Raw genomic sequence first — 65,154 nt, 5'->3', positions numbered from 1 at the left:
AGTATATTATGTCATGAAAATATCAAAAAACGTCATAGTATAGTATGACATAAAACATCAAAAAACCATCATATTATATTAAGGCATTAAATGTCATAAAAACGTCATAGTATGGCATGGCATCAAATGAAATAGTATTGTAAGGCATAAAAAGGCCAAAAAACATCATATTGTTGTATGGCATAAAAATATCAAAAAACGTCATAGTATATTATGTCATGAAAATATCAAAAAACGTCATAGTATAGTATGCCATAAAACGTCAAAAAATCATCATATTATATTAAGGCATTAAATGTCATAAAAACGTCATAGTATGGCAAGGCATCAAATGAAATAGTATTGTAAGGCATAAAAAGGCCAAAAAACATCATATTATTGTATGGCATAAAAATATCAAAAAACGTCATAGTATATTATGTCATGAAAATATCAAAAAACGTCATAGTATAGTATGCCATAAAACGTCAAAAAATCATCATATTATATTAAGGCATTAAATGTCATAAAAACGTCATAGTATGGCAAGGCATCAAATGAAATAGTATTGTAAGGCATAAAAAGGCCAAAAAACATCATATTATTGTATGGCATAAAAATGCCAAAAAACGTCATAGTATAGTATGTCATAAAAATATCAAAAAACATCATAGTATAGTATGACATAAAACGTCAAAAAAACATCATATTATATTAAGGCATTAAATGTCATAAAAACGTCATAGTATGGCAAGGCATCAAATGAAATAGTATTGTAAGGCATAAAAAGGCCAAAAAACATCATATTATTGTATGGCATAAAAATATCAAAAAACGTCATAGTATAGAATGGCATAAAACTTAAAAAAAAACATCCTATTGGGGCATTGTCTGGCGTAGTGGTCTAAGCAGACGCCCCATGTGTAGAGGATGAAGTCCTGCTGCAGTCGGCCCTGGTTCGAGTCCCGCATCGGACGACACTTTACTCTTTACTGCATGTCAATCCCCCTCTTTCTGCCTCCCCATTTCCTGTCTCTCTACTGTACTATCAAATAAAGGCATAAAAAAAAGCCCCCCCCCCAAAAAAAAAACATCATATTATATAAGGTCATAAAAACATCACAGTATGTTAGAGAATAGGACAATATAGCATATCTAGGCATATTAATGGCAAAAAACGTCATATTATTGTATGGCATAAAATGTCAAAAAACCTTATATTATATTATGGCATAAAAGGTCATAAAAACATCATAGTATGGTAGAGAATAAGATTACATAGGATTTGGAGGCATAATAATACCAAAAAACTCCATAGTATATTATATCATAAATATATCAAAAAACGTCATAGTATAGTATGCCATAAAACCACAAAAAAACATCATATTATATTAAGGCATTAAATGTCATAAAAACGTCATAGTATGGTAGAGAATAAGATTACATAGGATAGGAGGGCACAATAATGCCAAAAAACGTCATAGTATATTATGTCATAAAAATATCAAAAAACGTCATAGTATAGTATGACATAAAACGTCAAAAAAACATCATATTATATTAAGGCATTAAATGTCATCAAAACGTCATAGTATGGCAGAGAATAAGATTACATAGGATAGGAGGGCATAAAAATGTCAAAAAACCTTTATATTATAGTATGGCATAAAAATGTCAAAAAACGTTATAGTATAGTATGGCATAAAATGTCAAAAAACCTTATATCATATTATGGCATAAAAGGTCATAAAAACGTCATAGTATTGTAGAAAATAAAACCACATAGGATAAGGAGGCATAATAATGCCAGAAAACGTCATAGTATAGTACGTCATAAAAATATCAAAAAACGTCATAGTATAGAATGGCATAAAAGTTAAAAAAAAAAAACATCACATTGGGGCATTGTCTGGCGTAGTGGTCTAAGCAGACGCCCCATGTGTAGAGGATGAAGTCCTGCTGCAGTCGGCCCTGGTTCGAGTCCCGCATCGGACGACACTTTACTGCATGTCAATCCCCCTCTTTCTGCCTCCCCATTTCCTGTCTCTCTACTGTACTATCAAATAAAGGCATAAAAAAGCCCCCCCCCCAAAAAAAAATATAAAAAAAACATCATATTATATAAGGTCATAAAAATATCACAGTATGTTAGAGAATGAGACAATATAGCATATGTAGGCATAATAATGGCAAAAAACGTCATAGTATGTCATAAAAATATCAAAAAACGTCATAGTATAGTATGCCATAAAATGTCAAAAAAACATCATATTATATTAAGGAATAAAAGTTCATAAAAACGTCATAGTATTGTAGAGAATAAGATTACATAGGATAGGAGGGCATAAAAATGTAAAAAAAAACCCTTTATATTATAGTACAGCATAAAAATGTCAAAAAAACGTCATAGTATAGTATGGCATAAAAATGTCAAAAAACCTTATATTATATTATGGCATAAAAGGTCATAAAAATGTCATAGTATGGTAGAGAATAAGATTACATAGGATAGGAGGGCATAATAATGCCAGAAAACGTCATAGTATAGTATGTCATAAAAATATCAAAAAACGTCATAGTATAGTATGGCATAAAACGTCAAAAAATCATCATATTATATTAAGGCATTAAATGTCATAAAAACGTCATAGTATGGCAAGGCATCAAATGAAATAGTATTGTAAGGCATAAAAAGGCCAAAAAATATCATATTATTGTATGGCATAAAAATATCAAAAAACGTCATAGTATTGTGTGCCATAAAAATATCAAAAAACGTCATAGTATTGTATGCCATAAAACGTCAAAAAAAAAATCATATTATATTAAGGAATAAAAGTTCATAAAAACGTCATAGTATTGTATGGCATAAAAATGTCAAAAAACCTTATATTCTATTATGGCATAAAAGGTCATAAAAACGTCATAGTATGGTAGAAAATAAAACCACATAGGATAAGGAGGCATAATAATGCCAGAAAACGTCATAGTATAGTATGTCATAAAAATATCAAAAAAACATCATAGTATAGTATGACATAAAACGTCAAAAAATCATCATATTATATTAAGGCATTAAATGTCATAAAAACGTCATAGTATGGTAGAGAATAAGATTATATAGGATAGGGAGTCATAATAATGCCAAAAAACGTCATAGTATATTATGTCATGAAAATATCAAAAAACGTCATAGTATAGTATGACATAAAACATCAAAAAAACATCATATTATATTAAGGCATTAAATGTCATAAAAACGTCATAGTATGGTAGAGAATAAGATTACATAGTATAGGAGGGCATAAAAATGTCAAAAATCCTTCATATTATAGTATGCCATAAAATGTCAAAAAACCTTATATTCTATTATGGCATAAAAGGTCATAAAAACATCATAGTATGGTAGAGAATAAGATTACATAGGATATGGAGGCATAATAATGCCAAAAAACGTCATAGTATATTATGTCATAAAATTTATCAAAAAACGTCATAGTATAGTATGCCATAAAACCACAAAAAAACATCATATTATATTAAGGCATTAAATGTCATAAAAACGTCATAGTATGATAGAGAATAAGATTACATAGGATAGGAGGGCACAATAATGCCAAAAAACGTCATAGTATATTATGTCATAAAAATATCAAAAAACGTCATAGTATAGTATGACATAAAACATCAAAAAAACATCATATTATATTAAGGCATTAAATGTCATAAAAACGTCATAGTATGGCAAGGCATCAAATGAAATAGTATTGTAAGGCATAAAAAGGCCAAAAAACATCATAGTATGTTAGAGAATAAGACAATATAGGATATCAAGGCACAATAATGCAAAAAAACATCATATTATATTAAGGCATTAAATGTCATAAAAACGTCATAGTATGGTAGAGAATAAGATTACATAGTATAGGAGGGCATAAAAATGTCAAAAATCCTTCATATTATAGTATGCCATAAAATGTCAAAAAACCTTATATTCTATTATGGCATAAAAGGTCATAAAAACATCATAGTATGGTAGAGAATAAGATTACATAGGATATGGAGGCATAATAATGCCAAAAAACGTCATAGTATATCATGTCATAAAAATATCAGAAAACGTCATAGTATAGTATGGCATAAAACGTCAAAAAAACATCATATTGTATTAAGGCATTAAATGTCATAAAAGAGTCATAGTATGGTAGAGAATAAGATTATATAGGATAGGGAGTCATAATAATGCCAAAAAACGTCATAGTATATTATGTCATGAAAATATCAAAAAACGTCATAGTATAGTATGAAATAAAAGTTAAAAAAAAACATCCTATTGGGGCATTGTGTGGCGTAGTGGTCTAAGCAGACGCCCCATGTGTAGAGGCTGAAGTCCTCGCTGCAGTCGGCCCCGGTTCGAGTCCCGCATCGGACGACCCTTTACTGCATGTCAATCCCCCTCTTTCTGCCTCCCCATTTCCTGTCTCTCTACTGTACTATCAAATAAAGGCATAAAAAAGCCCCCCCCCAAAAAAAAAACATCATATTATATAAGGTCATAAAAACATCACAGTATGTTAGAGAATAAGACAATATAGCATATCTAGGCATAATAATGCCAAAAAACGTCATAGTATAGTATGTCATAAAAATATCAAAAAACGTCATAGTATAGTATGGCATAAAACGTCAAAAAAACATCATATTGTATTAAGGCATTAAATGTCATAAAAGAGTCATAGTATGGTAGAGAATAAGATTATATAGGATAGGGAGTCATAAAAATATCAAAAAACGTCATAGTATATTATGTCATGAAAATATCAAAAAACGTCATAGTATAGTATGCCATAAAACGTCAAAAAATCATCATATTATATTAAGGCATTAAATGTCATAAAAACGTCATAGTATGGCAAGGCATCAAATGAAATAGTATTGTAAGGCATAAAAAGGCCAAAAAACATCATATTATTGTATGGCATAAAAATATCAAAAAACGTCATAGTATATTATGTCATGAAAATATCAAAAAACGTCATAGTATAGTATGCCATAAAACGTCAAAAAATCATCATATTATATTAAGGCATTAAATGTCATAAAAACGTCATAGTATGGCAAGGCATCAAATGAAATAGTATTGTAAGGCATAAAAAGGCCAAAAAACATCATATTATTGTATGGCATAAAAATGCCAAAAAACGTCATAGTATAGTATGTCATAAAAATATCAAAAAAACATCATAGTATAGTATGACATAAAACGTCAAAAAAACATCATATTATATTAAGGCATTAAATGTCATAAAAACGTCATAGTATGGCAAGGCATCAAATGAAATAGTATTGTAAGGCATAAAAAGGCCAAAAAACATCATATTATTGTATGGCATAAAAATATCAAAAAACGTCATAGTATAGAATGGCATAAAACTTAAAAAAAAACATCCTATTGGGGCATTGTCTGGCGTAGTGGTCTAAGCAGACGCCCCATGTGTAGAGGATGAAGTCCTGCTGCAGTCGGCCCTGGTTCGAGTCCCGCATCGGACGACACTTTACTGCATGTCAATCCCCCTCTTTCTGCCTCCCCATTTCCTGTCTCTCTACTGTACTATCAAATAAAGGCATAAAAAAGCTCCCCCCCCAAAAAAAAATATAAAAAAAACATCATATTATATAAGGTCATAAAAATATCACAGTATGTTAGAGAATGAGACAATATAGCATATGTAGGCATAATAATGGCAAAAAACGTCATAGTATGTCATAAAAATATCAAAAAACGTCATAGTATAGTATGCCATAAAATGTCAAAAAAACATCATATTATATTAAGGAATAAAAGTTCATAAAAACGTCATAGTATTGTAGAGAATAAGATTACATAGGATAGGAGGGCATAAAAATGTAAAAAAAACCCTTTATATTATAGTACAGCATAAAAATGTCAAAAAAACGTCATAGTATAGTAAGGCATAAAAAGGCCAAAAAATATCATATTATTGTATGGCATAAAAATATCAAAAAACGTCATAGTATTGTGTGCCATAAAAATATCAAAAAACGTCATAGTATTGTATGCCATGAAACGTCAAAAAAACATCATATTATATTAAGGAATAAAAGTTCATAAAAACGTCATATTATTGTATGGCATAAAATGTCAAAAAACCTTATATTATATTATGTCATGAAAATATCAAAAAACGTCATAGTATAGTATGCCATAAAACCACAAAAAAACATCATATTATATTAAGGCATTAAATGTCATAAAAACGTCATAGTATGGTAGAGAATAAGATTACATAGGATAGGAGGGCACAATAATGCCAAAAAACGTCATAGTATATTATGTCATAAAAATATCAAAAAACGTCATAGTATAGTATGACATAAAACATCAAAAAAACATCATATTATATTAAGGCATTAAATGTCATAAAAACGTCATAGTATGGCAAGGCATCAAATGAAATAGTATTGTAAGGCATAAAAAGGCCAAAAAACATCATAGTATGTTAGAGAATAAGACAATATAGGATATCAAGGCACAATAATGCAAAAAAACATCATATTATATTAAGGCATTAAATGTCATAAAAACGTCATAGTATGGTAGAGAATAAGATTACATAGGATAGGAGGGCATAATAATGCCAAAAAACGTCATAGTATAGTATGTCATAAAAATATCAAAAAACGTCATAGTATAGTATGACATAAAACATCAAAAAAACATCATATTGTATTAAGGCATTAAATGTCATAAAAACGTCATAGTATGGTAGAGAATAAGATTACATAGTATAGGAGGGCATAAAAATGTCAAAAATCCTTCATATTATAGTATGCCATAAAATGTCAAAAAACCTTATATTCTATTATGGCATAAAAGGTCATAAAAACATCATAGTATGGTAGAGAATAAGATTACATAGGATATGGAGGCATAATAATGCCAAAAAACGTCATAGTATATTATGTCATGAAAATATCAAAAAACGTCATAGTATAGTATGCCATAAAACCACAAAAAAACATCATATTATATTAAGGCATTAAATGTCATAAAAACGTCATAGTATGATAGAGAATAAGATTACATAGGATAGGAGGGCACAATAATGCCAAAAAACGTCATAGTATATTATGTCATAAAAATATCAAAAAACGTCATAGTATAGTATGACATAAAACATCAAAAAAACATCATATTATATTAAGGCATTAAATGTCATAAAAACGTCATAGTATGGCAAGGCATCAAATGAAATAGTATTGTAAGGCATAAAAAGGCCAAAAAACATCATAGTATGTTAGAGAATAAGACAATATAGGATATCAAGGCACAATAATGCAAAAAAACATCATATTATATTAAGGCATTAAATGTCATAAAAACGTCATAGTATTGTAGAGAATAAGATTACATAGTATAGGAGGGCATAAAAATGTCAAAAATCCTTCATATTATAGTATGCCATAAAATGTCAAAAAACCTTATATTCTATTATGGCATAAAAGGTCATAAAAACATCATAGTATGGTAGAGAATAAGATTACATAGGATATGGAGGCATAATAATGCCAAAAAACGTCATAGTATATCATGTCATAAAAATATCAGAAAACGTCATAGTATAGTATGGCATAAAACGTCAAAAAAACATCATATTGTATTAAGGCATTAAATGTCATAAAAGAGTCATAGTATGGTAGAGAATAAGATTATATAGGATAGGGAGTCATAATAATGCCAAAAAACGTCATAGTATATTATGTCATGAAAATATCAAAAAACGTCATAGTATAGTATGAAATAAAAGTAAAAAAAAAAAACATCACATTGGGGCATTGTGTGGCGTAGTGGTCTAAGCAGACGCCCCATGTGTAGAGGCTGAAGTCCTCGCTGCAGTCGTCCCCGGTTCGAGTCCCGCATCGGACGACCCTTTACTGCATGTCAATCCCCCTCTTTCTGCCTCCCCATTTCCTGTCTCTCTACTGTACTATCAAATAAAGGCATAAAAAAGCCCCCCCCCCCAAAAAAAAACATCATATTATATAAGGTCATAAAAATATCACAGTATGTTAGAGAATAGGACAATATAGCATATCTAGGCATAATAATGGCAAAAAACGTCATAGTATATTATGTCATGAAAATATCAAAAAAACATCATATTATTGTATGGCATAAAATGTCAAAAAACCTTATATTATATTATGTCATAAAAACGTCATAGTATGTCATAAAAACGTCATATTATATTAAGGCATTAAATGTCATAAAAATATCAAAAAACGTCATAGTATATTATGTCATAAAAACGTCATAGTATTGTATGCCATAAAATGTCAAAAAACGTCATATTATATTATGTCATGAAAATATCAAAAAACGTCATATTATATTAAGGCATTAAATGTCATAAAAACGTCATAGTATATTATGTCATAAAAACGTCATAGTATGTCATAAAAACGTCATATTATATTATGTCATAAAAATATCAAAAAACGTCATAGTATGGCAGAGAATAAGATTACATAGGATTTGGAGGCATAATAATGCCAGAAAACGTCATAGTATGTCATAAAAACGTCATAGTATTGTATGCCATAAAATGTCAAAAAACGTTATAGTATAGTATGCCATAAAATGTCAAAAAACCTTATATTATATTATGTCATAAAATTTATCAAAAAACGTCATAGTATTGTATGCCATGAAACGTCAAAAAATCATCATATTATATTATGTCATAAAAACGTCATAGTATGTCATAAAAACGTCATAGTATTGTATGCCATAAAATGTCAAAAAACCTTATATCATATTATGGCATAAAATGTCAAAAAACGTCATATTATATTAAGGCATTAAATGTCATAAAAATATCAAAAAAACATCATATTATATTATGTCATAAAATTTATCAAAAAACGTCATAGTATATTATGTCATAAAAACGTCATATTATATTAAGGCATTAAATGTCATCAAAACGTCATAGTATATTATGTCATAAAAACGTCATAGTATGTCATAAAAACGTCATAGTATTGTATGCCATAAAATGTCAAAAAACCTTATATTATATTATGGCATAAAATGTCAAAAAACCTTTATAGTATTGTATGGCATAAAATGTCAAAAATCCTTCATATTATAGTATGCCATAAAATGTCAAAAAACCTTATATTCTATTATGGCATAAAAGGTCATAAAAACATCATAGTATGGTAGAGAATAAGATTACATAGGATATGGAGGCATAATAATGCCAAAAAACGTCATAGTATATTATGTCATGAAAATATCAAAAAACGTCATAGTATAGTATGCCATAAAACCACAAAAAAACATCATATTATATTAAGGCATTAAATGTCATAAAAACGTCATAGTATGATAGAGAATAAGATTACATAGGATAGGAGGGCACAATAATGCCAAAAAACGTCATAGTATATTATGTCATAAAAATATCAAAAAAAAACGTCATAGTATAGTATGACATAAAACATCAAAAAAACATCATATTATATTAAGGCATTAAATGTCATAAAAACGTCATAGTATGGCAAGGCATCAAATGAAATAGTATTGTAAGGCATAAAAAGGCCAAAAAACATCATAGTATGTTAGAGAATAAGACAATATAGGATATCAAGGCACAATAATGCAAAAAAACATCATATTATATTAAGGCATTAAATGTCATAAAAACGTCATAGTATGGTAGAGAATAAGATTACATAGTATAGGAGGGCATAAAAATGTAAAAAATCCTTCATATTATAGTATGCCATAAAATGTCAAAAAACCTTATATTCTATTATGGCATAAAAGGTCATAAAAACATCATAGTATGGTAGAGAATAAGATTACATAGGAAATGGAGGCATAATAATGCCAAAAAACGTCATAGTATATTATGTCATAAAAATATCAAAAAACGTCATAGTATAGTATGGCATAAAACGTCAAAAAAACATCATATTGTATTAAGGCATTAAATGTCATAAAAGAGTCATAGTATGGTAGAGAATAAGATTACATAGGATAGGAGGGCACAATAATGCCAAAAAACGTCATAGTATATTATGTCATAAAAATATCAAAAAACGTCATAGTATAGTATGGCATAAAACGTCAAAAAAACATCATATTGTATTAAGGCATTAAATGTCATAAAAAGTCATAGTATGGTAGAGAATAAGATTATATAGGATAGGGAGTCATAATAATGCCAAAAAACGTCATAGTATATTATGTCATGAAAATATCAAAAAACGTCATAGTATAGTATGAAATAAAAGTTAAAAAAAAAAAACATCACATTGGGGCATTGTGTGGCGTAGTGGTCTAAGCAGACGCCCCATGTGTAGAGGCTGAAGTCCTCGCTGCAGTCGGCCCTGGTTCGAGTCCCGCATCGGACGACCCTTTACTGCATGTCAATCCCCCTCTTTCTGCCTCCCCATTTCCTGTCTCTCTACTGTACTATCAAATAAAGGCATAAAAAAGCCCCCCCCCCCCCCAAAAAAAAACATCATATTATATAAGGTCATAAAAACATCACAGTATGTTAGAGAATAGGACAATATAGCATATCTAGGCATAATAATGGCAAAAAACGTCATATTATATTATGTCATGAAAATATCAAAAAACGTCATAGTATAGTATGCCATAAAACCACAAAAAAACATCATATTATATTAAGGCATTAAATGTCATAAAAACGTCATAGTATGGTAGAGAATAAGATTACATAGGATAGGAGGGCACAATAATGCCAAAAAACGTCATAGTATATTATGTCATAAAAATATCAAAAAACGTCATAGTATAGTATGACATAAAACGTCAAAAAAACATCATATTATATTAAGGCATTAAATGTCATAAAAACGTCATAGTATGGCAAGGCATCAAATGAAATAGTATTGTAAGGCATAAAAAGGCCAAAAAACATCATATTATTGTATGGCATAAAAATGCCAAAAAACGTCATAGTATAGTATGTCATAAAAATATAAAAAAACATCATAGTATAGTATGACATAAAACGTCAAAAAAACATCATATTATATTAAGGCATTAAATGTCATAAAAACGTCATAGTATGGCAAGGCATCAAATGAAATAGTATTGTAAGGCATAAAAAGGCCAAAAAACATCATATTATTGTATGGCATAAAAATATCAAAAAACGTCATAGTATATTATGTCATGAAAATATCAAAAAACGTCATAGTATAGTATGCCATAAAACGTCAAAAAATCATCATATTATATTAAGGCATTAAATGTCATAAAAACGTCATAGTATGGCAAGGCATCAAATGAAATAATATTGTAAGGCATAAAAATGCCAAAAAACGTCATAGTATATTATGTCATGAAAATATCAAAAAACGTCATAGTATAGTATGGCATAAAACGTCAAAAAAACATCATATTATATTAAGGCATTAAATGTCATAAAAGAGTCATAGTATGGTAGAGAATAAGATTATATAGGATAGGGAGTCATAATAATGCCAAAAAACGTCATAGTATATTATGTCATGAAAATATCAAAAAACGTCATAGTATAGTATGAAATAAAAGTTAAAAAAAAAAAACATCACATTGGGGCATTGTGTGGCGTAGTGGTCTAAGCAGACGCCCCATGTGTAGAGGCTGAAGTCCTCGCTGCAGTCGGCCCCGGTTCGAGTCCCGCATCGGACGACCCTTTACTGCATGTCAATCCCCCTCTTTCTGCCTCCCCATTTCCTGTCTCTCTACTGTACTATCAAATAAAGGCATAAAAAAGCCCCCCCCCCCCCAAAAAAAAACATCATATTATATAAGGTCATAAAAACATCACAGTATGTTAGAGAATAGGACAATATAGCATATCTAGGCATAATAATGGCAAAAAACGTCATATTATATTATGTCATGAAAATATCAAAAAACGTCATAGTATAGTATGCCATAAAACCACAAAAAAACATCATATTATATTAAGGCATTAAATGTCATAAAAACGTCATAGTATGGTAGAGAATAAGATTACATAGGATAGGAGGGCACAATAATGCCAAAAAACGTCATAGTATATTATGTCATAAAAATATCAAAAAACGTCATAGTATAGTATGACATAAAACATCAAAAAAACATCATATTATATTAAGGCATTAAATGTCATAAAAACGTCATAGTATGGCAAGGCATCAAATGAAATAGTATTGTAAGGCATAAAAAGGCCAAAAAACATCATAGTATGTTAGAGAATAAGACAATATAGGATATCAAGGCACAATAATGCAAAAAAACATCATATTATATTAAGGCATTAAATGTCATAAAAACGTCATAGTATGGTAGAGAATAAGATTACATAGTATAGGAGGGCATAAAAATGTCAAAAATCCTTCATATTATAGTATGCCATAAAATGTCAAAAAACCTTATATTCTATTATGGCATAAAAGGTCATAAAAACATCATAGTATGGTAGAGAATAAGATTACATAGGATATGGAGGCATAATAATGCCAAAAAACGTCATAGTATATTATGTCATGAAAATATCAAAAAACGTCATAGTATAGTATGCCATAAAACCACAAAAAAACATCATATTATATTAAGGCATTAAATGTCATAAAAACGTCATAGTATGATAGAGAATAAGATTACATAGGATAGGAGGGCACAATAATGCCAAAAAACGTCATAGTATATTATGTCATAAAAATATCAAAAAACGTCATAGTATAGTATGACATAAAACATCAAAAAAACATCATATTATATTAAGGCATTAAATGTCATAAAAACGTCATAGTATGGCAAGGCATCAAATGAAATAGTATTGTAAGGCATAAAAATGCCAAAAAACGTCATAGTATAGTATGTCATAAAAATATCAAAAAACATCATAGTATAGTATGACATAAAACGTCAAAAAATCATCATATTATATTAAGGCATTAAATGTCATAAAAACGTCATAGTATGGCAAGGCATCAAATGAAATAGTATTGTAAGGCATAAAAAGGCCAAAAAACATCATAGTATGTTAGAGAATAAGACAATATAGGATATCAAGGCACAATAATGCAAAAAAACATCATATTATATTAAGGCATTAAATGTCATAAAAACGTCATAGTATGGTAGAGAATAAGATTACATAGGATAGGATGGCATAATAATGCCAAAAAACGTCATAGTATAGTATGTCATAAAAATATCAAAAAACGTCATAGTATAGTATGACATAAAACATCAAAAAAACATCATATTATACTAAGGCATTAAATGTCATAAAAACGTCATAGTATGGCAAGGCATCAAATGAAATAGTATTGTAAGGCATAAAAATGCCAAAAAACGTCATAGTATAGTATGTCATAAAAATATCAAAAAACATCATAGTATAGTATGACATAAAACGTCAAAAAATCATCATATTATATTAAGGCATTAAATGTCATAAAAACGTCATAGTATGGCAAGGCATCAAATGAAATAGTATTGTAAGGCATAAAAAGGCCAAAAAACATCATATTATTGTATGGCATAAAAATATCAAAAAACGTCATAGTATATTATGTCATGAAAATATCAAAAAACGTCATAGTATAGTATGGCATAAAACGTCAAAAAAACATCATATTATATTAAGGCATTAAATGTCATCAAAACGTCATAGTATGGCAGAGAATAAGATTACATAGGATAGGAGGGCATAAAAATGTCAAAAAACCTTATATTATAGTATGGCATAAAAATGTCAAAAAAACGTCATAGTATAGTATGGCATAAAAATGTCAAAAAACCTTATATCATATTATGGCATAAAAGGTCATAAAAACGTCATAGTATTGTAGAAAATAAAACCACATAGGATAAGGAGGCATAATAATGCCAGAAAACGTCATAGTATAGTACGTCATAAAAATATCAAAAAACGTCATAGTATAGAATGGCATAAAAGTTAAAAAAAAAAAACATCACATTGGGGCATTGTGTGGCATAGTGGTCTAAGCAGGCGCCCCATGTGTAGAAGCTGAAGTCCTCGCTGCAGTCGGCCCTGGTTCGAGTCCCGCATCGGACAACCCTTTACTGCATGTCAATCCCCCTCTTTCTGCCTTCCCATTTCCTGTCTCTCTACTGTACTATCAAATAAAGGCATAAAAAAGCCCCCCCACAAAAAAAAACATCATATTATATAAGGTCATAAAAACATCACAGTATGTTAGAGAATAAGACAATATAGCATATCTAGGCATAATAATGCCAAAAAACGTCATAGTATATTATGTCATGAAAATATCAAAAAACGTCATAGTATAGTATGCCATAAAACCTCAAAAAAATATCATATCATATTAAGGCATTAAATGTCATAAAAACGTCATAGTATGGTAGAGAATAAGATTACATAGGATAGGAGGGCATAATAATGCCAAAAAACGTCATAGTATATTATGTCATAAAATTTATCAAAAAACGTCATAGTATATTATGTCATGAAAATATCAAAAAACGTCATAGTATATTATGTCATGAAAATATCAAAAAACGTCATAGTATAGTATGACATAAAACATCAAAAAAACCATCATATTATATTAAGGCATTAAATGTCATAAAAACGTCATAGTATGGCAAGGCATCAAATGAAATAGTATTGTAAGGCATAAAAAGGCCAAAAAACATCATATTGTTGTATGGCATAAAAATATCAAAAAACGTCATAGTATATTATGTCATGAAAATATCAAAAAACGTCATAGTATAGTATGCCATAAAACGTCAAAAAATCATCATATTATATTAAGGCATTAAATGTCATAAAAACGTCATAGTATGGCAAGGCATCAAATGAAATAGTATTGTAAGGCATAAAAAGGCCAAAAAACATCATATTATTGTATGGCATAAAAATATCAAAAAACGTCATAGTATATTATGTCATGAAAATATCAAAAAACGTCATAGTATAGTATGCCATAAAACGTCAAAAAATCATCATATTATATTAAGGCATTAAATGTCATAAAAACGTCATAGTATGGCAAGGCATCAAATGAAATAGTATTGTAAGGCATAAAAAGGCCAAAAAACATCATATTATTGTATGGCATAAAAATGCCAAAAAACGTCATAGTATAGTATGTCATAAAAATATCAAAAAACATCATAGTATAGTATGACATAAAACGTCAAAAAAACATCATATTATATTAAGGCATTAAATGTCATAAAAACGTCATAGTATGGCAAGGCATCAAATGAAATAGTATTGTAAGGCATAAAAAGGCCAAAAAACATCATATTATTGTATGGCATAAAAATATCAAAAAACGTCATAGTATATTATGTCATGAAAATATCAAAAAATGTCATAGTATAGTATGGCATAAAACGTCAAAAAAACATCATATTGTATTAAGGCATTAAATGTCATAAAAACGTCATAGTATGGCAAGGCATCAAATGAAATAGTATTGTAAGGCATAAAAAGGCCAAAAAACATCATATTATTGTATGGCATAAAAATGCCAAAAAACGTCATAGTATAGTATGTCATAAAAATATCAAAAAACGTCATAGTATAGTATGCCATGAAACCACAAAAAAACATCATATTATATTAAGGCATTAAATGTCATAAAAACGTCATAGTATGGTAGAGAATAAGATTACATAGGATAGGAGGGCACAATAATGCCAAAAAACGTCATAGTATATTATGTCATAAAAATATCAAAAAACGTCATAGTATAGTATGACATAAAACATCAAAAAAACATCATATTATATTAAGGCATTAAATGTCATAAAAACGTCATAGTATGGCAAGGCATCAAATGAAATAGTATTGTAAGGCATAAAAATGCCAAAAAACGTCATAGTATAGTATGTCATAAAAATATAAAAAAAAACATCATAGTATAGTATGACATAAAACGTCAAAAAAACATCATATTATATTAAGGCATTAAATGTCATAAAAACGTCATAGTATGGCAAGGCATCAAATGAAATAGTATTGTAAGGCATAAAAAGGCCAAAAAACATCATAGTATGTTAGAGAATAAGACAATATAGGATATCAAGGCACAATAATGCAAAAAAACATCATATTATATTAAGGCATTAAATGTCATAAAAACGTCATAGTATGGTAGAGAATAAGATTACATAGTATAGGAGGGCATAAAAATGTCAAAAAACCTTCATATTATAGTATGCCATAAAATGTCAAAAAACCTTATATTCTATTATGGCATAAAAGGTCATAAAAACATCATAGTATGGTAGAGAATAAGATTACATAGGAAATGGAGGCATAATAATGCCAAAAAACGTCATAGTATATTATGTCATAAAAATATCAAAAAACGTCATAGTATAGTATGGCATAAAACGTCAAAAAAACATCATATTGTATTAAGGCATTAAATGTCATAAAAGAGTCATAGTATGGTAGAGAATAAGATTATATAGGATAGGGAGTCATAATAATGCCAAAAAACGCCATAGTATATTATGTCATGAAAATATCAAAAAACGTCATAGTATAGTATGAAATAAAAGTTAAAAAAAAACATCACATTGGGGCATTGTGTGGCGTAGTGGTCTAAGCAGACGCCCCATGTGTAGAGGCTGAAGTCCTCGCTGCAGTCGTCCCCGGTTCGAGTCCCGCATCGGACGACCCTTTACTGCATGTCAATCCCCCTCTTTCTGCCTCCCCATTTCCTGTCTCTCTACTGTACTATCAAATAAAGGCATAAAAAAGCCCCCCCCCCAAAAAAAAATATAAAAAAAACATCATATTATATAAGGTCATAAAAACATCACAGTATGTTAGAGAATGAGACAATATAGCATATGTAGGCATAATAATGGCAAAAAACGTCATAGTATGTCATAAAAATATCAAAAAACGTCATAGTATAGTATGCCATAAAATGTCAAAAAAACATCATATTATATTAAGGAATAAAAGTTCATAAAAACGTCATAGTATTGTAGAGAATAAGATTACATAGGATAGGAGGGCATAAAAATGTAAAAAAAACCTTTATATTATAGTACAGCATAAAAATGTCAAAAAAACGTCATAGTATAGTAAGGCATAAAAAGGCCAAAAAATATCATATTATTGTATGGCATAAAAATATCAAAAAACGTCATAGTATTGTGTGCCATAAAAATATCAAAAAACGTCATAGTATTGTATGCCATGAAACGTCAAAAAAACATCATATTATATTAAGGAATAAAAGTTCATAAAAACGTCATAGTATTGTATGGCATAAAATGTCAAAAAACCTTATATTATATTATGGCATAAAAGGTCATAAAAACGTCATAGTATGGTAGAGAATAAGATTACATAGGATTTGGAGGCATAATAATACCAAAAAACTCCATAGTATATTATGTCATAAATATATCAAAAAACGTCATAGTATAGTATGGCATAAAACGTCAAAAAAACATCATATTATATTAAGGCATTAAATGTCATCAAAACGTCATAGTACGGCAGAGAATAAGATTACATAGGATAGGAGGGCATAAAAATGTCAAAAAACCTTTATATTATAGTATGTCATAAAAATATCAAAAAACATCATAGTATAGTATGACATAAAACGTCAAAAAAACATCATATTATATTAAGGCATTAAATGTCATCAAAACGTCATAGTATGGTAGAAAATAAAACGACATATGATAAGGAGGGCATAAAAATGTCAAAAAACCTTCATATTATAGTATGTCATAAAAATATTCAAAAAACGTCATAGTATAGTATGGCATGAAATGTCAAAAAACCTTATATTATATTATGGCATAAAAGGTCATAAAAACGTCATAGTATTGTAGAAAATAAAACCACATAGGATAACGAGGCATAATAATGCCAGAAAACGTCATAGTATAGTATGGCATAAAACGTCAAAAAAACATCATATTATATTAAGGCATTAAATGTCATAAAAACGTCATAGTATGGTAGAGAATAAGATTACATAGGATAGGAGGGCATAAAAATGCCAAAAAACGTCATAGTATAGTATGTCATAAAAATATCAAAAAACATCATAGTATAGTATGACATAAAACGTCAAAAAAACATCATATTATATTAAGGCATTAAATGTCATCAAAACGTCATAGTATGGCAAGACATCAAATGAAATAGTATTGTAAGGCATAAAAAGGCCAAAAAACATCATATTATTGTATGGCATAAAAATGTCAAAAAACGTCATAGTATAGAATGGAATAAAAGGTAAAAAAAACATCACATTGGGGCATTGTGTGGCATAGTGGTCTAAGCAGACGCCCCATGTGTAGAGGCTTAAGTCCTCGCTGCAGTCGGCCCCGGTTCGAGTCCCGCATCGGACGACCCTTTACTGCATGTCAATCCCCCTCTTTCTGCCTCCCCATTTCCTGTCTCTCTACTGTACTATCAAATAAAGGCATAAAAAAGCCCCCCCCCCCAAAAAAAAAACATCATATTATATAAGGTCATAAAAACATCACAGTATGTTAGAGAATAAGACAATATAGCATATCTAGGCATAATAATGGCAAAAAACGTCATAGTATAGTATGCCATAAAACCTCAAAAAAACATCATATTGTATTAAGACATTAAATGTCATAAAAACGTCATATTATGGTAGAGAATAAGATTACATAGGATAGGAGGGCATAAAAATGTCAAAAAAACGTCATAGTATAGTATGGCATACAATGTCAAAAAACCTTATATCATATTATGGCATAAAAGGTAATGAAAACATCATAGTATGGTAGAAAATAAAACGACATAGGATAACGAGTCATAATTATGCCAAAAAACGTCATAGTATAGTATGTCGTAAAAATATCAAAAAACGTCATAGTATGCCATAAAACATAAAAAAAAACATCATATTATATTAAGGCATTAAATGTCATAAAAACGTCATAGTATGGTAAAGCATCAAAGGAAATAGTATTTTAAGGCATAAAAATGCCAAAAAATGTCATATTATATTATGGCATAAAACGTAAACAAAACGTCATATTATATTAAGGCATAAAAGGTCATAAAAACGTGATAGTATGGTAAAGCATCAAATGATATAGTATTGTAAGGCATAATAACGCCAAAAAATGTCATAGTATAGTATGTCTTAAAAATATCAAAAAACGCCATAGTATAGAATGGCATAAAAAAAACTTCATATTATATTAAGGCATAAAAGGTCATAAAAACGTGATAGTATGGTAAAGCATCAAATGAAATAGGATAGGGAGGCATTATAATGCCAGAAAACGCCTTAGTATAGTATGTCATAAAAACATAAAAAAACATCATAGTATAGTATGGCATAAAATTGTCAAAAAAAAACTTTATAGTATATTAAGACATAAAAGGTCCTCAAAACGTCATAGTATAGTATGACATAAAATGTCAAAAAACGTCATAGTATGTTAAGGCATGAAAGGTCATAAAAACGTCATAGTATGGTAGAGAATAAAACCACATAGTATAGTATGGCATAAAAGTACCAAAAAAAAAAACATCATAGTATATTATGGCATAAAAATACCAAAAAACATCATAGTATAGTATGGGATAAAATGTCATAAAAACGTTATAGTATGGCAAGGCATCAAATTAAATAGTATTGTAAGGCATAAAAATGCCACAAAACCTTATGGTATATTATGGCATAAAAGGTCATAAAAACGTCATAGTATGGTAAAGCATCAAAGGAAATAGTATTTTCAGGCATAAAAATGCCAAAAAATATCATAGTATAGTATGGCATAAAACGCCCAAAAAACATCATATTATATTAAAGCATTAAAAGGTCATAAAAACGTCATAGTATGGCAAGGCATCAAATGATACAGTATTGTAAGGCAGAAAAAGGCCAAAAAACATAATAGTAATGTATGGTATAAAAATGTCAAAAAAACGTCATAGTATAGTATGGTATAAAATGTCAAAAAAAGGTAGGTAATTTTATGCCATAGTATACTATGACCTTTTTAGGCAATTTAATGACTTACTATTCTATGACTATTTTTTTTTATATTTTTTGACTTTAAATAATACAACCCTTGAATGCCTTGCTGTTTTTTTTACAATATTATGCCTTACTATACTATGATGTCTTTTGTTTCTGCCTTATGATGTTTTTTGAAGTACTTTTGTCCTATTATACTAAAAAAAGTTTTCCCCATTTTTATGCCTAACTATACTATGAAGCTTTTAGGTGTTTTCATTCTTACCATACTATGACCTTTTTAGACATTTTTATGCCTTACCATACTATGACCTTTTTATGCCTTATTATAATGTTACGTTTTTTGACAATATAATGTCTGACTATAGTATGACATTTTTGACATTTTTATGACTTTCTATACTATGGTGTTTTTTGACAATTTTTTGCCTTACTACACAATGACCTTTTTGCTGTTTTTTTTTTTTCAATATTTTTTTATTTTAAATAATATGACACTTTTATGCCTTACTAAACTGTGACGTATTTTGAAAATATAATGCATTACTGTACTATGACGTTTTTGTCTGTTTTTATGCCTTACTGTACTATGACGTTTTTTGCTGTTTTTATTATGATGCTTACTATGACCTTTTTAAAAGTTTTTTGCCTGACTGTTCTATTTCGTGTTATGCCATAGTTTACTATGACATTTTTAGACAATTTCTCTCCTTATTATACTATGACATTTTTAGACGTTTTTTCTTCTTACTAAACTACGACATATTTATGCCTCACTATAGTATGACATTTCATGCATTACAACAATTTGCCTTTTTAACATTGAGGCACAGCAGTACAGGGGTTGGAAATTTTGCCTCTCAGTGTGATGATTGTGACTATGACACAAGTACTTTTGTTTTACTATACCATCACGTTTGTTGACATTTGTATGCCTTTTTATAATGTGACGTTTTTTTAATGTTTATGCCGTACTATAGTATGATTTTTTTGAGAATATATACTTACTATTTTATGACAGGTATATGCCATAACATACTATGATGTTTCTATGCTTGACTATAATGTGACTTTTTGTTAAGTAGGCACAGCAGCACACTGGTTAGAACTGTTGCCTACCAGTGTAAAGTCATAGTTTCGATTCCTAGTTGGGACTCTTCTATGTGGTGTAGTAAGTCTTTCTTTGCATTACTACATAATTATATTATAAATAATTATTCTATTATGACATTTTTATGCCTTACTATACCATGATGTATTTTGACACTTTTTGTACTTCAAATAACATGATGTTTTTTCCAATTTATATGCCCTACTATACTATGACGTCTTTTGACGTTTTTATGCCTTACTGTACCATGATGTATTTAGATGTTATTTTCTTACTATACTATTACATTTTTATGACATACTATACTTCGATATTTTCATCCATTACTATAATGTAACTTTTTGTCAAGGTTTTATCAAGAAGCAGTACAGTGGTTAGAACTGTTTCCATCCACTGTGAAGATAATGGGTTCGATTCCTAGTTGTATATTTTCTGTGTGGAGTAGGAAGTCTTTCTTTGCATTACTACATAATGCCTTATTCTGCTATGACAATTTTATTCCTCATCTTATTGTGACGTTTTTATGCCTTACTATACTATAACTTTTTTAATGCCTTACCATATTATGACGTTTTATGCCTTAGTATACTATGATATTTTTTGACAATTTTAAGCCTTACTATACTATGATATTTGTTGACGTTTTCATGCCTCACTGTTTCTATGCCTTACTTTACTATCAAAAATAAAAGCTACATGTCATTTTCATTTTAATTTTTTGCCATTAAATCCTCACGCTTCATATAAAACCACACTCAATGCAATCATGTGACCTTACCACAAAGAAAAAGATTCCACTTCCATATTCACTGATGTCAAGGAATGATGGATTGCAGTTTGTTCATTGACGATAATTTGTCAGCAAAGGCTGAAATGTAATGCCAGCTTGGCAATTACTTTCTTGCTCTTTCATATTCATCATCTGACGGTTGGATAGAAGTAGTATGTTAATGATTTTTCCAAATCACATTTCATATCCAATTTCATTGCTAATGATTTGAGTCTGACTAACATTTGCATTTATAGGCTATTTATTAGCCTTTATCCCTCCTCTTATTTAAATAATCTTTTTTCACTTATGTTTGTTGTCTATATGGCAAATACTGGATCAGTCACAGTGGGACTTTACCAGAAATGATAAACTCCTTAGTTTTTTGAGTAACTACAAAATTCAGTTTGTTCCAAAGATTGAAATGCATACATGCTATTTTGTGGCCTGCAAACTGAGGCCTCATCATGAAAACAACAAACATGCACACAGCCTCTTTCTCCCCCCTCTGTGTCACCTTGCTATCAGTGTATAATGGGATGTAATTGCTCGTGAAATGAACAATGATGGAGATGAGGAATTGCACACCTGCGGCTCATCAGTACCTCCTCACATAACCCCCATGAATTATGTTTGATGTAAATTAGTCATCTGAGATGAGATTAACCTTTGTACTTTTGAACAAGGGTTGTCCCAGGCTAAACAAGCCTGCATTCCTTTTGACCCTATGATCAGCATTTTAAGAGAAAACAATTGTTTGCTCCTTAAAGACTAACTTATTCTGTATGCACTTTTATATGTAACGGAAACACATGAATTTTCGAAAAAACAACGCAAATGTTCCAAAAATATTGTATACCCTCGCATGCGGTGGTTTTTCAGGCTATTCAACAAAGCAATGCTTCACGAAAGTGAAATGGAAACTTTTTCCGTATTTAAGTCAAATGACCCCAGAAGCAGCTGGTCCTGCTGGTCAAATCTGTCACTAAAACATGGCAGTTTCCACGCGTTCTAAACGTCACCAAACGTTTTGTCATTGAACTCCACCCTGTGGTTTTCACAGCCCATAAATTTGAACTGTAACCAATTTGCCCAGTCACACCCCAGACTGTGGTACTCACACAGAAGGGCAGGGTAATTATAAATAAATTTATTCAGCTGAGGCCCTTTTTTCCTGGCATATGCTCTCCTTCACTTCCTTCCTTCACTGTTTCCAACAGAGAATACCAATTCCTCCATTCAACAGTTCTTTGTTTTCCAAAAGCCAAAATGCTCACTGGTGCAGGCAATCAATAATTACTCTCTCGGAAGTCAACACTAATCGTGGGGTGGGGGGGGTTTACTTTAGTGTTCCATAATCTCGTAATTCACTGTAGTACATTCTCTCCTTTCCTTCATAATATGAGTAATATGGCAGCAACATGTTAATTTTCTTTGAAAAACACTAAATGGTAGGGTATTCATAATGAACCCTTGCTGAAAAAAAACATGTGGTTAAGGTGCCAAGATGGGCCCTGGTATGAGAGGTGTGGTCACTCAGTCATATTATTATTGTTTCGCCCCTCACCTTTCAGAGAACTGATTGTGCAGCGTCATCCTGTTTACTATTATTTCACTATGGGCTAAACAGCTGTTATAAATATCCAGATCATCTATATTGTGCAGCGTTGGAGGGGGTATATCTTGTCAGTTGTCAGGGCAAGTTGTATCTGTAGTAATACACATTTTGTTATTAGAATTATTTTACAGGTAGAAAAATTTACTTTTCTCATATGACATTAAGAGTGATTTAATCAAATTTCATTTAATTGGAAAACTGTTATTCTAATATTGAATTTATTGCACCTTTTATTTATGTATGTTGTGCCAATGAAAGGTTATCTAACTGAGTATATTTTACATGTTTTAAGAGTCCAAAACTGCTGCATCCATGTCTTTGTTCTCCTGGTTATTTACACTGTGGCCCTGCTCAACCCCATCCCTTCTCCTTTTGGGGTTTATGGGCCGACAGTTAGGTCTCAGGGTGGGGTTGCAGGTGGTTCAGACAGTGACTTGTTCTCGGTTGGGTACATCGATCGACCAGGGTCTGTTCCAGGATGGAGATGTAGTTATTGGTGGGCTCTTCAGTCTTTATTACAAGCCTCCAGCTATAGACCACGACTTCACTCAGCTGCCGGACTACAAATCTTGCACTGGGTAAAACAACTGCATTATTTACTTTGAATACTATGTAATACATATTCATATGTTTGACAAACACAAGAAGCATTAATATCTGTATCTTATCAATTTCATATGAAGTTACGTATTGGTGGTTCTTTCATGTTCACATATACATCTTGTTAAAAAAATTTGTTCCAATTGTGTATTGCTGACGCTTATCAATTACCCATTGAATGTACAGATTATTACTCATCAGCAGCTTTATAATCACATCAACATTTTGACTGATATTTCCTCTCATTCCTTTTCACCTGTGGTGTCAGTTTGGAAAATCTTCCATTGCAGTACGTATATGCAATGGTGTTTGCACTGGAAGAAATCAATCATAGTACAACGCTGCTACCAGGTGTGAAGTTGGGCTACCACATTCATGATAGCTGTGCCATACCCCTTTGGGCTTTGCAGGCAACACTGTCACTGGTTGGAGGAGACAGCACCAGCTGTAATTCAGCAGCCCAGCTAGAATATTCTGCTGGGTATGGAGCTGAAGTCGGACAAAGAAGAGGTACTAAATCTAGCTTTTCTATTAATAAGAAATATACAATGATGTTCACACTGCAATGTTGTATTTGAAACATAACCAAGCAAGATTTTTATGTAAGAAATTTATTTCACTATATTTTATTATGTCATCAGGTGATCTGCCTGTTCCTTTGGTCATTGGCGGTGACTCATCTGTAACAGCCAAGATACTCTCCAGAATCCTGGGGCCACTCTCTGTGCCTTTAGTGAGTTTCATTAAACTCCCCAAATTTATTTGTGTTTATACTGAATATATGCTGGAAATTTTTAAATGAAAATAACATATAAAAACATTGATCAACATTGAAACGATGATTTTCAATGTTTTTTGGGGTTTTAACTTTGTGAAATAATGTATAGTTTAACATTTAACATTAACACATAACGTTTGTAGTTTTTTTTTTTTTTCTTCACTTTCTATTACTGGAAGTATAGGTTCCTTTCTGCTGTGAGAACACAGAAGACACGTTACGTATTTTGTGTCAACTGCAGCATGTTTGATGTAAACAGCTGAAAACAACTTTTTAGAGTAGAAAACATGAGCCCCTGTGTAAATCTCTTACAGCAATTTTTATGTGCATGACACTTCATAGTTTGTGTTTTTTTTTGTCTTTTAGATGAGCTATACAGCTAGCTGCCCTTGTCTAAGTGACAGGCGCCAATTTCCCAATTTCTTCAGAACCATGCCCAGTGATATTTATCAAGCCCGTGCAATTGCCCACCTTGCCGTAAACTTCAACTGGACCTGGATCGGAGCAGTTGTGGCAAACAATGATTATGGCCTAATGGCAATAAAGGTGTATCAATTTATTTTTATGTATGTTGTTTATGTATGAGAAATGTTAAGAAATCTGCATAAATTCAATGTTTAAATATTTCTTACTTTTCTAATCTTTTAACTGTAAATGTCAGATATTTCAGGAGGAGACTCAGGGGGCAGGGGTGTGTCTGGCATTTGTAGAAACTCTCCGAAGGGAAAACATCATGAGTGATGCCAGAAGAGCAGCACTCACAATTCAGGCATCGACTGCTCGAGTGATTCTGATCTTTACCTGGTATACAGATGTGAGGGAACTGTTTCTGCAACTAACCAAGATAAATGTGAGAAGCTGAAGTAAAACTTTATATTGAATTTGTAAATAATAACTGCTCTTATTTGAGGAAAACTAATACTTTTTCAAATGACCCTTTGAATGTGTCGTGTTACTATCATTAGGTGACTGACAGACAGTTTCTGGCCAGTGAGGCTTGGAGCACCAGTGGGGATCTTCTCCAAAATCCTTCTACTTCTAAAGTGGCAAGTGGTGTTCTTGGTGTGGCCATTAGAAGTTCAGCTATACCTGGATTTGAAAATTATCTCAGAAACCTGAACCCATTTCGTCGTCCTGATGAGAAATTCTTAAGAGAATTTTGGGAAAAAATGTTTTCTTGTAGTCCTGGGGCCACCCCTTTTTCTTCATACACCACTTCACCATCTTATGGAAGCAGGTTGCTTCAAAAGACTTCTCTGCCGCTCTGCAATGGCACAGAGTCCCTGGAGAGAGTGCAGAATCTCTTTACTGACACCTCCCAGCTAAGGGTGACGTATAATGTCTACCTCGCTGTTTATGCTGCAGCCCACGCCCTTCACAACCTTCTCTCATGCCCCGATAGTAACAGCCCTCCTGGAAACAACAGCTGCTCCTATCCAAAACATATCAAACCCATAGAGGTAAACACAATTATCTCAATTTCAGCACTTGCACAACATGTACTATAGACTTTCACATCCTGTGTTTGCCAATTTCGAAGGGTTGATATCTTAAAACTGTTGCATTCATCAAATTAAAAAAATGCACTAGTACTATCAATTTATTTTTATATTAACAATACTGGTGAAACTTTTATGTGTAGTAAAAATATTTACTATTTCAACCTATTGATGCTTTCAGGTACTGCAGTACTTGAACAACGTGAACTTCACCACACCCCAGGGTGAAATGTTTTACTTCCAAGGGGCTGACATTCCAGCAAAATACGACCTTGTCAACTGGCAGAACACTCCTAAAGGGCAACTCAAACTCGTTCTCGTTGGTCGCGTGGATGGGTTTGATCTGCACCTTAACGAATCAGCTATTCAGTGGAGCACAGGATCCAGTCGGGTGGTTAAACTAGTAGAATCTTGATTCAGGCCAATACCAAAATGTCCACTGAATTAAATATTTACTGTGATTCACAAGATATTATGTAATGAAAATCTGTTTTCATTTGTTGCGTAGGTTCCTGTTTCAGTGTGCAGTGAGAGCTGCCGCCCAGGTACCCGCATGGCAACCAAGAAAGGGGAACCTGTCTGCTGCTTTGACTGTATCCCATGTGCTGAAGGGGAGATTAGCAATAAAACTGGTGATGAAATTATGACATATGATTTTCCCATAAGCATTTTCCCAGTCAGCACCAATTCCAATCTTCCAATATGCAGCAACTGTGACTTTGTATAATGTTTTCAGCTCTTTTTCCCTCTTTTGTATTCCTTGCTCTCCCAGATTCCCCTCACTGTGAGCGTTGTCCATCTGAGTTCTGGTCCAATGCTGAACGAACTGCCTGCATCCCTCGACAGCTGGACTTCCTTTCCTTTAATGAAACCTTGGGCATTACCCTAACTACAGTCGCTGTGTCTGGTGCCACCGTGACAACAGCTGTGTTTGTGGTTTTTCTCTACTACCGTCAAACACCAATGGTAAGAACCCAGAATAATACAATTGAGACAACACTGTACATCTTCAATAAGTCCTTTCTGGTTTGTAGTTATTTTGATTAGTATATTTACTCTGGAAAAACAAGATTCTGCTTTACTGTATAATCAAAAAAATATTTGTTAAAAACTATTTTAATCAATCCATCTTTGTCCATTTCTCATTTTAAGGTGCGAGCCAACAACTCAGAACTGAGCTTTCTGCTTCTTCTGTCGCTGAAGCTCTGCTTCCTGTGCTCGCTGGTGTTCATCGGTCGTCCATCAGTCTGGGCTTGTCGGTTCCAGCAGGCCGCTTTTGGGATCAGCTTTGTACTTTGTGTTTCCTGCCTCAAAGTCAAAACCATAGTGGTTCTGGCAGCTTTTCGCTCAGCTCGGCCTGGTGGTGAGGCCTTGATGAAGTGGTTTGGTCCAGGCCAGCAAAGAGGAAGTGTCTGCCTTTTCACCTGTATACAGGTCAGAGTTGCAAATGCCATTTTTTAATAACAAAGATATTACACATTGTACCATTACACATACACATACCTGATTTTGTGCAATATTTGTTTTTCATAAAGGTTTTCATCTGTATTATTTGGCTATCGCTCAGCCCCCCAGTGCCTCAACCTGACTTCGAAATCCCAGGATTAAAGGTCACCCTGAAGTGTGCCATGGCTTCTGTGGTGGGCTTCTCTCTTGTTCTGGGCTACATTGGCCTTCTGGCCTGCACCAGCCTCCTCTTGGCCTTTCTTGCTCGGAAACTCCCAGACAACTTCAATGAGGCCAAACTGATCACCTTCAGCATGCTGATCTTCTGTGCTGTCTGGGTGGCTTTTGTTCCTGCTTATGTTAGTTCTCCAGGAAAATATGCAGTTGCTGTGGAGATTTTTGCAATTCTCGCATCTAGCTATGGTTTACTGTTCTGTATCTTTGCTCCAAAGTGTTTCATCATTCTTTTAAGGCCTGAGAAAAATACTAAGAAACACCTGATGGCCAGGTAGCAAAGAAAATTAACAATGCATGCTGTGACTTATAAAAATTAGAGTGATATTAATCAAACAGCCATCATAAATCATCTAATTTGTGATTATTTCCTTATCAATCTCAATATGCATACATTTATTTTATTTGTATAGTTCTTTGTCATCAATTAACAGTAATCTTTAATTTTTCAAATTTTTCTCATACGTATGTGACATAAGCCTACTGTATCCTAGAATATCAGAATGACAAATTTGTGTATTGCTGCACATTACTTGAAGATTCATCAATGTTTTTTTCACCATATAATGTCTGATATATTCACATAGTCAACTGAATAGTTTGTGGTATGTAGATAGATGAATATTTTTCAAACTAATTAAAATGAAAAACACTGGCCTATTTGACCTCAGTGTTTACTTATTTTACTAATGTAACAAACCCTTTACAGCATAGGAAAAACAACAACATTAATAAACATAAATAAAAGTTCCATGCTTGTGTTGTTGTTTTTCAAATTGATGCGACTGTTCTGTTTGCGTCACAGTTTGTAGCATGAACACCGATTTTGAGTTTTGAGAAAATCAAATTTCTGAGAGGAAGTCACATCAGATTACATTTAATTATTAAAAAAAAAGAACTTTGGGCAATGAGTCCCCTTACCATAATTACCATGTAAGTTGTTTGTCCCTACCCTCTGACATGACCCATAGGAGCATTTCCTGAACTAGTGCCCCTACAGCTGCAAGATAGCAGGAGATAAACTAAAAATAAAAGAATAAAATTCAGGGCCTGTGCTTACAATGTATGATTTTTGTTTTTCTTATGGGAGGGATATATTGTATCTTAGTTAAAGATGTATTTCTTTAACTGAATGTCATTTAATGATAACAATCCTTCATATTCATAAGGTTAAATTAAAGTTGCTGTAGGTTTTCATGACATAGGTGCGACAGGTATGCCAGCCTTACATGTTTGTCTTCCAAAAAACGGGCTACCTGTATGGTATTGTCCGTTCACTTCATAAGCTTTTGCATGTTTTGTTTATGTGTGTGCATTTGTGCTACATGTTCATCTCATTGTTGTTTGTCTCACCAAAAAAAAGACCCCAGTGAAAACAGCAGAGCAGGACCACACAGGCCTATCTGAATCAAATATCAAATGACATATGTTTGATCATTCATACAAGAAAAAGTATTGAAGAACTCAATTTGTTAAAGAAATAGAATACATTGGCTTGGACCGACACACAACTTCCACCTCTTACCTACAAACACTAATCATTTGCAATTATGTGGTTGTTGTTTTACTGTCACTCTTGAGAGTAGTGATTTAGGCTTGTGTGCATGCGCCATCGTGTTTACTCGCTTGCAAAAATGCTTCACATCTATTATAAATACCTACATTAACAGTTCAGCTGTTCAGAGGAGGAGGGGGGGTATCTCACAGTTTGTTAGATGCCAGTGCAGCTTATATCTAGTGCATGAAACGTTTTGAACTGTTTAAGTTGTTGTTTTGCTCTACAGGTGGATGTATTAATGCAAAAAATATTACGTTTTCCTACTGTATTTTTTTGTCATTGCAGGAACTGTTTATAGATATTGATTTCTTGCCAACGAGCTACCTAAGCTGAGTGTGCAGTAAATATTTTAAGTGTCCAGAACAGCTGCATCTATGTCTATATGGCTCATCACACTGTGGTCCCGCTCAGCCCCATCCCTGCTCCTTGTGGGGCTTTTGGGCCGACAGCTGGGGCTCAGGGTGGGACTGCAGGATGTCCAGACAGTGGCTTGTTCTCGGTGGGGTGCACCGCGTAGCCAGGGTCTGTTCCAGGACGGAGATGTAGTTATTGGTGGGCTCTTTATAATGCATTACCAACCTCCAGCTACAGAGCATGACTTCACTCAGCTGCCACACTACAAACCTTGTTCTGGGTAAAATTTTGAACTGAGCTATAATGTCACTGTATAAGAATAATGACCATCTTTGCATTTTCTGTTCTTTTTAATATAACAAAAACTTCTAAATCTGAATTAGTGCTGCTGACTTTACAGAATGAACCAACATTTTGACTGATATTTCTCTCATTCTTTCTTTGTTGTGGTCTCAGTTTAGATCATGCTCCATTGCAGTATGTATATGCTATGGTGTTTGCAGTGGAGGAAATCAATCATAGTACAATGCTGCTACCAGGTGTGAAACTGGGCTACCACATTTTTGATAGTTGTGGCCAAGTGCCATGGGCTCTCCCGGCAGCGCTGTCGCTGGTTGGAGGAGGCAGCACCAGCTGTTATTCAACAGAGTATCCAGAGTTTTCTGCTGGGTATGGAGAGGAAATCGAAGACAGGGGAGGTATCTTGTGTGTTTCCATCATATTCGTTCTGTAACATAACCATATGAAATGACAGCGAAACTAATGCAAAGCTTTGTTTAACAGAGAACCATATATTTTGTTGTTTGTGTAAAAGTTATTTTTCATGTTATAAATCCTTAATTAAATTCCATATTTTTAAATGCTGCATCAGGTGATCAAGCTGTTCCCCTGATCATCGGTGGTGCTTCATCCGTAACAGCGCAGATACTCTCCAGTACCCTGGGGCAACTCTCTGTACCTTTAGTGAGTTTTGTTTTGAGTACAACATAAACACTGTGCTGTAGCTTTTTTCTCCTTACTTTCACTATCTTTTACCCAAAGCACTGTGTGTTTTGCTGTGTGGGAGAGGACCTACTTTCATGCAGTAAAAAGTTTCTTCTTTCCTCTGACAACTTTTAGGACAAAGACAAAAAAGTCTGGATGTGAATCAGTTTGAGCACATGTGATTCTTTTAAGAAAAATTGGTACATTTTAATGAATTAACTCAAAGTTACTGAAGATGTAACTTTTTGTGTCTTTCAGATTAGCTACTTAGCAAGCTGCCCCTGTCTGAGCGACAGGCTCCGATATCCTAACTTCTTCAGGACCATCCCCAGTGATATTTATCAAGCCCGTGCAGTTGCCCACCTTGCTATAAACTTCAATTGGACCTGGATCGGAGCAGTGGTGGCAAACAATGATTATGGCCTAATGGCAATAAAGGTGTATCTATACATGAAATCTACATAAATTCAATGTTTAAATACTTTCCTATAATCTAATCTTTTTGTTCCTTTCAACTGTAAATGTCAGATATTTCAGGAGGAGACTCAGGGGGCAGGGGTGTGTCTGGCATTTGTAGAAACTCTCCGAAGGGAAAACATCATGAGTGATGCCAGAAGAGCAGCACTCACAATTCAGGCATCGACTGCTCGAGTGATTCTGATCTTTACCTGGTATACAGATGTGAGGGAACTGTTTCTGCAACTAACCAAGATAAATGTGAGAAGCTGAAGTAAAACTTTATATTGAATTTGTAAATAATAACTGCTCTTATTTGAGGAAAACTAATACTTTTTCAAATGACCCTTTGAATGTGTTGTGTTACTATCATTAGGTGACTGACAGACAGTTTCTGGCCAGTGAGGCTTGGAGCACCAGTGGGGATCTTCTCCAAAATCCTTCTACTTCTAAAGTGGCAAATGGTGTTCTTGGTGTGGCCATTAGAAGTTCATCTATACCTGGATTTGAAAATTATCTCAAAAATTTGCATCCAATTCATCATCCTGGTGATGAGTTTTTAAGGGAAATCTGGGAAGCCGAGTTTGGGTGCATACCTTGGGCCACATCTCTCTTTTCATATGTAACCACTACAAAATGGCCTAGTCACCCATCAAATAACATTACTTCATCTCCTGCCATGTCTGTTCTGAAAGCTTCATTATCACCCTGCAATGGCACAGAGTCCCTGGAGAGAGTACAGAATCTCTTTACTGACACCTCCCAGCTAAGAGTGACGTATAATGTCTACCTCGCTGTTTATGCTGCAGCCCACGCCCTTCACAATCTTCTCTCCTGCCCCGATAGTAACAGCCCTTCTGGAAACAACAGCTCCACCTGTTCCTCTCCAAATAACATCAAACCCACTGAGGTAGCCATAATTATCAGCCTTTCCCTGTGAATACTCCAAAATACATTTGGGATAAGTATTGTCTTACAAAGGCTCTGTCAGTTACAGTGATAAATTTCAATATTTTCATAATTTCACAGCTGTTGCAGTATTTGAACAACGTGAACTTCACCACACCACAGGGTGAAATGTTTTATTTCCAAGGAGCCGACATTCCAGCAAAGTATGACCTTGTCAACTGGCAGAGCACTCCTGAGGGGGCACTGAAACTAGTTTTGATTGGTCGTGTGGATGGGTTTGATCTCCACCTTAATGAATCAGCTATTCAGTGGAGCACAGGATCCAGTCAGGTATTAAATAGGAAAATAATATGGAACAAAATTTCTGTTCATGGAATTTTTGCTGTCAGAATACATTTGTTTTGTCTTTGAGAGTATGGGTTGGCTCTTTGTTTAGGTACCCATTTCAGTGTGCAGTGAGAGCTGCCCCCCAGGCACCCGAATGGCCAGCAGGAAAGGGGAACCTGTCTGCTGCTTTGACTGTATCCCATGTGCTGAAGGGGAGATTAGCAATAAAACTGGTGAGGAAATTACAACATAAAACTTCAGAAACCTCCTAATGCCTCCAAATACAGTCACCATAACTCATGAATCTGTCTGCCTTAGGCTCAACTGCTCTTTTTCCTCTCCCAGATTCCCCTCACTGTGAGCGTTGTCCATTGGAGTTCTGGTCTAATGCTAAACGAACTGCCTGCATCCCTCGCCAGCTGGACTTCCTTTCCTTTAATGAAACCTTGGGCATTACCCTAACTACATTCGCTGTATCTGGTGCCACCGTGACAACAGCTGTGTTTGTGGTTTTTCTCTACTACCGTCAAACACCTATGGTGAGAACCTAGATATACTGCGCATTTTCAACAAAACCTCCTTGGTATGCGGTCGCAGCCGTAGCTTTTTTATTAAAAAAGAATATGACTTTTCTTTTGTAGGTGCGAGCCAACAACTCAGAACTGAGCTTTCTACTTCTTCTGTCGCTGAAGCTCTGCTTCCTGTGCTCGCTGGTGTTCATCGGTCGTCCATCAGTCTGGGCTTGTCGGTTCCAGCAGGCAGCTTTTGGGATCAGCTTTGTACTTTGTGTTTCCTGCCTCAAAGTCAAAACCATTGTGGTTTTGGCAGCGTTTCGCTCAGCTCGGCCTGGTGCTGAGGCCTTGATCAGGTGGTTTGGTCCAGGCCAACAGAGAGGAAGTGTCTGCTTTCTTACTTGTATACAGGTATAGCAAATGTGACTTTCTTTTTTTAAAATATATATTTATATTAATATTCACATTCATTTTGGTAGGCTATTTTACAAAATTTAATTTACATTTTATTCTTACCCAGGTTATCATCTGTGCCATATGGCTGTCCCTCAGTCCCCCTGTGCCCCGACGTGATCTGGGTTTCCAAGGGTTAAAGGTCACCCTGGAGTGCGCCATGACCTCTGTGGTGGGTTTCTCTCTGGTCCTGGGTTATATTGGCCTTCTGGCCTGCACCTGCCTCATACTGGCGTTTCTTGCTCGGAAACTCCCCGACAACTTCAATGAGGCAAAACTGATAACCTTCAGCATGCTGATCTTCTGTGCTGTCTGGGTGGCCTTTGTCCCAGCTTACGTTAGCTCTCCTGGGAAATACACAGTTGCTGTGGAGATTTTTGCCATCCTGGCCTCTAGCTATGGTTTACTGTTTTGTATTTTTGCTCCAAAATGTTTCATTATTCTTTTGAGGCCTGAGAAAAACACTAAGAAACACCTGATGGCCAGATAGCATAAAAAAGTTAACAATGTACCTATTTTAGCTCATCAACTATCACCAATATTCACTATACATTTTGGTTTTAGTTCCTTTCTTCTCAATTTCCATCTATTCATAGTCACTGTCAAAAGAGCAGTCAGCTATTTAGAAATCACAGAGTGAAAACAGGATCTTGTCTTGTGTGAAAGTTTTTTCACTCTTCTATTTAATGCCGCTACTACCGCTACCGCTATTCATTTTGGCGTGCCAGAGCCCTATGCACAAGATTTTTATGTAAGGGCAAGTCATGGGGAATGTGACAAATCGGTTTCATTCCAGTGTCCTGTGTCAGTGGTTCTCTCTTTTGTTTTGGTTCTCTTTAAGGGAGGCATGTGGCTCCACCCTGACGTGAGCATCGCGACTGCCAGCCTGGAATGATTCCTGGAGTTTCTGTATTTGATTGATGTATTTGATTGTATGTTTGTATTTATGGCCCATGTGATGTCAAGTTGACAAAAATGTTTTTGTCTTTCCAAGTGGCGGTCTCTCAAGCAACCACTAGGGTAATAATTTATGCTTAGTTATGACTTATCACAAATAAGTCATTAAAGTTTTATACATCCAAGAGTTGACTGCATGAGTTGAGAGCCCTAAGTGTAAATCTGGTACTGCTTTCAATGAAAAGAAATTTCCCAGTTGACACAATAAAACACATTTCAGCAGTTTATATGAGGACACAATATTTTATCCAGTTAAAAAAAATGAATGTCATTCAGAACACCGCAACCTCTCATAGAACAGTAATTTCAACCAAATTCTACACTTCATAAGTGGAAACTCAAAATACAATTCAAATGCTGGTGGAAAGATATACGCCTGGTATTCTGTCACCCCTAGTCACTTAATTTGTTCTTACATTAGAATCACTGAGTTATTTAAGAATAAATTTGCCATGTCCATGGAAATTAAGGAATATTATTTCACTGTTTATTACCAAGTATACCTCTCTTAGGAGTTGCAGTTTACAATTGTGAAGGATAATTTATTCAGAGAATATAACTTTAAGTATAATCAGATGTAAGGTTAAGTTAGACCATGAAAAGTCACAAAGGCCATACTAGAATTTGAAGTACAAGTAGACTACTTTGTATTTAAAATTCAAACTTGTGTTTATGTATTCTTAGAGATTTCACACCCAAAAACATTCATTTGGCATAATTAGTCTTATTCAAATAACATTTCTATTACTATCACCAGAATCTGAATTAACTAATGTTCACCTATTTTCTGCCTATATTTTTATATTATATGAGAGAAAATGGATTCATTCCATCTTGTGAAATTAAGTAAAATTTTTATGACTCAGTTCCTCGACCCATAATAGCTTTCTTCGTGTTTCTCTCTGGTCTCAGCAGGATGATGTAACATTTGGGTCCAAACAGCGCCAACAAGAGGCCAAAACTGGAGGCCAGGATGGCAAATACCTCCACTGCATCTGCATATTTGCCTGGTGAGCTGATATAAGCAGGGACAAAGGCCACCCACACAGCACAGAAGATCAACATGCTGAAAGTGATGAGTTTGGCCTCATTGAAACTGTCTGGAAGATTCCTTGCCAGAAATGCAATGAGAAAACTGAGTATAGCCAGTAAGCCAATATAACCCAGTAACACTGCAAAACCAATTGTGGACCCGACTACACACTCATAAACTATCTTGTCATTGTGGTATTGGGTGTTTTTATGAGGTGCTGGTGAAGCAGAAACAAGCCAGGCAGTACAGATTGCTGCTTGAACAGAAGTAAGAACCAGAACTGTCCCTCTCTGCTGCACAGCACCAAACCACTTCAGACTGGCTTCGCCTCCTGGCTTAGAGGCCTTGAACACAGTCAGAACCACCATTGTTTTCACCAGGATGCATGAAACACAAAGCACAAAGCTGATGCCAAATGCTGCATGTCTCAGCTGACATGTCCACAGTTTGGGTCGTCCGATAAACAGCAGTGAACACAGGAAACATAGTTTAAGTGACAACAATAGCTGGAAACTAAGTTCTGAATTGTTGGCACGTACTATAGGTGTTTTGCGATGATAGATAAAGATCCCTAGGACAACAGCACAGATAAATGTGCCCAGCAATGAGGCTGTTGTCAAGCAGATTCCCAGAGGCTCATGGTAGGAGAGGAACTCTGTTTTCTTGGGAACACAGTGGTCACGCTGGGGGCTGGACCAGAAATCCTCTGGACAACTGATGCACTCCATGGAGTCTATTAAGAAAGGGAAAGTAGTACGATAAATGTGTATACTTTATATCCAAACTGCTGGTTTAAAGCTGAACACTCACCAGTCTTATTGCTGATTTTTCCCTCAGAACAAGGGATGCAGTCAAAACAACACTCAGGTTCCCCCTTCTTTCTGGCCATGCGGGTACCAGGAGGACAGCTCTCACTGCACACTGACCGGGGGGGCTGTAGGGAGAAAAATAAATATCTGTTATTCTACACTACTAAACACAGCTAGAATGAGTTATCCATGAGCCAAAAAACAGTAGTCTGAAAAATCAGAAGTAACCTCTTTGGATTCAAAGTTCCAGAAGATTTTATCTTCATCAAGTGTGAGTTCTTCACCTTTTAAAGCAGATTTTTTAACCTCACCCACATTCTGAACTTTAGTTCGTCCACCCGGGAGCCACAGCCAGTTCATGATATCATAGATTGGTAAGACATCACCATTCTCATCAAATGACACTTGATCACCAAATGGTGTGGTGAAGTTGACCTTTTCCAAGTAATACACAAGCTGTGAAAATCAGAATAAGAGATAGAGGAAAAACCAAACAGGATAAATGAAAAAAAAGACAAATATATAACCATGGTGAACACAGGGATACACTTATGGTCATATCAAGTCATTAGAAATTCCAACAAATCATTTTCTTTAAAGTAATGCCACATGACGTACAATACAATGTACCTAGTGAACAGAGAGTGTTCTCTCTGACCTGATGAGCCACTGCTATCACCCAGTAAGGAAAATCCTTTCAGATATCTATCCAGCATTTTACAATTGATGAGCTAAAACCATTTTACTTCATCTTATACAGTAAGTGCTACTCCACCATAAGTACTAAAACACAGGATTCGGTGATAAAACAGATGGAGTGAAAATTGATATCTCACCTGCCATGGCTCCAGTCCTTGCAAATTACCACAGCTGTTCCCGCTGAAAGGCCCTCTCCCTGGCTCACACTGCATCATGTCATCAAGAGCATATGCCAGAGCATACACAGCCTTATACACATTGTACTCTGGCCTGAGATTTAAAATGTCCAAAAACTCACTCTCCATATTGTCTAGATCTTCATGTCCAGTGCATAATGCTCCTCCAGCCTCCACCCAACCTGCTGGAGGTGGTGCAAATCTACACCGAAATGTATATTCCCAAAACTGATTTACCTAAAAATATTCAAAACTAGAATTACAATTTGTTACTCTTGTAAATATCAGATACCAGCAAGGCTAAACTCTCACCATGTTATTTCCATAGCTGTTATTGTGGTGTAGGTCAGGACGTATTTCTAACATGAATTCCCTGAGTCCTGGTATTTCTCCTCGACGGATGGCAATGCCCAGTGTTCCACCCAGGTACGGCATGAGGTGGGGGGTCTGGAGCACAGCAGCTGATGTCCACGCTTCACTGGCTATCCACTGCAGGCCTGTCACATTCTGCCTCACCACCTGTACAATGCAGTATACCAGCTATAAATATAAATATAAATTCATACTGCCATGCCGCTAAAGAAGTATCTATACTGTTTATATGGTCAGTGGTTAACTCACTCATGTATAGGTAAAATCCTGGTTTTTACACAGCATTATGATCCAAGTAATCCATAACTTTAACTCATCCCAGAAGGCAAACTCACTTTCAAAAACTGCTGGTAACACCTTTTACAAATCATTTATTCAATTAAATCTATTTGTTACAGACTAATAAGTTTTTGCTCCATAACACTTTCAGTTTGACAAGGAAAACATTATGACATACAGTATGTAACGTTATAATGAAATAGTATTTCAAGCCCAACCTCTTCCATGAGGTCAATCATGTGACTTTCATGTGCAAACACAATGACCACATGAGCTGTGGACTCCCTCATCACATCCACAATCCTCTTTATTTCAGCTGGGTTTTCACTCCAGGGCAAAACCTCTAAGTAAGCCAGACAACCTCCACCAGATGGACCCAGGTCAGATTGGAAGGATCGGGCAGCGTGGAGTCCATAATCATCATCACTGATCAGCAGACCTGCCCAAGTCCAGCCAAAGTGTTTTAGAATCTGAATCATAGCACGCACCTAAGAATACAGAGAGGAGGGATTAGGGCTGGAATAATGTTTAACTGGAAATTCTGTTAAACATTTTCTGAAATGTACCATGTTTAATTCTGGCCTTTCAGTGTTGTTATCTGAAAACCGTATAACTCCATCAATGAGACAAATAATGTTACTGGTGATACACAACAGGAATATATTTAAAGAATAGGGTTGTTCTTCCTGATTATATTTTTAACGACACATGCTATATTTTATGTATTTTAATTTTGCTGACAGATTTTCACCTGGAAAGAATCACTTGGGATCGTCCTAAAGAAGGATGGAAACTTTTGCCGGTCACTCAGGCAGGAACATGTGGCAAAATAACTCACCTGCAAAAAACACAGACTGTACATCCTGAAACCATTCAATGCCTTTAAGGCTGGCTACTCCATATTTACAATTTCATTAAATTTGAAATGAAATCACAATGATCCAAAAGAGTTAATAGATGTTAAGGCAGAAAAACTTACCATAGGCACTCTGTACAAACCTAAGACAGTGGAGATTGCAATAGAACGCGTAGAGGAAGAATCACCCACAATCCCAAGGACTGGAGGGGTTCCTACACAGGTCTCATGTAATGTAACTTGCTCCTCTTGACCACTGGTTAATGACAATGCTGCACGGAATCCAATTCCTAGTTGGAGGCAGTTATCATACAGACTGTATCCCAGAGTCACATTAGGTAGCAGGTTGGAGTTTCTGTTGATCTCATCAATAGCAAAAGCCATGGTCTGGGCCTGTCTGAATCCTAGAACATCAAAACTAACAAATAAAATATCACTGTTGACTACTGAAAAATACCACATGACAAAGTGCAAATAAGTATATTTTGTGAACAATGAAGACAGTTGAATATGAACAACCACAATAATAATAGCCTACTTGAATGAAAAACCAAATAAAAACACTGTGCAAAAAGCAATATGTTTAAAATGGAACAAATATATTATGTAATTCTTTCACAGTGATATCAGATCATCAGTTTCTGCTTTTCACTGCTTCCCCGACAGACTCACCCATGGCAGGTAGGCTGTTGTGGCTGTGATGTGAAAGACAGGTCAGGATGGGTAGAGAAAAAGTGAATTTCAAACAGTCCACCTAGGACCACATCTCCAGCCCTGTGCATCCCATTGAGATGAAACTGCCCCTGTAACTGGCAGGAGGAATAAAGAGGGGAGGACGCAGCAGAGGAAAAGTAGGAACACAACAACATGAGCAAGAGCGAGTTGGCGTCTAAAAATGTCCACATGATTTTCCTTTGGTTTACCCCTTTTCTGGGTGCAGTCTTCACACTTTATCACTATGCCACCCCCTTTTATTGACTTGCAGTATTGTTTAATCTTCCACGCCACCCATCAGGGCAGAAGAAGTAGTATGGGCAGGGCCTAAAATGCATTTCATTTGACATTGATTTGTACTGAATTACTGCGTGAACTCTAACAACATCTGTTCAAGGCCATTTTGGCATACTTTTCAGTAAAAGATTTCAGTTGTGGATGACCACTATGATGAGGTTTACTAAAATTTGCATCACAGTCATATAATGTGTATATTAGTTTGTATGTTTTTTGAAAATCATATAAAGTGGACTTCCATATGCCTGTTCCGTTGTAGATAAAGCTGTACACTGTTTCACCTTCCAGTAAAACATCTACTTGCCTTAGAAGAAAATACAAGTGCTCTTCCAAATCGCTGTGTGTTTTAATACCTGAGCATATATCAGAACAGTCACTTTGAACTGAGGACAGTTTCAAATTTGTGTGTATGACCAATGAACCGAACTAAATTTCGTAAATGGACAAAGCACTCTTGAACTTGTGGTATTCACTATCTCACAATAATAGATTAAGTAAAATGCCCACTAGATGGTAGCAGCAGCATTGTTGAAATAATATATTTTCTCATCTGTTTTTCATTGCACTGTGCCTGACAGAGGGTTATTGTATGTGGCCGGCATACTGTTGATGTTCGGAAGCTCAGGAGCTGAGAGGAGCCCTCTGAATTTGGGGGAAATATAGAAACTCATGAGTACATCTTTAAGCCCACACCAGCTCCATGCAGGTCAAAAATAAACACTGTTGGAGGAAAAAAGAATAGTCTGTATAATTTATTCGGACAGAGCAATTTACAGTATAACCTGGTTGTAAGGTTAACTTACACTATGAAAAGTCACAAAAGCCATAAAGGCATTTGGAGAGTAAATGCTTTGTACTTTAATTGCAGCATGAAAAAAATTACTCATTGGGTTTAAGTATTCTTAGATTGCATAATTAAATAAATGTATTTAACATTTGCCCTTACTTCTCAATTACACAAATCTCGCTATCACTATCACTATCAACACATTCTTCTCCCTGTATTTTTTGTATTATACAGAGAAAATGTATTACTTCTTCATGAAATTAAGTGCAATTTTTATGACTCAGTGCCTCGACCCATAATAGCTTTCTTTGTGTTCCTCTCTGGTCTCAGCAGGATTATGTAACATTTGGGTCCAAACAGCGCCAACAAGAGGCCAAAACTGGAGGCCAGGATGGCAAATACCTCCACTGCATCTGCATATTTTCCTGGTGAGCTGATATAAGCAGGGACAAAGGCCACCCACACAGCACAGAAGATCAGCATGCTGAAAGTGATGAGTTTGGCCTCATTGAAACTGTCTGGAAGATTCCTTGCCAGAAAAGCTAACAGGAAGCTGAGGATAGCCAGTAAGCCAATATAACCAAGTAACACTGCAAAACCAATTGTGGACCCAACTACACACTCATAAACTATCTTGTCACTGTGGTATTGGGTGTTTTTATGAGGAGCTGGTGAGGAAGAGACAAGCCAGGCAGTACAGATTGCTGCTTGAACAGAAGTAAGAACCAGAACTGTCCCTCTCTGCTGCACAGCACCAAACCACTTCAGACTGGCTTCGCCTCCTGGCTTAGAGGCCTTGAACACAGCCAGAACCACCATGGTTTTAACCAGGATGCATGAGACACAAAGCACAAAGCTGATGCCAAATGCTGCATGTCTCAGCTGACATGTCCACAGTTTGGGTCGTCCAATAAACAGCAGTGAACACAGGAAACATAGTTTAAGTGACAACAATAGCTGGAAACTAAGTTCTGAATTGTTGGCACGTACTATAGGTGTTTGGCGATGATAAATGAAAATGCAAAGGACAAGAGCACACATAAATGCACCCAGCAGTGAGATGGTTGCTAAGCATATTCCCAGAGGCTCATGGTAGGAGAGGAACTCTGTTTTCTTGGGGACACAGTGGTCACGCTGGGGGTTGGACCAGAAATCCTCTTGACAACTGGTGCACTCCATGGAGTCTATGAAAATAGGGAAAGTGTTGAGATACATCAACCCTGTCTCCTGGAAATTCCATTTATATACAACTAACCTGTAACAGGACGTTTCAAATGAAATATAATGATGACTGGATTAGTAACTTAATGGGGAATGTTGTTAGTTGACACATTTGTCAAGTCACAAATTTTAAACATATACTGATGATGAACATATCAGTAAAATGTTCACAGACAATGTTGAGTATTTGATGACCTCTTACATATCCAGTCATCCACTATAATATCCACTTATAGTGACAACAGCATTATGTAACTTTTTATGGTTATGTTTAGGCACTCACTGCACTTGGTTAAAGTTAGTGAAAGATGGTGGTCTGGTTTGTTAAAGAAAATGTTCACAATGACTTCAAACCAACCATCTTTATTAACATTAAACCAAACCCATGACATGTCTCTACCATTAAGTAAAGTTCTTTGTTTCCTGAACCACAGACAGAACAATGGATGCAAACTCTGGTCTCTGGTGTGACAGTCACACTCTTTGCAACCCAGTCATCCTCCCCACCCCCAAAAAAGAAATAAAATGAAAAAAATGCCTTTTAACATAATCCAGACAGTGATTATGGGTCCTGCAAAACATATTTGCTGTCACAGCTTAGTTATATATAAATGTAAGTTGTAGGAAACGAGGTGAGGTATATAATATATTGTACTGTGTTTCCAAAATGCAATGCTTATAAAACAACACACTCGCCAGTCTTATTGCTGATCTTTCCCTCAGAACAAGGGATGCAGTCAAAACAACACTCAGGTTCCCCCTTCTTTCTGGCCATGCGGGTACCAGGAGGACAGCTCTCACTGCACACTGACCGGGGGGGCTGTAGGGAGAAAAATAAATATCTGTTATTCTACACTACTAAACACAGCTAGAATGAGTTATCCATGAGCCAAAAAACAGTAGTCTGAAAAATCAGAAGTAACCTCTTTGGATTCAAAGTTCCAGAAGATTTTATCTTCATCAAGTGTGAGTTCTTCACCTTTTAAAGCAGATTTTTTAACCTCACCCACATTCTGAACTTTAGTTCGTCCATCCGGGAGCCACAGCCAGTTCATGATATCATAGATTGGTAAGACATCACCATTCTCATCAAATGACACTTGATCACCAAATGGTGTGGTGAAGTTGACCTTTTCCAAGTAATACACAAGCTGTGAAAATCAGAATAAGAGATAGAGGAAAAACCAAAAAGGATAAACGAAAAAAGTAAAAAGAATTACATCGTTATTGACCATGGTGAAAACAGCAGGACTTAACAGTCAATAGTCAAACTACATACAACAACTATGAACACATGAAGTCAGTAATCATTTTCTTTAAAGTAATGTCACATTAATACCATTTAACTAGTGAACAGAGAGTGTTCTCTCTGACCTGATGAGCCACTGCTTTCACCCAGTAAGGAAAATCCTTTCAGATATCTATCCAGCATTTTACAATTGATAATCTCAAAGCATTTTACTTCATCCTATACAGTAAGCGCTACTCCACAAGAAGTATTTAAACACAGATTTGGTAATAAACAGGTGGAGTGTAAATTGATAACTCACCTGCCATGGCTCCAGTCTTTGTAAATTACCACAGCTGTTCTCGCTGAAAGGCCCTCTCCCTGGCTCACACTGCATCATTTCATCAAGAGCATATGCCAGAGCATACACAGCCTTATACACATTGTACTCTGATCTTAGGTTTGAAATATCCAAGAACTCACTCTCCACATTACCAAGATCTTCATGTCCAGTGCATAATGCTCCTCCAGCCTCCATCAAACCTGCTGGAGGTGGTGCAAATCTACATATAAATGTATATTCCCAAAACTGATTTACCTGAAACATATTCAAAACTGTGTATTAAAAACAATGACAATATATTACTCTTGTAAATAGATCAGATTAAAAGGTTTTACTCTCACCACATTATTTCCATAGCTGTTATTGTGATGTAGGTCAGGATATATCTGTGACATGAATTCCCTGAGTCCTGGTATTTCTCCTCGACGGATGGCAATGCCCAGTGTTCCACCCAGGTACGGCATGAGGTGGGGGGTCTGGAGCACAGCAGCTGATATCCAGGCTTCACTGGCTATCCACTGCAGGCCTGTCACATTCTGCCTCACCACCTGTACAATGCAGTATACCAAGTTATATAAATTCATACTGCCATATAAACAAAGTAGCATCTAGTTTCTGAATCATACATAATGTACACAGTACACAACAGTTTTACACATTCATACACAGATTCAATCCTGTGTTTTACAGAGTAGAATTAGCAAACTGTATATCATCATAACTGGAGTTCAGTATAATTTGTCTGAAAAAGTGAACTGTAAAACCCACCAAGCAACAATTTCAACAAATGAGAGGTGTAACTTATCAAATTAATTACTTTTTGTTTTTTGTTGTGTTTAGGCCAAATACTGTTGTAATTACTAAAAAATATAACACCACAAAAGTTGTATAATTATATTAAGCTGTAATGAAGTTGTATTTCAAGCCTAACCTCCTTCATGAGATCAATCATGTGACTCTCGTGTGCAAACACAATGACCACACGAGCTGTGGATATCTTCATCAAATCTACAATCCTCCTAAATTCAGCTGGGTTGTCACCCCAGGGCAAAATCTCTGTGTAGGCCAGACAACCTCCACCAGATGTACCCAGGTCAGTTTGAAAGGATCGGGCAGCATAGAGTCCATAATCATCATCACTGATGAGCAGACCTGCCCAAGTCCAGCCAAAGTATTTTAGAATCTGAATCATAGCACGCACCTAAGAATACAGAGAGGAGGGATTAGTGCACAGGCTGGAATAATGTTTCACTGGAAATCCTGTCCAGTTAAATCCACAGTGGACCATGTTTAATTATGGTCTTTCAGTGTTATCTGACACCACACGACTCCATCAATAAGACAAATTACTGGTGATATACAAGAGGAATGTACAGTATTTGTAATAAAGGGATGTTCCTCATAATAATTTTTTTTAACTTTATTTGATGTATTTTCACATTGCTGACAGATTGTCACCTGGAAAGCATCACTTGGGATCGTCCTAAAGAAGGATGGAAACTTTTGCCGGTCACTCAGGCAGGAACATGTGGCAAAATAACTCACCTGCAAAAAACACAGACTGTACATCCTGAAACCATTCAATGCCTCTACTGGCTCTTTCAAATTACATAATAATGATAATAATGATAATAATAATTATTATTATTATTAATATCATAGAGAAGAGACATTAATCTAAATAATTCAAAGAAATGTCTTATGTTAAGGAATAGCCATACGGAATTTACAATGATCCAAAAGAATGAATAGATGTCAAGGCAGAAAAACTTACCATAGGCACTCTGTACAAACCTAAGACAGTGGAGATTGCAATAGAACGTGTAGAGGAAGAATCACCCACAATCCCAAGGACCGGAGGGGTTCCTACACAGGTCTCATGTAATGTAACTTGCTCCTCTTGACCACTGGTTAATGTCAACGCTGCACGGAATCCAATTCCTAGTTGGAGGCAGTTATCATACAGACTGTATCCCAGAGTCACATTAGGTAGCAGGTGTGAGTTTCTGTTGATCTCATCAATGGCAAAAGCCATGGTCTGGGCCTGTCTGAATCCTAGAACATCAAAACTAACACATAAAATATCACTGTTTACTATTGAAAAATACATAATTCAGTATTTGTGTAACACCTTTTATAAACATACTCAAATGAAAAAAATAAAGGGAAACAGTGCAAAAAAGCAATAATATCAGATTATCAAAAACACACTCTTGTAATTAGGTTGATTTTCCCCAGTTCACGTTTTTCACTGCTTCGCTGACAGACTCACCCATGGCAGGTAGGCTGCTGTGGCTCTGAGGTATAAGACAGTCCTGGATAGGTAGAAAAGAAGTGGATTTGAAACAGCCCTCCTAGAACCACATCTCCAGCCTTGTGCATCCCATTTAAATGAAACTGTTCCTGTAACTGGCAGGAGGAGGAATAAAGAGGGGAGGACACAGCAGAGGAAAAGTAGGAACACATCAACATGAGCATGATGTCAAAAAATGTCCACATGACTTTCCCCTGGTTGTTTTTCTGAGAGCAGTCTTTATTCTTTATTGCTATGTCACCCCTTTTATTGCCTAACAGTATTTTCTAATCTTGCACACCACCCATCAGGGCAGAATAAGAAGTAGGGGCAGGGCCTAAAATTTATTTCATTTGAGATTGATTTGTACTGAGGCTGAATTAATGTGTTCACTTTAGTTAACATATCTCCAAGGCCATGTTAGTGTGGCAAAGTGGCGGTCATAGAGTAATGAATTTTTGTTGCCGAACAACGCCACCTGGGGAATTTCACCCCAGGAAGTAATCACAAATCTTTATAAAGAGAGGCTAAAGGTTACACAGGTTCGAAATCACCACGGGGCAAGAGACAGTGTTCACAATACAAACTTTCTTTATTAAACAATAATTGCTAAAAAAGTCCCATATATGCTGTCTATAGCACCTAATGTTAGGTACGGGAGCCAAAGAGGAGGGGGAATGGACAGTGCTGGGTTACCTCGGCAGCCCGAAACCAATTAGGGAGGAGGAAGCTAAAATAACACCCGTGACACTGCACACACACAAACTGAAAACGTGAAGAACCGCCACCAGGGATTGGGTCGCCGCCCGGAGCCCACAGCACCTGTCCACAGGGAGAAAAGGAACAGTAAAATGGCCGCACCTTACAACTACAACACACTCACACCAAACAACAATAAGCAATAAAGTAAATAAGATAATTTAAATTTTCAAATACAATATAACAGAGACAATTAAGAATCTACAAAAGAAATCAAACTCAATGAAGCCATGCTCAAATGAATAATCACCTTAATCAATAAACAAATAACAAAAAGAATTAGATCTCAAATAGAATACAAACAAAGTAAACAAAAGCAATACAAAAGAATTCAAATGGAATTAAATCAATGTTCAAAGTAACTAAATAATTGTATTAATCAATAAACAAAAGCAGCGGCAAAGAATGCTAAAACAGCCGCATCGACACAGCGGTATTCTGACAGCGGAACCAGGTAATATTAAAATCAAACAGACAATAAAACAGACGGTAAAGCCAGATCAATCTATCGAGCCAAAACAGCAGCGCTGTCCAGCGAGCCGTGGCAGTGAATTAGTCTCATAATGGACCTCACCGGCGCAGCGTCACAGCAGGCAAAGCAGCAGAGTTACTCCCCGACTTCTGCCCGGTCCATACACGAGGATGCACAAACCCACACAAGGGTGCTTCCAGCAGGGCAGCCCGGTCCCCACGGCAGTAGTAATCTGCAACCTGTACACTGAAGGAAGAGCGTGCGCCACGATGGCCAACATGCCAAACAGTGCTCCAGTGCGTGCACAGCCACACCACCACAGTGGACGAGTGGCCCGGAAGAGAAGAAAGAAAACGGTGGATGGGACCAGACCCGTATATAAAAGGTATGTGGCACCGCCCAGCAATCACTGGGACAAAGAAACCACAGCGCTGCACTAGGAGGGATGAGGAACGGTGCACTTGCTACATCTATCCCCCCCTTTTGCATCGTCTGCCCGACGATGGACCATGAGCCAGCCACTAACACCGAGGTCTGAAGACAGCGGTCTGAGAATTAGAAACTGGGCCTGGGGCTCCATTGGCCTCATGGCCCTGGGAACCAGCTGGCCGAGGAAGATGATGTACGTTTGAATGAGACCCAGCCGTAACACGAGTGGTTCGACGCAGAGACTGTTGACTAGTGCTTGGCTGGTCAGCTTAGGCCAAAGAGGGAGCCAGCGAAAGAGTTGGCTGTAATGCACCCCCATGGCCCGCAGGCACCGCTGAGCTGGACGCAGCCGGGGCCGATACAGCATCAGGGATCACCGCAAGCTGCGGCACAGCAGGTGGCAGCACAGAAGTCTCAGACACCAACAACCAAAGGTCACTGCTTGAAGAGTCATCATCAGAGGTTACCAAGGGAGGCGAAGATAGTAAAGATGGCCCTGTGGGCAGAGAAGCTACGGCTTCAGGCTGGACAATAGTCTTCAGCATGTCTCTGTGCACATTACGAGTTCTCTCCAGGTCATCCACAGGAGCCACAGTGTAAACTGCTCCCTCACCAACAGGAGCCCTCACAACTTGGTGGACTACGGAAGTCCGGAGGTCCTGGATCTTATGTTGACCTCTGGCACCATGGTCCCTCAAATACACCAACTGACCCACAGGCAGAGATGCATCCCGGACATGCTGGTCATGTCTCTCCTTACGTCGGCCAGCTGCAGCAAACAATCGCTCATGAGCACCCTCAAACGACACCTTAAGCCGAACCTGATGTTCAACAACCCAGTCCTGTACCTCACCAGGTACTGGGTCATGAACTCGACCCAAGAGGAAATTGACCAGAAGCCGAGGCTCCTGTCCAAATATCAAATAAAAAGGTGACTCGCCAGTGCCATGATGTGGCGTTGTATTATAACAAAAGAGCACCTGAGGTAGACAGGAAGCCCAGTCCCATTTCCGGGAGACTTGCAGAGTACGCAGGAGGTTATGAAGGGTTCGATTGAACCGCTCACATTGGCCGTTACCCGCTGGATGGTAGGCAGTAGTACGAGACTTTGAAACACCGTACAAAGAGCAGAGCTGGTGGAGCAAGCAGCTCTCGAAACTCCTGCCTTGGTCTGATACCTTGGTGACCGTGCTCCTGATGGAGCTGCTGCAGCGTCTCCTGCTTGAGCGCCACAGGTAAAACAAGTTGGAGGAACTCTTCTCCCCCGCCGGAACGAAAGACTCGACGGAACAGCACTCCATTTTCCTCCACCAGGCGGTCCCATTGACGGAGAAGTGCTACAGCAAGTTTAGAAAGCTGCTAAAACACCTCCTTCAACATGGGATCGTTTTCCTGCATAGAACGGAGATCAGGTGCAGAGTGAGATGGGAGAAAAGAGACCAGAGATTGATGGCCCAACACAACGGGACCACACTGGGAACTCTGAATGCCACTGGGAACCAACGTGCTAGGCAAAGACGGGACGGACAAGGGGGAGCCAGGTAAGTACTGTCGCGACAACGCGTCGGTGTTCCGGTTGCTGCGGCCTGAACGGTATTTGATCTCAAAATCAAAAGCAGCAAACTCAGCAGCCCACCTTTGCTCAGCAGCTCCAAGTTTAGCAGACTGGAGATGGCTCAGCCGGTTATTGTCTGTGTACACGATACACTTGTGCCACAACAAATACTCCCGGGACATCTGTCCCAGCCCACTTGAGCGCAAGGAATTCCAGCTTCATTGAGCTGTAGTTGGACATGTTGTGCTCAGTGGGCCCGAGACCCCTGCTGGCATAGGCCACTGGTCTCACACCACTGTCCGTCTGCTGAGGGGGCACAGCGCCAAGCCCACTGTGGCTGGCATTGATCTCAAGAATAAAGGGGCGTGACGGGTGTCCATGCCGTCCCCAAAGCTCGACCTGACCCCTTCCTGGACTTAGTGCCTGCTAGATCAGCAACCAACTGATGCAAGGGTTTGGCCAGCTTGGTAAAGCCCTCAACGAAACGACGATAATAGCTGGCGAAATCCAAAAAGGAGCGCAGCTCTGAGACGTGACATGGGCGTTGCCAGTTGGGCACAGCCTCAACCTTTTTGGGATCTGTGGAAACCCCTTGGCTCGAGATGACATGTCCCAAATATGCCACCTGCTGCTGGAAAAAGGCACACTTTTCCACTTTGGCTTTCAGGCCTTCTCTATGGAGCTGACCAAGCACCATCTCCAGCCGCTGCAGATGTTGTTCAGCAGAGGATGAAAAGACGATGATGTCATCGACGTAAAGCAGCAGGGACTGACCCTGCTGGTCGCCAAACATTCTCTGCACCAGCCGCTGGAAGGTGCTTGGGGCATTACAGAGGCCAAAGGGCATTCGGTTGAACTCAAAAAGACCAAAGGGAGTGCAAAAGGTGGTTTTGGGACGGTCCTGTTCAGCCATCAGCACCTGATTGTACCCGCTGGCAAGGTCAACAATGGGGGACGCATACGGACTACTGTGCTCACAAATTGAGACTCAAGCAGCTGGTTGATATGTGCCTTCACTGTCTCATCCTCGGAGTATGAGACAGTGAAGGCGCATATCAACCAGCTGCTGGAAACTGCGGGATGCGTCGAAACCATTGACGGACAGGGACATCATCAAGCAGGGGTATATCATGCAAAATGAGGTTAGTGCACCCCAAATCCCCATCATGAGTTGCAAAGACCGACCTGTACTTATGCAGCAAGGACCTCACACTAGCCTGCTCTGGCTCGGTTAAGGCAGATTTTTAAGGTGGAGATTACAATCGGACATGAGGAGTATTGTTTGGGAGAGAGGGGGCGCTTTGAGGTAGCTAATGCAGGGAGTGATGATGATATACAGGCATTAATTTCTGTTTGGCACCAATCAGCATCTGGTCTGTGAATCCAATAAACTATTTTTTGTAGGTTTGCTGCCCAAAAATAATACATCAGATTGGGCAGAGCCATACCCCCCTCTGACTTATGTCTTTGAAGGAATTCCTTACGAATCCTGGGATGCTTGTTACCCCATAGAAATGAAGACAACAGTTTATCAACCAGTCTGAAAAATGACTTCGGAAGGAAGACTGGAATACTCTGAAAGAGATATAAAAGCCTTGGCAATATGTTCATTTTAATACATGCTATTTTCCCTGCTAGGGTTAGGTTTAGAACACTCCACTTCTGAAGGTCACATTTAAGATTATTAATTAGGGGAGTAAAATTTTTGTCATACAAACCAGAGAATGAACGGGTAACATTAATTCCCAAATATTTAAATCCTGATCTAGAGAGAGGGAAGGGCAACTCTGTTTCTGCAATTTGGAGGGCTAAGTTATTGATTGGAAATCACTCACTCTTTTAAAAGTTCAATTTTATATCCTGAAAACCTGCCAAAATGGAGTAAAATATTCACAATGTCAGGGGCAGATGACACTGGGTCTGAGATGTAAAGCAATAAGTCATCTGCATATAAGGATACTCTATGTCTATACTCTAACTGTTTTCTGTAGATTCCCTTAAAGCGTTGTGAGGTGTTCAGCATAATAAAGAGAGGCTCGATAGCTAAGGGAAGAGAAGTGGACCAAGAGGACAGCCCTGCTGGGTACCCCTGGACAGTGAGAAGGACATATCCAAGATATAAGTTTGGGCCCAAATCCAAATTTAAAAACTGTGTCATATATGCAAATCTTCTGTTTTTCAGGGTATCAACTTAACCATAAGAGCCTCATAATCAACCTCATAATTAATTATGATTAGCGGCCAAGATTCAGGTTAAAGTTAACTTAACGGTGTAGCTGTCTGGATGCAGCACATCAAAGCAGAGCAACTAAACATATGGTCCTTTAACCTAAAATGATTAACATCTGGGCCTTAAATAAGGCGGTTAGAAAATAAAACAACACAGGTAATTAAAATAATGTGGTAGTGATCTAAACAAGACCATACACAATCCAATATTACTCGTGGATGTGTGGGTAGATATTGAGAAATAATTGAGAAAAGCGGTCCACACTGATGGAAACTGTTGTTCTGTTGTCTTTTCCTTATTAAAGTCAGCAGTCAATCCCTGAAGACAGTGTTCCACAATTGCCACCGGATAAACACAGACACACAGTTATTACTTCTCTGGTCGCAGTGAGCCCGCGGGAAGACGTTTACTTCGCAACACAGCGGACGAAAGGTGACTCTCTCCATCAAAAGTGACTCTGAGTCGGGCTGGAAAAAGCAGGCGGAAAGGCACTCCTCTCTGATAAAGATCCCGTTTAACGCCGATCTTTTCTTAGCGAGAGTGGTGCTAAGGTCTGGGTATACTCTCAAGGTAGTGCCCTTATACTTTACTTCGTGCTGCCTGGACCATCTCAAAGCGGCGTCCTTCTCCTGGTACCGATGAAAACAAAGGATGAAAGGCCGTGTGGGTCGTCCTGCTGCAGGCTTAGGTCCAGCTGCGCGGTGTGCACGGTCCAGCTCTGGGTGGGATGGGAATCTTTCAGCAACTTTGAAATAAAAATAGAAGGGTCGTGGCGATCTTCACTTCCTTCAGGCAAATTCAGGATACGAAGGCTGGCTCTGCGAAATTTATTTTCCAGGTTTTCAAGGCGATCCAGCAGGGATGCGTTCTGGGCCTGGAGGGATTTGATGGTAGCTTCAGCGTCACAGATCCATTGAAAGTTTTCACCCATCAGGGTTTCTGCAGCCACGAGTCGACCCTGAAAGGAGCTAACTTCGTCACGTAGCCCATTCACTGAAGCTTGCAGAGGCTGAATTGACTCTTGAATTAACGTAGCCACATCTTCCTTAAAGCTGAATCGTTGCTTAGATAGTTCTGTAATCAGTTCAGATATGGAGACAGGATATCCGTGCTTACTGTTGCCAGGTTTTTCCGCATCGGTGGACGCAGCCGCCATTGTTGCTAGCTTGCTAGCTATGCTATGTCTGGTTTCCATTTCGCCGTTGTGAGGGTTCAGCAGCTATATAAGTGCAGTACTTTACGTATAAGCAGGTCCAAGCCGCTACGGCGCTTAGTACGTGTGTGTAAAACTTTGATTAATTAATTAATAAGAGAGTTGAACAGGAGCCCCCCTCACCCTACGTCTCTCTCCTACATTGCCAAACCGGAAGTCCTCCCGAGCAACCTTTAACAGGCACGGCGAAGCCAACAGCCCCGCTGGCAACCCAGACTCAAGCGGTTCGAACAGTGCACTCTGACTTGAAAACTGCTCTGGGTAGGTTCCAGCAACCAGCTTCATCACCCCGCCGGGTATACGCACCACCCGTTTGCCTCGGACCCACACGGTACCAGTGAGGCTCGGGATGACCTGGGCTGAAAACTGGTGGCACTTCCGAAGGGCAGCCACAACGGGACTAGGTGCCTCTTACACAGAGGGTGACTTAAACAGTCTAGACCCAAATACACCGAAAAGCTCATGATAACATCTGCGGAGTACATTCATACTCAGGATTCCCGGGACAGAAGATGAAGCTCCAGGGGGGTCTTTCACAACAAGGATCCCGCAGCAGGGCATCACCTTGCCACACAGTTCCACGTCAAGTTTCAAATAGCCAACATACGGGATAGCCAGGCCATTAGCTGCACGTAGCTGTAACCACTGGCATGAGCGAAGTCGATCATTGCCCCAAGGTGCAAACTGGGCCAAAAAGAAACTTTCAGTGATGGTGGATACCATAGAACCAGTGTCACCCAAACACTCAACACTGAATCCTCCAATGGAGACGCTAATGTTTGGCAAGGAGCAATCAAGTCAGCTACTGGGCCTGGCTGTGAGCCTGTAGACTCCCCAACTGAGTTGTGGCTCGGCAGCTCAGCGGGCTTCAGTTTCCCGACTGCTGGGAAGAATGGGAGGGCACAGCGGCATGGGGTTTGGAACCCGAGACAGGGTTAGCACACCGATGGGGTGGAGCCCGCTCCCCATCACACTCACGGGCGAAATGGCCTGGCTGTTGGCACCTCCTGCAAATAACAGGGCCAGAGCGAGACACCGGGCCCGGTGGAGGAGGGGCCTGCAAGGATGCCACCGTCTGGGCAAGCTGATTCAGCTGCTCCTGCTGACGCTTTAAGAGATCCATCACCGCTCCCAACCCTGGCTCCTGAGAAGCGACCTGAGGGGCTGGATGGAGACGGCTTTGCATTCCATATTGTAGGCCACAAGCCATTGGGAGTGAAGAGCTACGACCCCTAATACCACCTGGAAGACCCTCCCTCTCCCGTCTAATTGCCTCACTACACAGCTCCAACAGGGTGATGTTGGGCTGGCGACGAACTAACTGTTTAAGCTCCCGGTTGAGAGAGCTGTCAAGCACATGCTCTATGAACATGCTCTATGAACTGATCCCTGAGCAGAACGTCAGCATTGGGCATCCCATTGGGTGCATGCTGCTCAACCTTTGCCATCAAAGCCATCAGAGCCAAGGAGAACTCTTGTAGCGTCTCCCCTTCCTGTTGGTGCCGAGAGAAGAAAGCCTGCTGTTGGGTGACATATGACTGATTGCACTCATACAGCTCTTTCAAGATGGTAATAACTCGGGCTGGATCGCGTAATTGGGGCGAAACTTAATCTCTTCCTTTGCCTCTCCCTCCAAATGGTCAAGGATAAACAATGCTTGCCCTGCAGCAGAAAGATGGCGAGCACGCACACACGCCTGAACTTCTTCCACCCACTCAGCAATACCCATGTGGCAAGCGGGGCTAAGAAGGGTAAATACTAAAAGGTAATTGAGTACTATACAACAATTCTAATCAACTACACAATCAGCTGATAAGAACGTTAGTACATTAGATAAAGTATCAGTTGCCAACAACGCCACTTCAGGAATTGCACCTGGAGAATTAAGGTAACCCTTTACACAATGATTAACCTGCACAAGTTCGTTGCTGATGAGGGCTTGAGACTGGGTCCAGAATACAAATTCAATTTGTTTTTATTAGCAGTCTATTAATTTAACAATTTTCCAATAAAAATGTTTTACACACTCACACCTTCATACACACGCACACATCCCTCAGGCAATCCAAAAAATACATAAAAAAGGAGCAAATAGCACAATTGGGTTAAATCAATTAAACACATAACTAAGCAAACCACACAAATGCAAACAAAAGAAAAACTGGCAAAGAAACAAAATTACTCAATAGTAATCTAAAACATATCAATCTACTAAACATGCAAAACAGTTAAACCAAAATACTATTAATAACTAACCCAAAAATAATCAAACAAACAAAAGTAAACATGCAAAACAACCCACACAAAGCAAAAGTAATTTCAAAAATGATATACCCGCCATAGGCTACATGCAATATTTAAAATATTGAAAACACATACATGGGGCACCAGGGTAAAAAAACGTTAACCAATTTACTGCCCGAACAGCACAGTCGATGGGTTAGCGTTGGATGCAGGCCGGATGATTGGGTTCTACAGGCACACAAAACCATAGGCAAAACAGCAGCCAGCCGACAGTGATCACGGGGGAGAGTTAGTGCTGGCAGACGCCGATCGCACACATATTTAACCTGTCATGAAAAGAGATATTTAGAGGCCACACCGTACCTAGGACAGAGGCTTGAACTGCCGTCAGCACACAAACATACCGTCGGAGTTGAATGAGCATCACACAGGTGAGGAGGAGAAACACCCAAGCCACAGTGGCTCAGCCACGACGTGACAGGTCACAGCTGATCAGTCTCCGCTGCGGCACATGCGAGGAGACACGTGACACAGACTCCCAACAAGGAACTGTATTTAAAAGACAAAAGCCGACTTTGATGGCAACCACAAAACTGTGAAAACAGCACAACAAAGCGTGCAACTACAACATACCAGGGAGCAGCGAGCCGGGTGACCCGGCTATAAGGCGATCAGGTGAGATGAACAGGTGCCGTGATTAGGGGAAGGGCAGGGCACCCAGGAGCTTCAGAGCAAGAGGGCTCCCACTACACAACCACCCATCTTTATAGACTGCGCCCCCTAGCAGAGATAGGTTGATTCTGCAGCACTAATTAACGTTGCAGCAAGATTGCAGGCCCATACTGCTACACCCATACCTGTCCTGCCATTAAACATGGGACAACTGCGGTCTCTGGGGATCACTACTAACTGCTCCGTAACAGCAGCTGCAGCGACTGCAGGTGGGGCAGGACCAGCTTGGCCAGGGGAGGCCAAGGACGCCCCACCGGAGCCCCCCGGGGAAGCAGCACGCCCCCGACGAAGCCGCTCATTGTCCGCCCTCAGCTGCAAAACCAACTCCTTTACCTCCTGCAACTCCTCTTCAATATTTCCCTAGCAGAAAACTCCACAAGAAAAAAACATTAAACACTGGATTGGACACTGCTGTTTTGGCTCTATAACAACAAAGGTAACACTAATATCCAAGAAGAAAAAGAAGGAGATAGTGTAAATCTCAGTAATGGAAACAAAACACGTCCCTGCCCCCTTTTAATGTGGTGATCCTGCCGACAACGCCAAGTCTGTGGCAAAGTGGCGGTCATAGAGTAATGAATTTTTGTTGCCGAACAATGCCACCTGGGGAATTTCACCCCAGGAAGTAATCACAAATCTTTATAAAAGGGAGGCTAAAGGTTACACAGGTTCGAAATCACCACGGGGCAAGAGACAGCGTTCAAAATACAAACTTTCTTTATTAAACAATAATTGCTAAAAAAGTCCCATATATGCTGTCTATAGCACCTAATGTTAGATACGGGAGCCAAAGGGGAGGGGGAATGGGCAGTGCTGGGTTACCTTGGTGGCCCGAAACCAATGAGGGAGGAATAAGCTAAAATAAAACCCTGTGAAGGAGCTTTAATTACTTCTTTACATTGCAGCATTAAGAGTAAGAGTATTCATATACTCTTCCAGTATAAAATGTAATTGGGAGCAAGGCCGTTTACGGCCTTAAAAGTCAGCACCATGCTGCAGCAGCAGACATGTTTTAAACTATGTAAAAATACTCTGCTATTATTCATATTTAGTTTAACAAGGTTTTCACACATGAAAAGTGAAAAAAAGAATCAAAAACTGGGGCTGTAAGCACATCTACGCTTATCCTGGAAACTATCAAACATTTTTTTGTTCAGAAAAGATATCAATTGAGGTCAAATAATTGTCAAAAACTTCATATGAAAGATGTATGGAGGAGAGAGAGCTCTCCACTCAGGGTTACTCGGGTAACCTACTGATTTCTGTGTCCACCACTGTTAGTAAGACTGAGTCATTCACAGACAAATTGTTTGAACTCTTTATTTTATTTTTTATCACCTCTCAAACCCCAGAGAATATACAAGCAAATGATCAGTCAAAAATAGCATAATAATTTTTTATGTAAATTGCTTTTATTGACATTTTTTCTATGTCTTCCAGTATTGTCTGGTGATGATCATTGTTGCACAATGTTACGTTACCCATAGTTACCTTTCAGTGTTAGGTGATCTCTTTCAGTCAGGGGAGACATCAGTTGCTTTAGCTAATGCCCCAAAATTATATATATTCAAGTGACAAAGCCTTCTACTGGATGTAGTAATTAAGGATAATCTTATTTTCAGCTACAAAGTAAACTTAAGGAAGATGTTGGGGTGGATGGGTGGGTCAACAAAACAAAACATTAGCCATGACAAGGTCCATAACCATAATTTATTTAAACCATGACCTTTCGCTAGAACTAACTAAATTGTTTTTGTGCTTATACCTTAACGAACAAATACAATAACATTATCAGATTGTGAACAGGTAAATTATCTATTTTCAAAAGTAATTTTTAACAGATTATGTACAGTCTTTCTCCAGTCCCCAGAACACTCCTATGGTTCATAACAGAGAGTAGAGACAAACAACCCCCAATGCAAATTCATTTGGAAGGCTTGTTGGCTAACTTTATGATTTTGTGTTTCCTCGACCCATGATAGCTTTTTTTGTGTTTCTCTCTGGTCTCAGCAGGATTATGTAACATTTGGGTCCAAACAGCGCCACCAAGAGGCCAAAACTGGAGGCCAGGATGGCAAATACCTCCACTGCATCTGCATATTTGCCTGGTGAGCTAATATAAGCAGGGACAAAGGCCACCCACACAGCACAGAAGATCAGCATGCTGAAAGTGATGAGTTTGGCCTCATTGAAGTTGTCTGGAAGATTTCTTGCCAGAAAAGCTAACAGGAAGCTGAGGATAGCCAGTAAACCAATATAACCCAGTAACACTGCAAAACCAATTGTGGACCCAACTACACATTCATAAACTATCTTGTCATTGTGGTATTGGGTGTTTTTATGAGGAGCTGGTGAGGAAGAGACAAGCCACGCAATGCAGATTGCTGCTTGAACAGAAGTAAGAACCAGAACTGTCCCTCTCTGCTGCACAGCACCAAACCACTTCAGACTGGCTCCACCTCCTGGCTTAGAGGCCTTGAACACAGCCAGAACCACCATGGTTTTCACCAGGATGCATGAAACACAAAGCACAAAGCTGATCCCGAATGCTGCATGTCTCAGCTGACATGTCCACAGTCTGGGATGGCCGATAAACAGCAGTGAACACAGGAAACATAGTTTAAGTGACAACAACAACTGGAAACTAAGTTCTGAATTGTTGGCACGCACTATAGGTGTTTTGCGATGATAGATAAAGATCCCTAGGACAACAGCACAGATAAATGTGCCCAGCAATGAGGTGGCTGTCAAGCAGATTCCCAGAGGCTCATGGTAGGAGAGGAAGTCAATTTTCTTCGGAACACAGTGGTCACGCTGGGGGCTGGACCAGAAATCCTCTGGACAACTTGTGCACTCCATGGAGTCTTACAAAAAATGGAAAAAGATGAGGTACATCCTTAATACGTAGTAAAGAAATTCTTTGAGTAAACTAAAAATATTAAAACATGAACACTCACCAGTCTTATTGCTGATCTTTCCCTCAGAACAAGGGATGCAGTCAAAACAACACTCAGGTTCCCCCTTCTTTCTGGCCATGCGGGTACCAGGAGGACAGCTCTCACTGCACACTGACCGGGGGGGCTGTAGGATGTCATTCAGTGTTATTTTACACTGGTAAGAATTACAGTCCAAAAAAGAGAGGTGTCTGAAAAAGTAGAAGTAACCTCTTTGGATTCAAAGTTCCAGAAGATTTTGTCTTCATGAAGTGTGAGTTCTTCACCTTTGAAGGCTGATTTCTTAACTTCACCTACAGTCTGAACTTTAATTCTTCCATCAGGGAACCACAGCCAGTTCAATATGTCATAAATTGGTAAGGCATCGCCATTCTCATCAAATGACACTTGGTCACCAAATGGTGTGGTGAAGTTAACCTTCTCCAAGTAATACACAAGCTGTGAAAATCAGAATAATGGATAGAGGAAAAACATTAGAGGTGAGATGAAATAAAATAATTCAATTTGTAATGACCATGGTGAATACAGAATGACCTACTACTCAGTAATCAAACTTCATACTACATTTCTGTAGATATAATGTATTTAAAAATTCCAGCAAAGCACTTTGTTTAAGATAATATCACATGACCTGTACTACCATGTACCTAGTGACGAGATTGTTCTCTCTGACCAGATAATAGCCACTGCTATCACCAAGCAGTAGGGAAAATCCTTCATACTTAATCCTAAACATTAAGTCCTACTCCACAAGAAGTACTAAAACACAGGATTGGACATAAACAGGTGGAGTGTAAATTGATATCTCACCTGCCATGGCTCCAGTCTTTGTAAATTACCACAGCTGTTCCCGCTGAAAGGCCCTCTCCCTGGCTCACACTGCATCATGTCATCAAGAGCATATGCCAGAGCATACACAGCCTTATACACATTGTATTCTGGCCTGAGATTTAAAATATCCAAGAACTCACTCTCCACATTACCAAGATCTTCATGTCCAGTGCATAATGCTCCTCCAGCTTCCACCCAACCTCCTGGAGGTGGTGCAAATCTACATTTAAATGCATATTCCCAAAACTGATTTACCTGAAACATTCAAAACTGTGTATTAAAAACAATGACAATATATATTATTCTTACAAATACCTGAAGAAATTGCAAGGTTTGACTCTCACCACATCATTTCCATAGCTGTTGTTGTGGTGTAGGTCAGGACGTATTTCTAACAGGAATTTCCTGAGTCCTGGTATTTCTCCTCGACGGATGGCAATGCCCAGTGTTCCACCCAGGTACGGCATGAGGTGGGGGGTCTGGAGCACAGCAGCTGATGTCCAGGCTTCACTGGCTATCCACTGCAGGCCTGTCACATTCTGCCTCACCACCTGCACATTGCATTAAACCAGTTATATAAATTCATACTGCCATGCCACTAAATGATTATTTAGTTTTCTAAAGTATACACAATTTTTTACATAGTAGAATGAATTCAGTATAATTTGTCTGAGTAAGTGATTTCACTGGACCCTCCTAACAAAACCTTTAAAAAAACAGAAGTCAATTAATTAGTGTTTGGTCTGTTTAGGCCAAATATTGTTGCAAATTACTGAATTACATTTGTCTGTTTGACTCATAAAACACTACGAAAGTTGTATTATTATATCAAAATATAAATAAGCTTTATTTCAAGCCCAACCTCTTCCATGAGATCAATCATGTGGCTCTCATGTACAAACGCAATGACCACACGAGCTGTGGATTTTTTCATTACATCCACAATCCTCCTTAGTTCAGCTGGGTTGTCACCCCAGGACAAAATCTCTGTGTAGGCCAGACAACCTCCACCAGATGGACCCAGGTCAGATAGGAACGATTGCGCAGCGTGGAGTCCATAATCATCATCACTGATCAACAGACCTGCCCAAGTCCAGCCAAAGTGTTTTAGAATCTGAATCATAGCACGCACCTAAGAATAGAGAGAGGAGGGATTAGTGCACATGCTGGAATAATGTTTCACTGGAAATCCTGATAAACAGTTTCCAATGTGGACCTTGTTTAATTCTGACCTTTCAGTGTTGTTATCTGGCACTGTACAACTCCATCAGTGAGACAAATAATGTTACTAGTCATATACAAAAAGAATATATTTTTAGAATAGGGGTGCTCATCCTGACAATCATTCAACTACGAATGCTATATTTAATGTATTTTCACATTGCTGACAGATTTTCACCTGGAAAGCATCACTTGGGATCGTCCTAAAGAAGGATGGAAACTTTTGCCGGTCACTCAGGCAGGAACATGTAGAAAAATAACTCACCTGTGAAAACATAGACTGTACATCCTGAAACCGCCTACCGCTGCCAACGCCTCTAATGGCTGTTTGAAATGTAATTTTTTTTTAAACTATAATAATAATAATGTAATTGATATAGCACCCTACTAAATCAAAGTCATAATGTGCTTTACAATAATATTTAAAGTAATATAACAACAAAAACAAAGAACCAGAACTTGAAATATAGACAAGTTGAAACAATTTAAACAATTATAACAAATAAACATAAGTTAAGAGCAAGTCATATGTTACGTCACAATGATCCAAAAGAATTGAAGATAAGGCAGAAAAACTTACCATAGGCACTCTGTACAAACCTAAGACAGTGGAGATTGCAATAGAATGTGAAGAAGCATCATCACCCACAATCCCGAGGACTGGAGGGGTTCCTACACAGGTCTCATGTAATGTAACTTGCTCCTCTTGACCACTGGTTAATGACAATGCTGCACGGAATCCAATTCCTAGTTGGAGGCAGTTATCATACACACTGTATCCCAGAGTCACATTAGGTAGCAGGTTGGAGTTTCTGTTGATCTCATCAATAGCAAAAGCCATGGTCTGGGCCTGTTTGAATCCTAGAACATCAAAACTAGCACATAAAATATCACTGTTGACTATTGAAAAATACAACATGGGACATTAACTGTTCAAACACATACATGTTCGACAACTACAGATTGAACAACAATGAACAATGAAAACAGCCGAATAGCAACAACCACAATAATACCTGAATGAAAAAGATAAATAAAAGGATACTGTGCAAAACAAAGCAGTATGTTTAAAATAGCATTACTAGAAAATGTATTTTTTTCACACTAGTATCAGATAATCAAAAATACACTCTCGTCATGAGCTTGGTTTTCCCCAGTTTCTGCTTTTTGCTGGTTCCCTGACAGACTCACCCGTGGCAAGTAGGCTGTTGTGGCTCTGAGGTGAAAGACAGGTCAGGATGGGTAGAAAAGAAGTGGATTTGAAACAGTCCACCTAGAACCACATTTCCAGCCTTGTGCATCCCATTTAGATGAAACTGTCCCTGTAACTGGCAGGAGGAGGAATAAAAAGGGGAAGACACAGCAGAGGAAAAGTAGGAACACAACAACATGAGCAAGAGCAAGTTGGTATCTAAAAATGTCCACATAATTTTCCTCTTGTTTACCCCTTATCTGGGTGCAGTCTTCACCTTTATTACAGTGTCACCCCCTTTTATTGACTTGTAGCATTGTTTAATCTTGCACACCACCCATCAGGGCACAAAGAGAAGTAGGGGCAGGGCCTAAAATGTAAATCCAGAATGATTTGTACTGAAGCAAAATTAATCTGTGCACTTGGTGAAATAATGCATCATCTCATCTTGTCTTTTTTATTGCCCACTGCCTGTTTGATATTGTGTGTGTCTTGTGCCCATAGTAAGTTGCGAATCACCCAGGGGTTCAATTGGGATTTGTAAGCAGGGGGAGCCTTTGATTACAAACAAAAGTGTAAAGGAAGGTTAATTACTTCTTTACTTTGCAACATTAATGGTGAATGTATGCACATATATGGCTGTGACGAAGCAGCGGAGAGAAAGAAGACCAAGTATCAACAACTGGTCCAGGATTGTTGGAAAAAAGGGTGGACTAGATGGTTTTTCACAGTGGATATGGGCTGTGTGGATTCCCAGCCCAATCCGTATGGAATCTGCTGACAAAAGTAGGAGTGAGGGGCCACGACAGAAAAAGCTGCCCAAAGGCTTGGGGAAGCGGTGGAAAGAGCCTCCTGTTGGCTCTGGCATAAGAGAGAGGACACTAGCTGGAAGACTGGAGGAGAGGGGCAGTGACTTGGCCAACACTGCTGACCCACCAACTGGAGAGTGTTGCGTCAGGGTCAGGGTCGAAACACTCGATGAAGGTTGGACACCACTTGATGACCTTTCCTCTGGGTCAGGGCTACATCCATTTGAAATAGGTGTAATAAGGCATTTCCGATGTAATGAAACCTGGTTGATTGGTGACTCTAAAGTGCCCATAGGCATGCTCTGTCCCCCACAACCCAATGAGGATAAGTGGGCTGGAGGGACATTGACACTTCCTCATTGAAAAATCTGGATCAGGGGCCTCATTTAGAATGTTTGTGTGTGCATGCACAAAACAGGGCCTGAAAGATGCATACGCCACTTCCCACGCAAAGGTTGGGAGGTCATTGACCTCCTCAAATGTCGATGGCAGGGTTTAGATGCATCAGGAGGCAGACTTTTATACTGCCTAAAAAAAGTCAGCCAGATTGTTAAGGCATGTACTGTTTTGCAAAATATGGTACAAAGGCTTGGCCTATCTCTCTACCTGGCTCCCAACAAACAAAATGTCCTTCTTGACATCCACTTCACCCACAAGCAACTCGATTTCTGAGTCACAAAAATTTCCTCTCCTTGGTCTTCTTCTCGCTAGTTACCATGATTCATCACAAAGATTCATTGATCAACATGGTCATTTATATCCATCAGCATTCATGAGGTGCTTTGCATTGACCGTATATGGTTGAAAGAGGGTGTATGGAGGGTGGGATATGAGGCTTTCCAAGTTGACTGTGATATATAAAGGCAACATTGCTTGCAGGTGTGCGTGCGCACAGTTTTATGAATCCAATTACTTTTTTGCGTACGCCATTTTCAGCTTTTGAGCGTATGTACACTTTCAGTATGAATTCAACGCATTGTTTTTTAAATGGGGCCTCAGGCCTTGTGCCCCGCCCACCATTGCTGCTTGCGCTAGGTTGACCGATGAAATGGCTTTGCGTAACAAGATGGGTAGCGGAGGAAACATCGGTGTGACTCAGTCACATGTTTGACCCTCAGTCAGACCCAGACCCAGGAGTTTTTGAGAGGTTAGTTGTGCACCAAAATTGGCGACTAGAAGATGTATCAGAATCGTAAGCGTAGTTATTTGTTTATGTTGTTTGTTAGCTAACTGCCAGTTGCTGACACAGTATTGGTGGCTGTGCTCATGTTAACTCTTTCTGTCTGTACTGACAAGGTTTCAGTCACAGATGATAGCAGAGCGTATCCAGATACTTAACTTAGCCTCCAGCCCAATTGCTGAGTCTGGGAATCTTTTGTTTGCAGCAAGCAGCCACAGCCTCTGCTAGTCTCCAGTCAGTTTTCCAGTCGGCTAGCAGTGAGTCCAGAGTTTCCAGGCCTCTTTGCACATTGGCTGATCTCTTTTGTGATTCGGACCTGGAATACCCTGAGCTGTCTCTTTGGGGAACATGCATAGCCTTTCCTGGTAGACTAGGAGTTGGAGCCCCTAGAAAGAAGAAAAGGTCACAGAGATGTTGATTCCCTAAGCAGCCTCAGCCCCAGCTATTCAGAGCCTCTGTATTCAGCAACCATGAGCCTCTGTTGTCCAGCATCCCAGTTTATGCCTGGCCTGTTCCTGAGTCTACCACCCTGGCCGACACCTTGTCTGTTCCAGTTTCAGGGGTCCAGTTGATGTCAAGTCCATTCCTGAGCCTGTCCTGGCTGACATCTCATCAGTTCCTGAGGCTGTTCCTATTTCGACTGACTTCACATTTGCTCCTGATCCCCAGTCAGCAGTCCGGGGGACCCCTGCTCCTGGTTTCCTGTTGGTGGTCCAGCTCCTCATTCATTGCCTGCGATGCCGCCCCCCCCAACTCGACCTCCGGAGAGACCCCGTCTTTGCTGTCGCCCTCCAACACAACCTGTCAGCCCAGCTTCTGTCCCCGGCCCCATTCTTCTGCTCAGTCACTCTTTTGCCCTGAGCCCAAGGTTTCCATCTCCATCCCTAGACCCATTCCTCTCCTCTGTGTCCACTGGCCTATGGCCCTCTCTGTTGGATTCAGTTCTCCCAGTGTCTCCATGTGCTTCTCTTCAGTTTTCCTAGTTATTCTTCATATCTATTTTCTGTTTATGTCCCAGAGTTTTTGACTGATTTTGTTGACTTGGTTTTCTTGCTGCCCTGGATTTCAACTTTGCCTTGCCTTCTTAGTAGGATTTGTATTTTTTCTTGGTTGAATAAATCTTTGAATTGAGGTGTCACATCCTTTATGTCTACATTTGGGTCCAGTTTTCTTACAGACGTAACATGGAGAGATCTCTCCATTTATGTGTTCACCACTGTTAGTAAGTCTCAGTCATTCACAGACAAATTGGTCACACAAAAGGTGTTTTTTTCTTTTCTCGAATCCCAGGGAAAATACAAACAAATGATTAGACAGAAAAGCATAATGATTACTAATGTAAGTCATTTTTATTGACATTTTTCTATTTCAGGACAGATATTTTGTCTGATGATTAAATTTGCACAATTTTACATACATAGTTACTAGATGACCGCTATATGTACAACATCAGTCATTTCAGCAAATGCCCCAAAATAATATACTGTATGCTTATGTTCAAATGAGAAAGCCCTCTATTTGTTTTAGAAATAAATAATATTATTATAGAGCCACAAAGTAAACTTAGGGAGGAGGTCAGGGTGGATGGATGAGTCAATAAAATTAAACAATGACCATGACAAAG

General features: G+C 37.7%; 5 protein-coding genes across 5 annotated transcripts; 2 read left to right on the top strand and 3 right to left on the bottom strand.

Annotated features, from left to right (window-relative positions):
* The first annotated feature begins 23,916 nt into the window (after positions 1 to 23,916).
* On the top strand, positions 23,917 to 28,423 carry LOC130168083 (extracellular calcium-sensing receptor-like). Its single transcript, XM_056374669.1, has 11 exons — positions 23,917 to 24,113; positions 24,404 to 24,645; positions 24,777 to 24,868; positions 25,280 to 25,459; positions 25,575 to 25,763; positions 25,879 to 26,373; positions 26,594 to 26,803; positions 26,921 to 27,044; positions 27,185 to 27,378; positions 27,565 to 27,846; positions 27,948 to 28,423. The coding sequence occupies exons 1-11, from the start codon at positions 23,917 to 23,919 to the stop codon at positions 28,368 to 28,370; spliced, it is 2,628 nt and encodes an 875-aa protein (XP_056230644.1). The 3' UTR covers positions 28,371 to 28,423.
* A 1,601-nt stretch (positions 28,424 to 30,024) lies between these two features.
* Positions 30,025 to 34,135, top strand: LOC130167742 (extracellular calcium-sensing receptor-like). Its single transcript, XM_056374223.1, has 11 exons — positions 30,025 to 30,284; positions 30,461 to 30,702; positions 30,876 to 30,967; positions 31,247 to 31,426; positions 31,517 to 31,705; positions 31,821 to 32,354; positions 32,474 to 32,683; positions 32,790 to 32,913; positions 33,026 to 33,219; positions 33,322 to 33,603; positions 33,713 to 34,135. Exons 1-11 carry the CDS (start codon positions 30,025 to 30,027, stop codon positions 34,133 to 34,135), a joined length of 2,730 nt encoding a protein of 909 aa, XP_056230198.1.
* Positions 34,136 to 34,807: 672 nt separating this feature from the next.
* Positions 34,808 to 39,623, bottom strand: LOC130167880 (extracellular calcium-sensing receptor-like). The gene is made up of 9 exons (XM_056374395.1): positions 39,499 to 39,623; positions 38,950 to 39,244; positions 38,722 to 38,808; positions 38,189 to 38,458; positions 37,632 to 37,838; positions 37,281 to 37,556; positions 36,673 to 36,900; positions 36,446 to 36,569; positions 34,808 to 36,368 (listed from the first exon to the last, which is right to left on the bottom strand). Exons 1-9 carry the CDS (start codon positions 39,606 to 39,608, stop codon positions 35,458 to 35,460), a joined length of 2,508 nt encoding a protein of 835 aa, XP_056230370.1. The 5' UTR covers positions 39,609 to 39,623; the 3' UTR covers positions 34,808 to 35,457.
* A 1,184-nt stretch (positions 39,624 to 40,807) lies between these two features.
* On the bottom strand, positions 40,808 to 45,813 carry LOC130167907 (extracellular calcium-sensing receptor-like). Its single transcript, XM_056374440.1, has 9 exons — positions 45,689 to 45,813; positions 45,191 to 45,485; positions 44,875 to 44,961; positions 44,348 to 44,617; positions 43,758 to 43,964; positions 43,396 to 43,671; positions 42,769 to 42,996; positions 42,542 to 42,665; positions 40,808 to 41,808 (listed from the first exon to the last, which is right to left on the bottom strand). Exons 1-9 carry the CDS (start codon positions 45,796 to 45,798, stop codon positions 40,898 to 40,900), a joined length of 2,508 nt encoding a protein of 835 aa, XP_056230415.1. The 5' UTR covers positions 45,799 to 45,813; the 3' UTR covers positions 40,808 to 40,897.
* An 11,480-nt stretch (positions 45,814 to 57,293) lies between these two features.
* LOC130168058 (extracellular calcium-sensing receptor-like) lies at positions 57,294 to 61,716 on the bottom strand. Its single transcript, XM_056374638.1, has 9 exons — positions 61,541 to 61,716; positions 60,930 to 61,224; positions 60,528 to 60,614; positions 59,991 to 60,260; positions 59,473 to 59,679; positions 59,108 to 59,383; positions 58,508 to 58,735; positions 58,301 to 58,424; positions 57,294 to 58,207 (listed from the first exon to the last, which is right to left on the bottom strand). Exons 1-9 carry the CDS (start codon positions 61,648 to 61,650, stop codon positions 57,294 to 57,296), a joined length of 2,511 nt encoding a protein of 836 aa, XP_056230613.1. The 5' UTR covers positions 61,651 to 61,716.
* Positions 61,717 to 65,154: the final 3,438 nt, after the last annotated feature.

This window comes from Seriola aureovittata, chromosome 4 (assembly GCF_021018895.1).
Source record: "Seriola aureovittata isolate HTS-2021-v1 ecotype China chromosome 4, ASM2101889v1, whole genome shotgun sequence".
NCBI classification, from domain to species: domain Eukaryota; kingdom Metazoa; phylum Chordata; class Actinopteri; order Carangiformes; family Carangidae; genus Seriola; species Seriola aureovittata.
Note: the sequence above shows the minus strand (reverse complement) of the source record. Positions and strands in the feature narration are given on the sequence as shown.

Excerpts from the sequence above, each read along its gene's own strand:
- LOC130168083 (XM_056374669.1), top strand. The coding sequence starts at position 23,917 with ATGGGCCGACAGTTAGGTCTCAGGGTGGGGTTGCAGGTGGTTCAGACA. Across the intron at positions 24,869-25,279 it reads GGCCACTCTCTGTGCCTTTA|ATGAGCTATACAGCTAGCTG; the intron begins GTGAGTTTCATT and ends TTTGTCTTTTAG. Across the intron at positions 27,379-27,564 it reads ACTACCGTCAAACACCAATG|GTGCGAGCCAACAACTCAGA; the intron begins GTAAGAACCCAG and ends TCTCATTTTAAG.
- LOC130167742 (XM_056374223.1), top strand. The coding sequence starts at position 30,025 with ATGTCTATATGGCTCATCACACTGTGGTCCCGCTCAGCCCCATCCCTG. Across the intron at positions 32,684-32,789 it reads GGAGCACAGGATCCAGTCAG|GTACCCATTTCAGTGTGCAG; the intron begins GTATTAAATAGG and ends CTCTTTGTTTAG. Across the intron at positions 33,220-33,321 it reads ACTACCGTCAAACACCTATG|GTGCGAGCCAACAACTCAGA; the intron begins GTGAGAACCTAG and ends TTTCTTTTGTAG.
- LOC130167880 (XM_056374395.1), bottom strand. The coding sequence starts at position 39,608 with ATGCACAGGGCTGGAGATGTGGTCCTAGGTGGACTGTTTGAAATTCAC. Across the intron at positions 39,245-39,498 it reads CAACAGCCTACCTGCCATGG|TTTTGATGTTCTAGGATTCA; the intron begins GTGAGTCTGTCG and ends TTTATTTGTTAG. Across the intron at positions 38,459-38,721 it reads TCCCAAGTGATTCTTTCCAG|GTGCGTGCTATGATTCAGAT; the intron begins GTGAAAATCTGT and ends CTGTATTCTTAG.
- LOC130167907 (XM_056374440.1), bottom strand. The coding sequence starts at position 45,798 with ATGCACAAGGCTGGAGATGTGGTTCTAGGAGGGCTGTTTCAAATCCAC. Across the intron at positions 43,672-43,757 it reads ACAGCTATGGAAATAATGTG|GTAAATCAGTTTTGGGAATA; the intron begins GTGAGAGTAAAA and ends AATATGTTTCAG. Across the intron at positions 41,809-42,541 it reads AAAGATCAGCAATAAGACTG|ACTCCATGGAGTGCACCAGT; the intron begins GCGAGTGTGTTG and ends CTATTTTCATAG.
- LOC130168058 (XM_056374638.1), bottom strand. The coding sequence starts at position 61,650 with ATGCACAAGGCTGGAAATGTGGTTCTAGGTGGACTGTTTCAAATCCAC. Across the intron at positions 60,615-60,929 it reads GTTTGTACAGAGTGCCTATG|GTGAGTTATTTTTCTACATG; the intron begins GTAAGTTTTTCT and ends ATGTTTTCACAG. Across the intron at positions 58,425-58,507 it reads GGAACTTTGAATCCAAAGAG|CCCCCCCGGTCAGTGTGCAG; the intron begins GTTACTTCTACT and ends GACATCCTACAG.